At 43.4% G+C, this 70,058-nt stretch overlaps 3 protein-coding genes and 2 pseudogenes across 7 annotated transcripts; 3 read left to right on the top strand and 2 right to left on the bottom strand.

Annotated features, from left to right (window-relative positions):
* Positions 1 to 11,730: 11,730 nt before the first annotated feature.
* Positions 11,731 to 12,048, top strand: LOC126945764 (protein S100-A11-like; annotated as a pseudogene).
* Positions 12,049 to 23,146: 11,098 nt separating this feature from the next.
* LOC126945763 (protein SSX1-like) lies at positions 23,147 to 27,806 on the bottom strand. Its single transcript, XM_050775856.1, has 6 exons — positions 27,771 to 27,806; positions 26,749 to 26,889; positions 26,501 to 26,615; positions 25,743 to 25,838; positions 23,832 to 23,881; positions 23,147 to 23,197 (listed from the first exon to the last, which is right to left on the bottom strand). Exons 1-6 carry the CDS (start codon positions 27,804 to 27,806, stop codon positions 23,147 to 23,149), a joined length of 489 nt encoding a protein of 162 aa, XP_050631813.1.
* A 5,435-nt stretch (positions 27,807 to 33,241) lies between these two features.
* On the top strand, positions 33,242 to 36,118 carry LOC126945570 (atlastin-2-like). The gene is given in 2 exon segments (XM_050775636.1): positions 33,242 to 34,061; positions 34,063 to 36,118. Coding segments are annotated over 2 exon segments (1,752 nt in total). The 5' UTR covers positions 33,242 to 33,254; the 3' UTR covers positions 35,008 to 36,118.
* Positions 36,119 to 40,539: 4,421 nt separating this feature from the next.
* On the bottom strand, positions 40,540 to 43,466 carry LOC126945762 (ornithine aminotransferase, mitochondrial-like; annotated as a pseudogene).
* Positions 43,318 to 56,155, top strand: LOC126945626 (putative protein SSX9). Of its 5 annotated transcripts, none has more exons than XM_050775718.1 (8): positions 43,318 to 43,359; positions 44,807 to 44,895; positions 45,334 to 45,448; positions 46,148 to 46,243; positions 48,088 to 48,137; positions 51,900 to 52,035; positions 54,682 to 54,786; positions 55,574 to 56,155. In XM_050775718.1, exons 2-7 carry the CDS (start codon positions 44,827 to 44,829, stop codon positions 54,780 to 54,782), a joined length of 567 nt encoding a protein of 188 aa, XP_050631675.1. In that variant the 5' UTR covers positions 43,318 to 43,359; positions 44,807 to 44,826; the 3' UTR covers positions 54,783 to 54,786; positions 55,574 to 56,155. The 5 variants fall into 5 exon arrangements, with proteins under 5 accessions (XP_050631675.1, XP_050631674.1, XP_050631673.1 ...); XM_050775717.1 differs by having other exon boundaries at positions 43,330 to 43,437; XM_050775716.1 differs by lacking the exons at positions 43,318 to 43,359; positions 55,574 to 56,155 and adding an exon at positions 53,526 to 53,595 and having other exon boundaries at positions 44,813 to 44,895; positions 54,674 to 54,782.
* The last annotated feature ends 13,903 nt before the right edge of the window (positions 56,156 to 70,058 follow it).

Genomic DNA, 70,058 nt, shown 5'->3' with positions numbered 1-70,058 from the left:
AGTGCTGGGATTTCAAGCGTGAGCCACCACGCGCAGCCTACCGGTGAGTTTTGAGAGTACTATACATACCCATTATATATTCTGGATGTGAGTCCTCTGTTGGATATGTGGTTTGCAAGCATTTTCTCCCAGTTTATACCCTGTTTTTTCATCCTTTTAACACAGTTTCTACAGAGCCAAAGTTTTAAATTGGATGAAATCTAATTTATTTTTTTTCCTTATGGATTATGTTGTTTGAACCGTTCACTGTGCCCTAGATCTTAGACATTTCTCCTATGTTTTCTTGTGAAAGTTTTTTCAGTTTTATATTTTGCATTTAAATCTATGATTCACTGGGTGTTGGGGTTTTTTTTTTCTGTATAAAGGTTTTTTTTTTTTTTTCTTTCTTTCTTTTTTGCCTATGGATATGCAACTGCTCCAGCGCCACTTGTTAAGCAGGTGATCCTTCCTTCTTTTTGTCTCTTTGTAAAAAATCAGTGTGGGGCTATTTCTACGTTCTTTTCTAGGTTCTCTATTTTGTTCCAGTGATCTACGTGTCTATTCTTCTCACAATACTACAGTCTTGATTCCTGTAGCTGTATAAGAAGTATTCAAATATGGTAGAGCCATTCCTCCCACCTTATTCTTCTTTTTCAAAATTTGTCTTAGCTACATATATATATTTTGAGATGGAGTCTCACTGTAGTCGTCCAAGTTGGAGCTCAGTGGGGTGATCCCGGCTCACTTCTATCTCCGCCTCCTGTGTTCAAGGGATCCTCCTGTCTCAGCCTCCTGAGTAGCTGGGATTACAGGCATGTGCCATCACACCCGGCTAATTTTTGTATTTTTAGTAGACACGGGGTTTCACCATGTTAGCCATGCTGGTCTCAAACTCCTGATCTCAAGCGGTCCGCTCATCTCAGCCTTCCAAAGCGGTGGGATTACAGGCATGAGCCACCGCGTCCAGCATTGTCTTAGCTATTGCCAATTTGTTACAGCAACAATACAAAATGAATACACATAGAAACAGATTAGTGAAACAAAATAGAAAATCAAGAAAGAGACTAATTTATGTGCAGACTTCAGCATGCATTTCCAAACAGTGGGCAAAAGGTGGGTTGTATAATAAATTATTGCTTGACAAGTGTCTATCCATTTGAAAAAATAAAGATTAAATCCTCACTTTAAACCACATAAAATAGTAAATTCTAAAAATTCAGTGTGAAAACATGAAATCATAAAGAACTACATGAAAATTTAGGAAAATATTATAGTGTAAGACATCTTGAGTTGGCATAGGCACTTCCTGACATTACACCAAGGCTATAAACAATGAATCTGACATAAAGATGTAAAAGTTAAACTATCATCTAAGTCAAAAGACACCATAAACAACTGTTTAAAAAGGCAAATTTGGGGGAAAATGGTGAAGGATCCGCAATAAATTAAAAGTAACCATCTCTAATATACAACAGAGCTTTTGCATATCAGTAAGAGAAACTGGAACAACCTAGTGAAAAAAATGTGTTCAGACATGGCACTTCTTCACCGTATAGCAGAAAAGGACTATGCAATAGAAAGTACGAAAGAAAAATAATAAAGGAAATGGAGAATAGATCCCAGAAGTTTCAATGTTCATCCAAGAGAAGTTCCAGAGATAGAGAATAGAAAGACCGGGCCAGGGGCAGTGGCTCACGCCTGTAATCCCAGCACTTTGGGAGGCAGGCACATCACCTGAGGTGAGGATTAGAGACCAGCCTGGCCAACATGGTGAAACCCCATCTCTACTGAAAATACAAAAATTGGCCCGGTGGGGTGATAGGTGCCTGAAATCCCAGCTACTAGGGACACTGAGGCAGGAGAATCACATGAACTCCTGAGGCGGAGATTGCAGTGAGCTGAGGTTGTGCCACTGCACTCCAGCCTGGGTGACAGAGCAAAACTCCGTCAAAAAAAAAAAAAAAAAAAAAGAAAGAAAAGAAAAGAATAGAAAGACTGGAGAGAAGGCAGTACTTGAAGAAATAATGCTCTAGAATTTTCTCAACTAAACAAAGACATGAATCTTCACCTGAAAAGAGCCACCTAGTTCTGAGTATGATTAACACACATGTGCACACACACACGGGTGCACCCCGCCCCCCCACCCCCACACACCGTAGGAGTAAAATTTCTAGGAGAAAGATAAAATCCTGAAAGGTCCCAGAGAAAAAGAGAAGAGAAAATGCAATGGAGAAGTTTTTCAAGGAGCTGATTAAAGATAACTTTGGGCCGGGCGCAGTGGCTCATGCCTGTAGTACCACCATTTGGGAGGCCGAGACGGGAGGATTGCTTGAGCTTAGGAGTTCGAGACCAGCCTGGCCAACAAGGCGAAACCCATCTCTACAAAAAATACAAGTAGCCAGATGTGGTGCCACATGCCTGTAGTCCCAGCTAATTGAGAGGTTGAGGCAGGAGAATCGCTTGAGTCCAGGACGTGGAGATTGCAGTGAGCTGAGATGGTGCCACTGCATTCCAGCCTGGGTGACAGAGCCAGACACTGTCTCAAAACAAAACAAAACAAAAACAAACAAACACAAAAAGGTGAACCTAGATATCTGTATACAGCCAGGATAATCCAGAATGAAGGAAAAAATATTCAGAAAATTCACGACACATATACCCTTCAGAAATCATTATTGGTATACAGTTCTATCAGAAGGAAAAACTAAATTTAGGAGAAAGGAGGTGATTTCAATAAGCAATGGTGAGGAGAAAAATAGTAAAATATATCGAAAAGTGTAAACTTTAGACTGTAAATTTAAAAAATTGCAGTCTTGAACTAAAATTCCCAGTATTATAAGCTTCGAAGATGGGAGGAGGGACAAGAAAGAAAAGAGAAGTTCTTTTGGTGTTCAAGGAACACCAACATGGCAAAACCCCATCTCTACTAAAAATATAAAATTAGTTGGGCGTGGTGGTGCACACCTGTAACCCCAGCTACTCAAGAGGCTGGGGCAGGAGAATCACATGAACCTGGGAGGCGGAGGTTGCAGTAAGCTGAGATCACACCATTGCACTCCAGCCTGGGCAACAACAGTGAAACTCCGTCTAAAAATAAATAAATTAAAAAAGGCCGGAGGTGGGGGCTTATGCCTGTAATCCCAGCACTTTGGAAGGTCAAGGCAGGAGGATCACCTGAGGTCAGGAGTTCAAGAACAGCCTGGCCAATAAGAGTGAAACTCTGTAAAAAAAAAAAAAAAAAAAAAAAAAAAAAAAAAAAAAAAGGAAGGACAGGCACCGTGGCTCACGCCTATAATCCCAGCACTTTGGGAGTCTTAGGCGAGTGGATCACCTGAGGTCAGGAGTTCGAGACCAGCCCGCCAACATGGTGAAACCCTGTCTCTACTAAAAATACAAAAATTAGCCTGGCATAGTGTCACAGGCCTGTGGTTCCAGCTATTCAAGGGGCTGAGGTAGGAGAATTGCTTGGACTCGGGAGACAGAGGTTCAGTAAGCCAAGATCGCGCCACTGCACTCCAGCCTGGGCAACAGAGGAAGACTGTCTCAAATAAACGAAGAAATGAATAAATAAATAAAAAGAAAACCTATTGGATATGAAAACATTAACTGCTCAAATAAATAATTCAGTGGAATAGTTGGATGTTAAAATTGATATAGTTGAAAAAGCAATTACTGAGCTAAGGAAATGCATCTAAAGAATTCATAAAAGTAATCAGTAATGGATAGAGAAGAAGTAAATGAAGGAAAAGTTAATTAATAGGGAGGATAGAAGAACAAATGTCAGAACACATCTAATAGTAGCCTTATAACAAGAAAATATAGTCATTAAAAAGGAGAGTATATTTAAGTAATGAATGAGAATTTCTCAGATTTAGAAAAATGACTTAAGAATTAAAGGTGTTATAGTACACACACACAGAAACAGTGAAATGTAAAATTGTGAAAGACAAGGAAAAAATATTTTAAAAATGATCAGTGAGAAATAGCAGGTTACTTACAGAGGAAAAATAATTAAACTGACATTGGATCTCTCGAACACCACACTGGAGGCAAGGATACAATGGTGTAATAACTCCAAACTGTTGAAAGAAAGGATTTTTTTTTTTTTTTTTCTGAGACAGAGTTTCGCTTTGTCACCAAGGCTGGAGTGCAGTGGCATGATCTTGGCTCACTGCAACCTATGCCTCCTGGGTTCAAGCAAATCTCCTGCCTCAGCCTCCTGAGTAGCTGGGGCTACAGGCACACACCACCACACCTGGCTAATTTTTATACTTTTAGTAGAGACAAGGTTTCGCCATGTTGGCCAGGCTGGTCTAGAATTCCTGACCTCAGGTGATCTGCCCACCTCGGCCTCCCAAAGTGCTGGGATTACATGCGTAAGCCACTGAACCAGACGACAGAAAGGAATTTTGATATCGGGTGGAGTAAAGACAATGTCAGGCATGTAAGACTTCAGGAGATTGAAGACACAGGGAAATGTTAAAGCAAACAAGTATTTATTGCACTTATTAAAGACTGTAAGGAAGGGTCAACTGCAGTGGCTAATGCCTATAATCCTAGCACATTGGGAGCCCGAAGCAAGAGGATTGGTTGAGCCCAGGAGTTCATGACCAGCGTGGGCAACATGGTGGAACCCCGTCTCTAGAAATAATACAAAAATTAGCCGGGCACATCAAGTTCCTGGGTCTGTAGAGAATTAAACAACAACAACAACAACAACAAAAATAGCTGGATTTGGTGGTGCGTACCTGTAGTCCCAGCTAGTCGGGAGGCTGTGGCAGGAAGTTTGGTTGGGCCTGGAGTTTGAGGCTGCAGTGAGCTAGGATTGGGTCACTGCACTCCAGCCTGAGTGACAGAGTGAGACTTTGTCTCTGAAAATAGAGAAAAGATCATAAGGACGATTTTACTCAGAGCGGGGACTACTGTGATAGGTACAGGGACCACTGCAATGGGGTCTTGTGCTGGGAGAGTGATATTGGGATCAACTTCAACTCCACCAAGGACAAGTGGGGATTTGTAGTCAGGGAGTAGGAGCGGGGGGTCAGAAGATGGGAAATTACTTGGAGGAAACCTCAGGGGCAGGGGGATTCTGGCTAAACTGACTTGACAGGATTTTTGCTGAAACAGGTTAAATGGGCAGAGTCCCTGGATGAAGGACGGAGCCTGAGGTTGGGACCTAGTCAGAAACAGGACTCAGAGGAGCCTGACTCAAGTTTGGTAAAAGGAGAGCGTCTGTCTGAAAGCATAAGCAATAAAGTCAACAGCAGTAAAATGAGTGGATCACAAAGGATAATTTTTGTGTATTGCTAAGCAGGACTCTGCTTTAACCATTGTGAAAGTTTATTATGTGAATTGAGTCGTTCTTTTTTTTTTTTTTTTTTTTTTAGATGAAGTCTCACTGTGTCATCCAGACTGAAGTGCAGTGCGTGATCTTGGCTCACTGAAACCTCAGCTTTCTGGGTTGAAACGATTCTTCTGCCTCAGCCTCCTGAGTAGCTGGGACTATAGTCACGCACCACCACACCCCACTAATTTTGTTTTTTTGCTAGAGACAGGGTTTTTGCCATGTTTACCAGGCTGGTCTTGAATTCCTGACCTCAAGCCATCTGCCCCCCTTGGCCTCCCAAAGTGTTGGGATTACAGGCGTGCTCCACCACAACCCACCTGAATTGACTCAATTCTTGACATACACAACTATGTCAGAGTTGGGTGGCCAGGGGAAAAAGCACTCAGGGCACATTGCACCTGCTCCAAGAAGTGAATTTTCCACAAGGCTGGTGGCTGAAATGGCCTACTGCCATCCTAAGACCACTTTTACTGTGTAAATGCTGAAACAACCTGCAATGACTCTAAGGCTCGTTTTACCTATTGTCCGCACTCACCAATCACAGCTTGCCAGCTCCCGAAAGCTTCTCTGGTGCCAATGGACTTGCTTTAAAAAATATAGGTAACATTTCTGTTTCTAATACAACTCTCAACTTTCTCTTTGTTCTTTGGACACACCAAAGACCAGCCAGTTTGTGTGTATGCCTCAGATTACGATTTTATGATTCTGAAAGAAAATGTTTAGAGATTCATGGCCGGGCATGGTGGCTCACGCCTGTAATCCCAGCCCTTTGGGAGGTCGAGGCTGGCAGATTGCTTGAGCCCAGGGGGTCGTGACCAGCCTGGACAACGTGGTGAAACCCTGTCTCTACAAAAAATACAAAAAATTAGCTGGATGTGGTGTTGCATGTCTGTAATCCCAGCTATTCCAGAGGCTGAGTAGGGGAGGTAGAGGTTGCAGTGAGGCGAGATTGTGCCCCTGCACGTCAGGGTGGGTGACAGAGCGAGACCCTGTCTTAAAACAAAAGAACCCCATAATATAACATCCTTGATATTGTAGTTATGAAAAGAGATTCATCTCCATAGTCTTTGACTTTGATATTTGTGGTGTCAGAAATGGGATCTGAAGCTGACTCACCTTGGAGACATCAATGACCTCTGGAACTATGGCATGAGGTCTGCACACTTGGCCCCCTTGAGCTTTTGCTTTTCTGGTTGCTTCTTTCCCCCGTGGTGTGTGTTTCTTGGATCAAACTGCCATTTTCTGGGTGGTTGAGTTCAGTTTTATTTGGGAATTTGTTAGGAAGGGTCTTTCTCTTCCTCCTGGTTATGAAACCTCCTCTTTTCTTTTCCTTTCTTTTCTTTTCTTGTCTCTTTTTCTCTTTTCTTTTCTCTTTTCTTCTTTTTTTTTGAGACAGTGTTTCACTCTGTTGCCCAGGCTGCAGTGTAGTGGTGTGATCTGGGCTCACTGCAACCTTCACCTCCAGGCTCAACTGATTCTCGTGCATCGTCCTCCTGAGTAACTGGAATTACAGGCGTGCGCCACTACGCCTGGATAATTTTTATAGTTTTTAGTAGAGATATGGTTTCACCCAGTGAGCCAGGCTGGTCTTGAACTCCTGACCTCAAGTGATCTGCCCACCTCGGCCTCCCAAAGTGCTGGAATTATAGTCATGAGCCAACACGCCCAGCCAACTGGCTTTGCTTAATATGTCAGTTTTCATAAGTAATCTAAGTATGATTGTTAAAATGAATAAATGAGGTAAATGTGAGATACATGTTTATAAAGTGAACTTTTCATGTAATTTGAAATGTTTTTTCTCTTGCTCTTACCATATGAAGATGAAATATTAAAGTTATGTTATGTCAGATTAAGTAATAGGTACTCACTAAATGCCAGGATCATTTCCAACTAAGAAAATAACAGATACAAATCGCTGAACATAAGTACAAGTTTGTTCTTGGCCCTTAAGTTTTATAAAAGACAAAACGTATTTGGATCTGTTAATAAAATACCCTGTTCCACATTGAAAATTGTTCTATAAAAATATTTTTAAAGATTATAAAATATATATTCATGAGATGTTAATATGTAACAATTCCCAACTACTTCCTAGGTTTTTACTAAAAATTAAGGTTACTAAAAATTAAAAGTTCTTTGTATATATAATTCTATATACAAAATGTAAAAAAATAATTTTTATATGACAAAATTTTGTGTGGTCTGAGTGACAATAAGCTTTTTTCCTAAAATAAAATGATTGGTTGTTTTAATATAAAAAATAGTCTATGGCCATACCACCCAGAATGTGCCAAATCTTGTCTAATCTCAGAAGTTAAATAGGGTCGGGCTTGGTTAGTACTTGGAATGGAGTCCAATATAAAAATGAAAATTTATACGGCTAAGACTGGGGGTAAAAAAATGACAGAATGTCGACCAGGCGCGGTGGCTCACGCCTGTTATCCCAGCACTTTGGGAGGCCGAGGCGGGCGGAACACAAGGTCAGGAGATTGAGACCATCCTGGCTAACATGGTGAAACCCCGTCTCTACTAAAAATACAAAAAATTAGCCGGGTGTGGTGGCGGGCGCCTGTGGTCCCAGCTACTTGGGAGGCTGAGGCAGGAGAATGGCGTGGGTCTGGGAGGTGGAGCTTGCAGTGAACCGAGATCGAGCCACTGCACTCCAGCCTGGGCGACAGAGTGAGACTTCGTCTCAAAAAAAAAAAAAAAAAAAAAAAAATGACAGAATGTCTAGGCAAGTTGCTGAGGGTTTATGAAGGATGAGCCTTGGGAAGGAAGTCTTATATATGATGAGATAGGTTGGGATGGAAAAGAAATTGTTTATCAGTTTTTCTAAAAATTGAACATTAGTGTCAAGGGTGCACTGAAGCAGGGCGAGTCTGCTCCTCTCTGTTTGAGATAGGTTTTCTTAACATGTTGATCTGTTTTTCTTTACCTTTTAAATAATCAGTCTATAACAACAGAGATTTCGCATTTTAAGAAAGGTTCTTAACTGTGTTTATTAAGTTTTTGTTTTTGTTTTCTAAGATGGAGTCTCGTTCTGTCGCCCAGGCTGGAGTGCAGTGGTGCGATCCAGCCAGTGCAGTGAGCTAGGTTGCTCACTGCAACCTCCACCTCCTGGGTTCAAGCGATTCTCCTATCTCAGCCTCCCAAGTAGCTGGGATTACAGGAGCCCACCACCATGACTGGCTTACTTTTGTATTTTCAGTAGAGACGGGGTTTCACCATGTTGGCCAGGCTGGTGTCCAACTCATGACCTCAAGTGATCTGCCTGCCTTGGCATCCCAAAGTGCTGGGATTACAGGCGTAAGCCAACGCACCCAGCTGTCATTAGCAATAGTATAATAAATTTAGTTTGTACAATAGTTTTGATCCAAGATCCGAAGCCTAAGGGCCGTCAGCTGAACAAATCAAAAGACTGTGGGGAAAGTGAATGAGACCTCTCATAGTCTTTGAATAGCATTTCAGGACTGGGTTGAATTAAAGCAGAGTGCCAACTCTATAAAAGGGAGCACTAGGTGAAGTAAAGGATTTGGGGATCAGGTTCTGTCAAGTGAAAAATGTAGACATTAAGCAGGTAAGAGTCTCATTATGATATGAAGACTTACTCTGGTGTCTTGGGAAAAGCTGTCTACAGTGTGGACACATCAACTTCTCATCCTGATTTGTTGTTGGAATGTCTCTGCTTATGGCATTGGACAGTTTGGTGAACTTTTTGTGTGGTGCATACGTCAGGCATGAGACTTGTTCCTTAAAATTTATACAGTTTTATCTTATAGGACTTGTAAAGCAAAAATAAAATCCTAAACCCCTGCGTCCCTGCAACCATCTGAGTGGACTTCTTCCTCAGCCAGGGCTCTTTTAAAATTTAGCCTGAGAGATGGTTTCAGGCCATGACAGGAAGTGGGGGTCAGACATGCCTCATTATACCTCTCTGGCATCAACATCAACACAGACTTGAAGTCTGATAAGAAACATATTATGGCCGGGCGTGGTGGCTCACAACTGTAATCCTAGCACTTTGGGAGGCTGAGGCAGGGGGATCACCTGAGGTCAGGAGTTTCAGACCAGCCTGACCAATATGGTGACACCCTATCTCTACTAAAAATACAAAAATTAGCTGGATGCAGTGGCAGGCGCCTGTAATCCCAGCTACTCAGGAGGCTGAGACAGGAGAATCACTTGAACCTGGGAGGCAGAGGTTGCAGTGAGCTGAAGTCACACCACTGCATTCTGGCTTGGGCAACAGAGCGAGACACCATCTGAAGAAAAAAAAAAAGAAACATGTTAACAACCTGTTCTCTCTGTAGCCTAGTACCTGAAGGCTTCCTCTGCAAGGAAGAACTTGGGGCTCTGCAATCCTCTATCTTAACCCTGGCATTCCTTTCTGTTGATCCTAGGGTTTTGTTTTGTTTTGTTTTGAGACGGAGTCTGTCTCTTTCGCCCAGGCTGGAGTGCAATGGCGTGATCTCCGCTCACTGCAACCTCCGTCTTCCAGGTTCAAGCAATTCTCATGCCTCGGAGTAGCTGCGACCACAGGCACAGGCCACCGCACACAGTTAATTTTTTGTCCTTTCAATTGAGATGGGGTTTTACCATATTGCTCAGGCTGGTCTTGAACTCCTGGCCTCAAGTGATCTCCCTGCCTCAGCCTCCCAAAGTGCTGGGATTCCAGGTGTGAGCCAACACGCCAGGCCTATAATTAGGTTTCTGATTGCTTAGGAAACTGAGCTTTGGAAGGGTTATGTTTTTAAGTCCACGTAACTTTCTGTATTGTTGTTGAAGTCTGTTGACTATCAATCTGGTTACATGAGTGACTATTTTCTTTTTTCCCTTTTTCTTTTCTTTCTTTTAGAATTTATTTTTGGCCTGTGACACAGCCCTCAGGAGGTCCTGAGAACATGTGGCCCTAAACGAGTGACTATTATTTCACAGTGACCCATGATCCTGTTTTGAACAAATGTTTTGAGCCTTTAAACATCTTTGACAAACTTCCCCCAAATCAAATTCTGTTTTAATTTATCTGTTGCTGTTGAACAAACTAATCAAATTCTAATTTAAGTCTTTTTAACCTGAAATTGACTTTGAGATTTACCAGTGAGGCCCCTGGAGAGCCTCAAAGAATGTGTCTCTCATTAGGCTTATTTGATATGCTAGATTATATGAAAAGCAATGTCAAATAATAAAATAATACTAATTGCTGTTTACACTTATGTAGATATGATATTGACGTTAATGTTATATGTTTACACTTACATAGATATGTTATTGATGTTAATGTTTATATGATCTGAAGATCATATAAAATTTACAGAGGTCTGATGATCCTGATGTGATGCTATCAGTCATGATTCTGGTTGTTATCTTAAAATGCTCTATATAATAGAAATATCTGAACTTTCATGTCAAATATTGAACTTTCATCAGATTTTAATCATCACTATTCTAAGTTTTTTCATCTACAGTGCTGATTCTTCTCTAAAAGCATCTAGAATCAGATTCATTAAAAAGATTCTAACAAGTACTGTTGAATATAGATTTCTAATATCTTTCAGATCAATGAACTAAATAATTTTTTTTCAAAACTCTAACAGAAACTGATGGGTTCATGCAACTGATCATCAAGATCAAGCAGAACAAAAATTAATTACATGAAGCTAAATAACTGATAAAGTTAATGTATTTTTGACCTTTTTTAAAAACTTTATTTGTTTGTTGGCTGGGTGCGGTGGCTCATAGCTGTAATCCCAGCACTTTGGGAGGCTGAGACAAGAGAATCCCATGAGTGCAGGAGTTCAAGACCAACCTGCGAAACATAGAAGACCCAGTTTCTAAAAAAAAATTAAGACAATAAAAACTTTCTTTTTAATTAAATGTTTTGTTTTCCACATATAAGAAAATTTTCTGGTGGGGTGGGGTTGCTCACTTTGGAAAGCGAAGGAGGGAGGATCGCTTGAGCCTAGGAGTTCAAGACCATTCTGGGCAACATGGCAAAACCCTGCCTCTACAAAAAATACAAAAAAAATTAACTGGGCAAGGTGGCACACGCCTGTGGTCCCAGCAACTTGGGAGGCCGAGGTGGGAGGATCAGTTGAGCTGAAAGGCAGAGGTTGCAGGGAGCTGTGTTTGCACAACTGCACTCCAGCCTGTGCAACAGGGCACAAACCTTTCTCAAAAAAAAAAAAAAAAAAAAAAAAAAGGAGAAAATTTTCTCTGTTAAAGTATCTATAGTTTATAACAATTTGGTTAAGTATACTTTTGTAAACTAAGATGGAAATGTTTGCTTTTTCTTTCTACTGGATTCCTCCAGAATTCGAAAACCATTTGTAAATATTCTTATGGCAATATGGTTATTTACACAGGTCCAGTAAAAACCTGCTCTTGGTGACTCATTCAACTCCAACATGGCAAAAATCTCCAGCCCTACAGAGACACAGCAGTGCATCGATTCCCCAATTTCTGTTTTCCAGAAATAGGCTGGAAAGGATGGTTACAACAGCATTCACCCCAAGATGGAGTTCCCAAGCTTCATGAATACGGAACGAGCTGCCTTCACAAAGAACCAGAAGCGCCCCAGTGTCCTTGAACACATGATGAAGAAACTGGACCTCACTAGTGATGGGCAGTTAGATTTCCAAGAGTTTCTGCATCTGATGGATGGCATGACTGTGGCTTACCGTGACTCTTTTCTCAAGGCTTCCCATTTCAAGAAGCGGATCTGAGGATCCCTTGGGCCTGGTTTCCAAGCCACCCCCTTTCCTTGCAGCCTTGCCATCACCATCTCCTCACAGCCCACACGTCCCCTGGGCCCAGCACACCTACCACCTCATGCAGGCCCTGCATGCAGGTAGTAATAAAACCATACTTCTCTTCTCTTTTCCTTTATTTATTTATTTTTTTGAGATGGGGGTCTCATTATGTTGGCCAGGCTGGTTTTGAACTCCTGGGCTCAAGTGGCCTCCCAAAGTTCTGGGAATACAGGTGTGAGGCATTGAACCTGGCCCCCCCCCCCTTTTTTTTAGGCACACACACACACACACACACAAAACCACCAAAAAAGCAACAACAACAACAACAAAACACCTCTGCTCTCTCTTTATAGAGGGATACAACTGAAAACATTGGTTATAGGGCTGGGCAAAGTGGCTTGCGCCTGTAATCCCAGCACTTTGGGAGGCTGAGGCAAGTGGATCACCTGCAGTTGGGAGTTTGAGACCAACCTGGGCAACATGGTGAAACCACATGTCTACTAAAAATACAAAGTTAGCCAGGCTTGGTGGCACACGCCTGTAATCCTGCCTACTCAGGAAGCTGAGGCAGGAGAATTGGTTGAACCCAAGAGGCGGAGGCTGCAGTGAGCTGAGATCTCACCACTGCACATCAGCCTGGGCGACAGATCAAGACCCTGTCTCAAAAAGAAAAAAAAATGAAACATTGGTTATATTACCAAGGCTTTCATCAAAATGCAAGGAATGGCTAACTTCAAGTATTTTTAGCTTTACAGTGAGTAAATAAAAACGGTCACTTTCCGGCAGGCCCAGGAACCTTGAGAATGTAGGTGAAATCTAGAGTCTGCCTTGGTTTCACTTTCTGTCCTCAAGAGGTTTTTAAATCTGAGATTCCTAAGTGATCAATATATAGAGAAAAAATTATGTTGCTAAAGAAAAGTTCTAATAGACCAGTTATTAGATTGTGGCTGTCTGCATTGTTTCGAGGTCTTGGTTTTTTGTTTGTTTGTATTTGAGACGGAATCTCTCTGTCACCAGGCTGGAGTGCAGTGGCGCGATCTTGGCTCACTGCAACCTGCACCTCCCCTGTTTAAGCGATTCTCCTGCCTCAGCCTCCAGAGTAGCTGGGACTACAGGCGCACGCCACCATGCCCAGTTAATTTTTGTATTTTTAGTAGAAATGGGGTTTCACCATGTTGGCCAGGATGGTCTTGATCTCTTGACCTCATGATCCACTCACCTCAGCCTCCGAAAGTACTGGGATTACAGGCATGAGCCACTGCGCCCAGTCGAGTTCTTGTTATCTACATATAGAATGGACTAATTCCAACCTTTCCCCATAAAATTACTAAAAACAGATTCTGCTCCATTCCTGAAGTCTGCTGATGAAAAGAGTTAAACTCTGGAAAACATTTGAAGAGATTTATTCTGAGCCAAATAGGAGTGACCATGGGCCATGACGCGGCCTCAGGAGGTCCTGAGTTGCCCAGGGTGGTCGGGGTGCAGCTTGGTTTTATACATTTTATGGAGACTCAATCAAATACATTTAAGAAATACATTGGTTTGGTCCAGAAAGGCAGGACAACTCAAAGCAGGGGCTTCCAGCTTGTGGGTAGATTTAAACATTTTCTGCTTGACAATTGGTTAGATTTATCTAAAAACTTGGGATGAGCCAGGCATGGTGGCTCACGCCTATAATCCCAGCACTTTGGGAGGCCAAGGTAGGCAGATCACCTGAAGTCAGGAGTTTGAGCCTAGCCTGCCCAACATGGTGAAACCTGGTCTCTATGAAAAATACAAAAAAATTAGCCAGATGTGGTGGCAGGTGCCTGTAATCGCAGCTACTCTGGAAGCTGAGGCAGTAGAATTGCTTGAACCCAGGAAGTGGACGTTGCAGTGAGCAAGGATCGTGGCACTGCACTCCAGCCTGGGTGACGGAGCAAGATTCCATATCAATAAAATAAAATAAAATGATTGCTAAGTAGTTTTGTATTATGATATTAGATTGTCAGTCTAATATTTGTTAAGCCAGTTCTCCAAACAGGATTATGTTGGCCTAGTGCTTCAAGATGATTGCCAATACAGATGGGACTAATAAGATGGAACATGTTGCTGACCTGCAGACAAAACTGCCTGATTTTTTTTTTTCTGACCTCTTTGTTGCTCAAATGTGGCCCATGTCCCTGATATCGACTCCCTTACCTTTCCCTTGACATGGGACAAAGACAACCGGCCCAGGTCCATCCTCGCATGGAGTGACAATGAAGCCTTACTTTAAGATGGCTGATCAGTGAGGTTTTCAAAGAAAGATGTTGATCAAAAGAGGGAATGTGAAAGCTGATTGTGCCAATGAATCAGCTTCTCCAGGGCCAATGAGCCTCATTCCAAAACAATATGTAACATTTTTCTTTTTTTTTATTATTATTATACTTTAAGTTCTAGGGTACATGTGCATAACGTGCAGGTTTGTTACATATGTATACTTGTGCCATGTTGCTGTGCTGCACCCATCAACTCGTCAGCACCCATCAACTCGTCATTTACATCAGGTATAAGTCCCAATGCAATCCCTCCCCCTGCCCCCCTCCCCATGATAGGCCCTGGTGTGTGATGTTCCCCTTCCCGAGTCCAAGTGATCTCATTGTTCAGTTCCCACCTATGAGTGAGAACATGCGGTGTTTGGTTTTCTGTTCTTGTGATAGTTTGCTAAGAATGATGGTTTCCAGCTGCATCCATGTCCCTACAAAGGACACAAACTCATCCTTTTTTATGGCTGCATAGTATTCCATGGTGTATATGTGCCACATTTTCTTAATCCAGTCTGTCACTGATGGACATTTGGGTTGATTCCAAGTCTTTGCATTACTGGGTATATACCCAAAGGATTATAAATCATGCTGCTATAAAGACACATGCACACGTATGTTTATTGCGGCACTATTCACAGTAACATTTTTCTTTCTTTCTTTTTTTTTTTTTTTTGAGACGGAGTCTTGCTCTGTCGCCCAGGCTGGAGTGCAGTGGCCGGATCTCAGCTCACCGAAAGCTCCGCCTCCCAGGTTCAGGCCATTCTCCTGCCTCAGCCTCCCGAGTAACTGGGACTACAGGCACCCGCCACCTCGCCCGGCTAGTTTTTTGTATTTTTTAGTAGAGATGGGGTTTCACCGGGCTAGCCAGGATGGTCTCGATCTCCTGACCTCGTGATCCGCCCATCTCGGCCTCCCAAAGTGCTGGGATTATAGGCTTGAGCCACCGCGCCTGGCCACTTCCAACTTCCCTTTGTTTGTTGGACATACTGAAGACCACCGCAGTCCGTGTGTATGTCCTGAATTGCAATTTTGTGATTCCCGAATAGAGCATTTGATTCAGGGATTTGTCTCTATAATTTATTTTGACTTTGACACAATTAACCAGTATGATATGTTTAAAGGTCGCCCCTCACTCTGACACGGTGAGTATTATACTGAATTTAAAAACTCATTCTAGGCTGGACATGGTGGCTCATGCCTGTAATCCCAGCTATTCCAGATGCTGAGACAGGAGAACAGCTTGAACTCGGGAGACGGAGGTTGCAGTGAGCCGACATTGCACCACTGCACCCCAGCCTGGGCAAGAAGAACGAAACTCCATCTCAAAAAAAAAAAAAAATTTTTTTTTCATCCTATTGTAATCCTGATAATTGCTTTGCTTTGCATCTTACTATGGACTTGTTGGATATCTAGGTGGCTGTAAACTACCCAGAGAAAGATAGAAACAGCAGTGGAGATAATTAGAAAATTGTAGTGTTACTATAAAAGAATAACAAACGGGGGAAATTGTAAGGGTAACTAAATATAAATTGAGTTTTTCCTCTTGCCAAAAGGGAAAAAGAGACCTTCCCCCATTTCACTTTCCTTAGAGTATTTCCTTGAGAAAATTTGTATTTGTAAATTCTTCCTTTGATATGTAAGCCTCTGGCCATCCTATGACCCAGGAATGTCTTGAACTTGAACTCCAGGCCTCAAATGATCCTCCAGCCTCAGCCTACCAAAGTGTTGGGATTACAGGCCTGAGCCACCACGCCCGGCCCCTGGAAATGTCTTTCTTTTCTTGGAGCCATCTTTGAAATGTGAACGTTGAGGAAGATGATGTCCTTGTCTCCCTGTCACCAGGGGAGTTTAGCCTAGGTGCCTAGCTCCACCTTGTAAGCACCTGCTTGTCATAGAGATATGAGTTTTATTTTTCCTCAGATAAAGGCAATTAACTAACACAGATGGGTACTCCAGTTACTAGGTGAATTTAGGACTTGCCTTGGAGCATTAGTTTTCACCCTTGGCTGCTGCTGTACAACCAGGCAAAGTAGCTACATGCCTGGACTTTCTGACTTCTGCTACCACTTTTGTTTGTTTGTTTGTTCGTTTTTTAGATGGAGTCTTGCTCTGTCACTCAGGCTGAAGTGTAGTGGTGTGATCTCAGCTCACTGCAACCTCTGCCTCCCAGGGTCAAGTGATTCTCCTATCTCAGTCTCCCAAGTAGCTGGGATTACAGGCGTGCACCACCATGCCCAGCTAATTTTTGTATTGTTGGTAGAGAAGGGGTTTCACCATGCTGCCCAGGCTGGTCTCAAATTCCTAACCTCATTCTCCACCTGCTTCGGCCTCCCAAAGTTTTGGGATTACAGGTGTGAGCCACCACACCTGGCCTCTGCTACCAGTTTTGGATTGTATGAGACACTACACTTCCAAGTGTGGGATCTGGCTTCCCAGACAGTTGCGAAAGGGGCAGGTGATGCAATCTAGAAGCATGGGGGAGTTCGTGCCTGTGGGGTAAATTTTGATCAATAAGAAAAGGAACCAGGAATGAGAGCCAGGTATGTAAATTCCCTCTCCTCTCCACTCCCCATGCACCGTTCCAAGCATGGTTTCTCAGTATAGTCTGTCTAGAGGTGTCCTGTATGGCCCAAAGCCTGTTTCCTTGGGAACCTGAGCTAAAACAATGGGCATTCAAACACTGAAGACAGTGTTACATGTGTGGAGGACCCAGACTTGGGCAGAGGAAAATTATCGCAATAAGGAAATGGACAATTTAAGGATTTGGAATAGAGGGAAGGACTAGAAGAACCAGTAGTAGAATAGCTTATGGGTAAAATTTTTGGAGAAAAAGGCAGTTCTGTTGATTTTTGCAGTGAACTGCTCAGCTCTGTAAAAAAAAAATATATATCTATATATCTCCTTTCTTTCCATCAGTCTCCCCTATGAAATCTTCCATACAGTATCCTTTTATAACTATCTATTGCCTGTGAGGTGAATTTTCTTTTTTTCTTTTTCTTTTTTATTTAGACATAGAGTCTCTGTCTCCCGGGCTGGAGTGCAGCGGCACGATCTCGGCTCACTGTAATCTCTGCCTCCTGAGTTCAAGTGATCCTCCTGCCTCAGTTGCCCTAGTAGGTGGGAATACAGGCGCCCACCACCAATGCCCAGCTATATATACATATATACACACATATATATACACGCACATATATATACATATATACACACATATATATACGCACATATATATACATATATACATACACACACACACACATATATATATATTGTATTTTTAGTAGAGATGGGGTTTCACTATCTTGGCCATGCTGGTCTCGAACTCTTGTCCTCAAGTGATCCACCCGCCTTGGACTACCAAAGTGCTGGGATTGTAGGCGTAAACCACTGCGCTCAGCTTGCCACTTTCCTTTTGGAGAATAAAACAGACTGAGTTTTGTGCCAAAATGCAGAGGAAGCCGCACCCAGACAGGTAATAAAATATTATATACACTCATAGGTAGGTTTTCTACATACCACTAATAACCATTTAGAAAACCAAATTGAGAAAAATTACACTTATATAGTGACAAAAGTAAATAAAATATCTAAAACCAGATGATTGGAGCAAGATAGAAGATAGATCCTGTGCCCCACTCAACATTGCATTGAACTGGGAAGAAAATGTTTTCAAGGATCAATTCTTAACAGTAGAGGAAAATAGGAAAACAGGTCAGTGGTCCACCAGAAATATTGAGACATTCCTGGGAGATAGAGTAGATGGGATCAGACTGATAGAGAAACCCAGGTAGAAAAGACCACGGCTCAAATCACTGTAGGAATGAGATGCTGTTTGTTTTTTGAGATAGAGACTTACTCTGTCACCCAGACTGGAGTTCAGTGGCGTGATCTCGGCTCCCTGCACTCTCTGTCTCCCGGATTCAAGGGAGTCTCCTGCCTCAGCCCCTGCAGTAACTGGGATTCAAAGGGGCCTGCCACCACGGCCGGCTAATTTTTGTATTTTCAGTAGAGACAGGGCTTTCGCTATGTTGGCCAGGCTGGTCTCGAGCTCCTGACCTCAAGTGATCTGCCTGCCTCAGCCTCAAAAAGTGCTGGCATCACGGTGTGAGTCACCGCGCCTGGCCAGGAGATGCTCTTTGTAATAAAGCCTCTGAAAAACTCCACACTCTGAATCAAAAAAACACGGAGCTGGAAAGGGCCTTAGGATAGTCATCAGGTAGGTTAATTTAAAAGTTCATTGGAAACATCTGAATCAGCCAGATTCCCCTCCAACACCACAGACAGATCGGCTGGCAGTAGCCACTTTTGCCTCTAAGATGAAACTCTGCTAATTGTTCATTAAAGAAAGTGAAGGCCTGGCGAGGTGTCTCACACTTGTCATCCCAGCACATTGAGAGGCTGAAGCAGGAGGATTGCTGAGGCCAGGAGATCGAGACCAGCCTGGGAAACATAGTGGACACCCTCTCTAGAAAAAAATACAAAAACTAGCTGGGTGTGGTGGCATGTTCCTGTACTTCCAGCTAGTTTGGAAGCGGAAATGGGAGAATCCCTGGAGCCTGGGAGATCGAGGCTGCAGTGAGCTGGACTTGCATCACTGCACTCCAGCCTGGGAGACAGAGTGAGATCCTGTCTCAAAAAACCACAAAAGTAGTGTATCATGACTTGGTGTAAATTCAGCCCTTCACAAAAATAATGAAGGAGAGAAACACATTTGTGGAGAGGGGACCATGTTCACTCATTATCTACACATGATAGACAGATAGTCAGGAGCTTTATACATCCAAGGAATGTAAGGAAAAATGTTCCCTGTCATGACTCAGAATCTTCCAGCCACCCTTCCTTGCACCTGTCTGGAGGGCTGGGGGACCCAACTTATGGATCCCATTTTCCCAGGGAGAAAGAAAAATTAAACCCTTCAGTATCTCTCTTGGGGCATCCTCTCCTCTATTTGCATGGAGGATAAGGCACTCAATATCTAGTAGCTGAATGTTACATTTGTTTAGTACAGAACCATATTGGGATAAAATAGAATTTGTTTCCTCTGAGACACAGGTAAAGGTACGTCCACACTGACCCGGGTGGCAGCCACCTCTTCCTGCAGTGCCAGGCAGGGCATGCTCACAGATCTGGGGAACCTCTGCTGCTCCTGGAGCCCCACAACCTCCTTCCTGGCACCCTGTCCCTCTGGTGGCTCTGACAGCCCACACTTGGCCTTGGGTCTCCCAGCTTCTTTGCCTGCCCCTCTTCTGCCCACCCTGCATATCTCTGTCTCCCACTGTCCCTGCTGTGACTACGACTGCCTCTCCATCCTTGCACTCTCTCTCCCCTAGCGCTCCTTGTCTTGGGTAAATGAACCCACAGCCTCTACATTGTGATCGGGGGCAGAACCCGGGGCTTGTTCAATTCTCCCTCCGTCCATCACACACACCTGTCCTCCTTAATGTTTCTAGAGTCAGTGAGCTCCAAACTCAGCTTCTCCTGCACCTGCCAGCTGTAGGACCTGTGACAAGACGCCTACCATCTGTCTGGGACTCCGTCTCTCATCTATCTATCATATAGATATAATGATGATAGTGTCCTCCTTCCAAGGCTGGGGAGAACCAGGAGGCCAAGGTGATGGGCTACAGATAGTCAAAACAGCTCTGATCCTGCCTCCACCTGGGGCTGGTGTTTCAAGTCTGTTGTGTGTGAATGGAGCCTTAATGTCTTCATTCACACACAATGATTTGTTCTAAAACAGACTCCCCTCTGCCCTTCCCTTCCCCACAACTGTTTCCCCTCTGCACTGTGCAGTGGTACCTGTGAGAAATAACTGACCCATTTCAAATCATTGTCCCCACCCCATCCCTGAGGCCCTTGCTTGGTGAGACCCTTGATGGGCAGTCTCATGCTTCTGTCCAGGGGACTTTCCCACCGTTGCTCCCCTGCATGGAGACTAAGTGGACTCTTCTATTCCCTGTCTATCACAGGGTCTACAGTGCACGCATCTTCCTAATTCCTCCACATTTCCCAGAGGACGATTTCATCTGTGTCTCCTCCCACATACTCCCAAATGGACCATCCCAGCCCTAGAACTTGAAAATCGTTCAGAGAGCGAAGGCCAAGATGCCCAACCACTTGCTGCATAATCCTGCTCCAGGACTGAAGTGTATGGTCGCTATCAAAATAAAAACTGGAGGCCAGGCAAGGAGGTTCATGCTTGTAATTCCAGCACTTTAGGAGGCCAAGGTGGGAGGATCGCTTGAGTCCAGGAGTTCGAGACTAGCCTGGGTAACATAGTGAGACTCTGTAGGCAAAACCTAAAAAAAAATTAGTAGATCATGATGGTACGTGCCTGTAGTCACAGCTACTCTGGAGGCTGAGGTGGGAGGATCGCTTGAGCCCAGGAGTTCAAGGCTGCATTGAGCTATGCTCATTTCCCTGCACTCCAGTCTGGACAGAGCAAGTCCCTGTCTCTAGAACAAACAAACAAACAAACAAACAAACAAACCCAACAACTTGAAATATCCTCCTCTAGAATGGTGGTCAGGAACATCTGTCTGCCTTGTTCCCTGATGTCTCTCCAGCACCTAGAACAGCGCTCAGCACCAGTTCGCACTCATTAGGGTTTTGTTGAATAAATGACTCTTTGAAAGCAGCAATTGCACTTCTAAGAATCTATACTAAAGAAATATTTACACACGTGCACAGAACTGTGTGCACAATAATGAGAGGAACAAACAATTGGGGAACATTTGCAAATGCTTATTAACTGTCAGTGACTGATAGAGGGGAATCGGATGAAGGGAGTGCATGCTGAACAGGAAATGGAGTGAGGGGGGCTTGACCAGGACGCATGGCAATGGAGAAAAACAGATGGGAGATGCTTATAGTGGTACTTGGTGTGTGTGTGGCGTGGCGGGGGGGGGGGGGGGCGGTGTAAATGCAGAGGAGAAAATCTGAAATTAAACACTCAGAACTGCCCTCAGTAGTCACATCTGGGGAGAGAGGAGACTAGTGCTATGCTATGGAGAGAATACCTGAAAATACTTGTTTCTAAGGCAGGTGCATGGATACACAAATTGAAATATACGTTAAGTATGTCTTGTTCATCAATGAAAACACTAATATCTAACAGAATGGCACACTGTAGGAAAATACAACGGAAAGGCTAACATCGAACTCTTGGCACACTAAGAAAAATGATGCTCAACTTTGCACTGTTGTGAACACTCGCTTTCACTTGCTATGCACCTGATGATGAGGGGTCCACAGCCATGCCTATGTTCGTGAAAGATTGCCACGTTCTGCTTCTCATCATCGGCATGTGTCACATCCCTGAGGGTGAGGCAAGAAGAGAGAAGGTAAGTAAGTGGCAGTGAGTTCCCACTGCCCGATAACTCAATCTCAACTCCTCCTGACCTGCAGACCCTGCACACTCCGATTCTGCCCTACCTCAGGACCCACACAGGCCTTCCACGATTCCTTGAAATAAACCATCTGCACATGCCACAGTGACTTCCTCGCCTGGTTTATCCATTCCTAGGCTAGTGGAAGGTGTGGCCCGCATATCAGGGCTGACCTGGGGTTTGGGATCCCACAGCATCCTGGGTAGGGAGGATCCCTGCATATACAGGCAAGGGAGTAGAAAGAGCATGGGAGATCTCATCATTCAGCCTCAATGCTGTACTCTAGAAAATTATGAGAAGGGAATGATTTGGGGAACAAGTGACAAGATGGGATACCAGTACCATAACAGAAGAGCACATCTGCAGGGATGTGGGGGATGAGCCGAAGGTTCACTTACGGAGTTACTTGTTGTCTTCCTCAGGGTCGCTGATCTCTTCATAAATCACCAACTGCTTTCTCTCACGCAGTCTGTGGGTCCAGGTATGTTTCCCCCTTTTGGGTCCTATGATGGGGAAGATTGGAAAATGAGGGTTGGGTAGGCTGGAGAGTGTTAGTCTCTGTTTACTCAAAAAAAGGAGATGCCTCGCTGCTCCCAAGTGCCCATGTGTCTTCTTTATCCAGTTTCTCATTCTCTGGCTTAGAGAGGCTGATACCTTAGACCCATTATTACTATATCCGTTAGAGTAGTCTGTGAAAAATCTCAATGTAATTGAGAGTCTGGTATACAGAAGATTTGGAGAATAGCATTCTAAGAATTCACAAGGTCTATAAAAGGAAGAGCTTCTATAAAATACAAGGGATCCCACATAAGCTTGTAGACAGCTGCTGAGAGAGTAAATGTACATAGAGAGGGGACAAAACACTGCTGGGAAAGATGGTGTGTGGAGATGAATACAGGGAAGGGAGAGGGAAAGAAATGGTTTGCTGAAATTAATCTAGGTAGCAAAGAAAGCAGTACTAGATACGGCATACCACCCTACCGAGGAACGAACACTGAATGTGGAATTAGGTGAGGTGGTACCCATACGAATTCTGGCTACACTGGGAAGTGTCACTGACCAACATTGTTAAGCTACATTTACACAGCTTCTTCACTTATGAAATAGTGAAAAATACATGTAAAACAGGCTAAGGGAAAGTCCTCTCTGAGCTTGCAAACACTTTAAATATAGTAGTAACAAAAGCTAATACTTTTCATGATCCTTCTTTGAATTTGTTCTCCACACTGGCAACCCAACTCACAGATCCCTTGACCCTCTAAACCAGAGTTGAATCTGCGCTTGTGGAATCACTCATTCAAGGGCCTCTGAGGGATACCCTGGGCTGGGATCCCCAGGTGTAGACGAGGCCCTCAAGGGTTTCACAGTAGAAAGGGACCAACAGTCAAGCGATTCCTAAGCGATGCGAGTGGCCCCAGTAACAGAGCAGAGGCCAGCTGGTCCTTCCTGTTGCAAGAGTGGGTGTCTCAATGGAAGCACCAGCAGGCCCTATGAGGTAAAGCCATAGTGAGCAGTATCTGAACTTCTTAAACAAATGCAAACATGAATGAGCTTTAAACGGCTTGGAGCTCTGGATTAGGCTACCACTGCGACTGCGCCTCAGGAAAATTCTTTAACATCTCTGTACCACGACAGCCTCATGTCATTATTATTTTGCTGATAACTATGATCTATAACATGAACTATGATTCTTTACTTCCATTTCATGGACCAGGAGTCTGGAGCTCAGAGAACTTAGAAGATTTGCACCAAGTCACATGGCTTTTGTGTGGATGACAACCGAAATGTATGAGACGTTATTATTTGGAGATAATAATAGAAACATCATCATAGAGGTCTTCTTAAAGATTAAATTCATCCATGTAAACTGTTTAGAATATCTGGCATCTCTATGAAAACAAAGAGGTATTAGGATCATAACTGTTAGTATTATCAAGCTGTCGATGCTACATCAGGTGTTGGATAGACATGGGGAGAAGGAGGCAGTGAGGGCATTTTTGATATTCCCCCACTCTTACCAGTGTTTGCATCCATGGAGGGACAAAGGTTCTCTGGCCCTTAAAATTTGAGAGACATTCACCTTTGGGAGGATTCTCTGGAGCTTGCTGAAAGTCATCTGAGGACATTCAACTGAAAGATAATACATCAGAATTTTTCTTTGTTGGTAAAGATTTCCAAACTCTAGAGAGACTTCTGTCGCATGAGTGCATTCTGCAGCAGAGGGTTATGAGTCCACTCATTATTGAGGAGTTATTTGAGATTTGCTTCTGAATTATGTCTAGTCATGGTTGGTGCATTTATCTGTGGCATCAGTTCAGAATTTTCCATCTCATGGTTTATTAAATGGGGATTAAACCCCATCACGGTCTCATCTTATTCCATTACATATCTTTTAATTTTTCTCAAATAATTAAATTATTTGGTTGGGAATCTGAACTGTATCCACTTAAGATGTACAACAACTAAAAATCATTTTACACTTGAAATGGGTGAATCTTATGGTATGTCAATTAAGCTGTTAAATGTGTGATGAACCATGGATGATTTAGTCCAGTGGCTCTGAAATATTTTCAGTATAAAGACACTCCTTTAATGTCAAAAACTTGGCAGATACTCAAGCACTGGATTTTCAGATCTCTTATAGTGATGGTGGGAGATTGTAGAACCTGGCCTGTTTAGTTGGGGAGTAATAGGTCTATTGGAGACAGTTTGGACATTCTGACCTTGTCTTATAACTGTGTTTTCAGAGCAGAAGAGCAAGTAAACATATATGTCCCCTTAATAGTCCTGAAATCCACAAAGATCTCTATGCAAGAACCTGTCTTTTTTCACCCTATGTTATCTCCGCTCACTGAAAAGTGGGAAAGCTCTCTGTGTTGGATGAGGGATCACTCTTTCAAACTCTCTTCCAAGCTCATCATGGAGATTCAGAGTTGTTTGAGAGTGAGAAGAGTATTTGGTTTTTGTAAAATAGAGAGAAATAGTGATCTTTTTTACATAATATTTTCATTATCCTCTCTCATAAGAAACTTATCCAATCCCTACATGTTGTTAATCAAACAAACTCTGGAAGTTTTTTGCAGATCTGCACTTTTAATACATTCTTTTAAAATTTTTTTTCACTTGTAACGCTTTCTTAACTGTCCTTTCATTCATTAACAGTGCTTAGCAAGAACAACATGTCCTTTAAAAAAGAAATATTTCAAACACACAGAAAAGTATGTGGAATACTATTGAGTCCAGTCGCATCTCAACGGTACCCCACAACTATGTTAGACCTGATTTATTTATTCAGAATGTTAGAAATACTATAAACAGGCAGGGAATGGTAGCTCATATCTGTAATCCCAGCACTTTGGGAGGCTGAGACAGGTGGATCACCTGAGATCAGGAAGTTTGAGACCAGCCTGGCAAAGATGCTGAAATCCCGTCTCTACCAAACATACCGAAATTAGCTGGGTATGGGGGTGGGCGCCTGTAATCCCAGCTACTCGGGAGGCGGGGGGGCAGGAGAATCACTTGAACCCAGGAGGTGAAGGTTGCCGTGAGCTGAGATTACGCTATAGCACTCCAGTCTGGGTGATAAGAGTGAAACTCCGTGAAAACAAACAAACCACAAAACAAAACAAACAAAAAAAACCCCTACTATCAACAAGTCACGGCTGAAGCTGTCTGTGCAGCACTCACCAATCCCTGCTCCCCTCCTTCTCCACTTACAGTCATTGTTCTCAATTTGATGGCTTTTTATTCGCATTCATGTTTTTATACATTTACCATTTACTTATTATCCATAAAATATATATTCTTGTTTTGCATGTTTTAGCATTTTATATGAATGGCCTCTGTAGTTAACTTTCTGCAAGCAATTTTTTTTTTCACTCAGTCCTGATGTGTATGAGGGAACAAATGTCTGAGGATCTTTCCCAGGTAGCTGAGCTGAAAAGTAGTTGGGCTTGAGGAGACCCTTTCCAGCCCCTTCCCATCTACTCACCCTGATTCCCGCCATTATGGTCATTATCAAAATCATTCCCCTGGAAGTCTGTGGCCCGTTTATTATGCATGAAAGGTGGGAGGGTGACTTTGAAACCTAGAAAGAAGCCAAATGTTTATTCCTTAAGGGACAAGCTTAGGCCTGGCACGGTGGCTCATGTCTGTAGTACCAGCACTTTGGGAGGCTGAGGTGGGAGGATAGCTTGAGGCGAGGAGCTCAAGACAAGCCTGGGCAACATAGAGAGATTCCCTTATCTACAAAATATAAAATAAAACTAGTTTGGCATGGTGGCACGAGCCTGTAGCCTCAGCTACTCCATAGGCTGAGCAGGAGGATTGTTTGAGCCCAGGAGTTTGAGGCTGCATTGAGCTATGATTGCACTACTGCACTCTAGCCTAGGTGACAGAGTGAGACTCAGACTCAAAAAAATAAAAGAGAGACAAGCCGAGAGAAGGAAGGTAGGGTGGGTGGTGGTGGGGGTAGGGGGTGCCGGAATGCCACAGAGACAGCTGGACTCATCCGAACAGACGCCTAAGGGAGAGGAATGTGCAGGATCCAGGTATGAGCTCCACTGTGGCCAGTCCCTGCCCTCAGCCCTGCAGGATACAGAAGAGCAGAACATCCAGAAGCTGCCTTGTGATTTTTCCCTGCACAAAAGGAAAATGTGGGGTACTTTCTGCAGCCTAAGAAGTAGCCTAGGCAGGAAAAGGGATGCTCATGTGTCCCCAGACTTGCCTGTACCTAGAACTTTCTGTTACCTAGTTTAGTCATGGCCTCATAGTTTATCTTCATATACACATAGATGATTTTCTCCGAGAATTTCATCTTTTCCCATTCTTTCTTAGAGAAGTATTGGGCAATATCATTGAAGGCCTGGAAAATAAAAAGGAATTCTGGCAGTGACTCAGCTAGGCATGTCTGCCATTCAGCTGGAGCCGCTTCCTGTGTGCTGGATCTAGGAAGTGGGGATGATAATCCGTCCTGGCTGATGCCATGGCTAACTGACAGAACATGGGGGATCTTCCCTAGCTTCTCCCCTGCTACACAGTAGGGCTTTAATGCTGCTGGCTGGCTCCCTTCCCACCTTCCAGAATGGACTGAGAGTCACCAAATGTAGTGCACGGTCACAGACTTGTCTCCAGGGATGCTAGGTGATGACAGAGCGAGGGTGGGAGGCTCCCAAGGGTCCAGATCTCCCCCGAGACCCTGCTCCCTGCCCCCAGTATCTCTGTCCTCCCCTCCTCAGAAACCTGGTCACCCCACACTGTCCCCTGGGCTACTACTCTGCAAAGGCGGGCAGATGGCTTGAGTCCGGGATGTCTGGACCAGCCTGGCCAACACAGGGAAACCGTCTCTACTAAAAAAACCAATAATAATAATAATAATAAGCAGGGGTGAGGTGGCACACGCCTGTAGTAATGAGGCGGAGGTGACAGGATCGATTGAGCCCAGGAGGAATGATTTGAGTGAGCTTTTTTTTGGAGACAGGGTTTTGCTCCATTGCCCAGGGTGGGGTGCAGTAGTGTGATCGTAGTTCACTGCAACCTCTGCCTCCCGGGTTCATGCGATCCACTAGCTGTGTCCTCCAAAATGCTGGGATTACAAGCCTGAGCTACAGCGCCTGGCCCAAATTTCTTAAGTTAATAGAGAGTTCCTAGGAAAAATCCCATACCTGAAAAAGTTAGAAACTGACAGGAAGGATTTGAGATGGCGACCTGCCTTATTAAAAGTAGATAACAAATGCACCACGGTGGGGGGAGGGGTAGGAAGAATGGAAAGAGAAAATCAGCACATGCTTACTCTGATTTTGGAAGAATGGAAAGAGCAGGTGTACTCTGAACTTAAAGTAGCCAATCCCAGGGGATGCTTTATTCGGGAAAATCAGTCTCCGTCCCCTCTTCTCCCTCTCCCTGCCATCACTGCTTGGGAAGGTTGTCTCACTGGAGCCTGTACTGATAGACACTACATCAGCTTCGCTTGTCACGCCTACTGTTCTGACTTCCGATTGGCCAGATCGAGTTCACTAACTGCCCTGATTGGTCCATCATCCTCGGGCAGTGACATTGCAGAATATTGTCTCCTCCTGCCACTGCGACAAAGTGGGAGGTCCTCAGGCACCATCAGGAGATTTTGATCTCTCTGAAGACCCTCCCTGGATCTTGGGTTAAACATCTGTATTTTAGTCTGAACTGTGGGAAGAAATAAATGGTCAATCTGTCGTTTTTCTACTTGAAAGACACAATGTTTTCCAAACTAGCACACTTGCACAGCTTTGCTGGACTTAGTCACAGAGTTCATTCTTCAGTGGCTTCTACACCTGTTGCAACTAAAAAAAACAGTCCAAGGCCCTCTAACCTATGATTACATTTTTGAAAGGGAATCTAAGTATGGTGTGCACAATTACCATTCTTTACCTGTAGTCCTGGAGAGAGGAAAAGAGATTTACTTATGGGATGTGATTGTGGTGTTGGTAAAATCCGCCTTGGCCAATCCTCCTGCCTCGTTCTTGGGACTACAGGCATGCACCACCTCGCCCCCACTAATATTTTTATTTTTGTTTTTTCAGTAGAGATGGTTTTACTATGTTGACCAGGTTGGTCTTGACCTCCTGGTCTCAAGCCATCCCCCCGGCAGGAAAGGATTTGGGGGTCAGGTTCTGTCAAGTGAAAAATGTAGATGTTAAGGGCGTAAGAGTCTCATTATGATATGAAGACTTATTCTGACGTCTTGGGAAAAGCTGTCTACAGTGTGGAAACATTAACTTCTCATCCTGATTTGTCATTCGAATGTCTCTGGTTATAGCATTGGACAGTTTGGTGAACTTTTTGTGTGATCCATACATCAGGCATGACACTTGTTCTTTAAAATTTGTGCAGTTTTATCTTATAGGACTTGTACATCAAAAATAAAATCCTAAGCCCTCTGCTCCCACCCATCTGAATGAACGTCCTCCTAAGCCAGGACTGTTTTAAAATTTAACCAGAGAGACGGTTTCAGGCCATGACAGGAAGTGGGGGTCAGACATGCTTCATTATACCTCTCTGGCATCAACATCAACAAAGACTTGAAGTCTGATAAGAAACATGTTGGCCGAGCGCGGTGGCTCATGACTATAATCTCGGCACTTAAGGGGGCCGAGGAGGGTGGATCACGAGGTCAGGAGATCAACACCATCCTGGCTAACACAGTGAAACCCCGTCTCTACTAAAAATACAAAAAATTAGCTGGGCATGGTGGCACACACCTGTAGTCTCAGCTACTCAGGAGGCTCAGGCAGGAAAATCGCTTGAACCCGGGAGCCGGAGGTTTTAGTGAGCAGAGAAGGAGCCACTGCACTGTAGCCTGGTGACATAGTGAGACTCCGTCTCAAAAAAAAAAAAAAAAAGGTTACAATCTGTTCTCTCTGAAGCATAGTAGCTGAAGGCTTCCTCTGCAAATAAGAACTTAAAAAAAACTAAGAATGACACACTTCACATAATCAACTTTTACAATGATTAAAGCAGAGTCCTGCTTAGCATTGCACAAAAATTCTCCTTTGTGATCCATTCGTTTTACTGCTGTTGACTTTATTGCTTATGCTTTCAGACAGAGACACTCTCCTTTGACCAAACTTGAGTGGGGCTCCTCTGAGTCCTGTTAATGACTAGGTCCCAACCTCAGGCTCTGTCCTTCATCCAGGTACTCTGCCCATTTAGCCTGTTTCAGCAAAAATCCTGTCAAGTCCGTTTAGCCAGAATCCCTTGCACCTGAGATTTCCTTCAAGTAATTTCCCATCTTTTGACTGCCCCCCTGCCCCGCCCCTGCTCCTACTCCTTGACTGCAAATCCCCACTTGTCTTTGGTGGAGTCGAAGTCGATCCTAATATCACTCTCCTACCGCAAGACCCCATTGCAGTGGTCCTTGTACCTATCACAGTAGTCCCGCCTCTGAGTAAATTCATCCTTACGATCTTTTTTTTTTTTTTTGCTTTCAGAGACAAAGTCTCACTCTGTCACTCAGGCTGGAGTGCAGTGACCTAATCCTAGCTCACTGCAGCCTCAAACTCCAGAGCCCAAGCAATCTTCCTGCCCCAGCCTCCCGAGTAGCTGGAACTACAGGTACGCACCACCACACCCAGGTTTTTGTTTTTGTTTTTGTTTTTTTTTTCAGTTCTCTACAGACTCAGGAACTTGATATGCCCATCTAATTTTTGTATAATTTGTAGAGACGGGGTTCCGCCATGTTGCCCAGGTTGGTCTTCAATTCCTGGGCTCAACAAATCCTCTTGCCTCAGGCTCCCAATGTGCTGGGATTACAGGCATGAGCTACTGCAGACTGGTCCTTCCTTACAGTCTTTAATAAGTGCAATAAATAGTTGTTTGCTTAAACATTTTCCTGTGTCTTCAATCTCCTGAAGTGTTATATGCCTGACATTGCCTTACTCCACCAAATATAAAAATTCCTTTCTTTTGCTGGGTGCAGTGGCTTACTCCTATAATCCCAGGACGTTGGGAGGCCAAGGCGGGCAGATCACCTCAGGTCAGGAGTTCGAGATCAGCCTGGCCAACATGGAAAAACCCCATCTCTACTAAAACTACAAAAATTAGCTGAGTGTGGTAGTGTGCGTCTGTAGCTCCAGTTACTCAAGAGGCTGAGGAGGAGAATTGCTAGAAACTGGGAGGCAGATCATGCCACTGCACCCCAGCCTGAGTGACAAAGCGGACTCTGTCTCAAACACACACACACACACACACACACACACACACACACACAAAAACCTTTCGTTAAACACTTTGGAGTTATTACACCATTGTATCCTTGCCTCCAGTGTGGTGTTTGAGAGACCCAATGAAGGTTTAAATATTTTTCTTTTGTAAGTAACCTGCTATTTCTCTCTGATCTTTTTTTTTTTTTTTTTTTTTTTTGAGACGGAGTCTGGCTCTGTCGTCCGGGCTGGAGTGCAGTGGCCGGATCTCAGATCACTGCAAGCTCCGCCTCCCGGATTTACGCCATTCTCCTGCCTCAGCCTCCCGAGTAGCTGGGACTACAGGCGCCCGCCACCTCGCCCGGCTAGTTTTTTGTATTTTTTAGTAGAGATGGGGTTTCACCGTGTTAGCCAGGATGGTCTCGATCTCCTGACCTCGTGATCCGCCCGTCTCGGCCTCCCAAAGTGCTGGGATTACAGGCTTGAGCCACCGCGCCCGGCCTGATCATTTTAAAAATATTTTTTCTTTGTCTTTCACAATTTTTTATTTCACTGTTCCTGTGTGTGTGTGTGTATGTGCGTGTGTACAATGACCCCTTTAAATCTTAAGACATTTGTCTAAATCTGAGAAATTCTCTTTCATTATTTAAGTACACTCTCCTTTTAATGACTATATTCTGTTCTCACAAGGCTACTAACATTTATTCTTCTATCCTCCCTATTAATTAACTTTTCTTTCATTTACTTCATCTCTATCCATTACCGATTACTTTTATGAATTCTTTTTTTTTTTTTTTTTTTGAGACGGAGTCTCGCTCTGTCACTCAGGCTGGACTGCAGTGGCACAATGTTGGCTCACTGCAAGCTCTGCCTCCCGGGTTCACGCCATTCTCCTGCCTTAGCCTCCCGAGTAGCTGGGACTACAGGCGCCCACCACCATGCCTGGTTAATCGGCCTCCCAAAGTGCTGGGATTACAGGCGTGAGCCACCTCGCCTGGTCTACTTTTATGAATGCTTTAGACTCATTTCCTCAGGTCAGTAATTGCTTTTTCAACTCTATCCATTTTAATATCCAACCTATTTCACTGAATTATTCATTTGAGCAGTTGATGTTTTCATATCCAATCTATCCAATAGATTTTCTTTTTATTTATTTATTTGAAACAGAGTCTTATTCTTTCGCCCAGGCTGGAGTGCAGTGACTCGATCTTGCTCACTGTAGCTCTGCCTCCTGAGTCCAAGCAATTATCCTGCCTCAGCCCCTTGAGTAACTGGGACCACAGGCGTGTGAGACTATGCCAGGCAAATTTTGTATTTTTAGTAGAGATGGGGTTTCACCATGTTGGCCAGGCTGGTCTCGAACTCGTGACCTCAGGTGAGCCACCCACGTCAGCCTCCCAAAGTGCTGGGATTACAGGCGTGAGCCACCGTGCCTGGCCTTCTTTTTTTTTTTTTTTTTTTTTTTTTTTTTCTGACAGTTTCACTATTGTTGCCCAGGCTGAAGTGCAATGGTGTGATCTCACCTCACTGCAACCTCTGCCTCCCAGGTTCAAGTGATTCTCCTGCCCCAGCCTCCTGAGTAGCTGGGGTTACAGGCATGCACCATGATGCCCAGCTAATTTTGTAATTTTAGTAGAGATGGTGTTTCACCATGTTGGCCAGGCTGGTCTCAAACTCCTGACCTCAGGTTATCCTCCCGCCTCTGCCTTCCAAAATGCCGGGATTACAGGCGTAAGCCACCACGCCTGGCCTATGCGATGGTTTTTCTATATAACTCTTTGTTCCTGGGAAGATGTGTCAGCCCAGAAACTCCACATGAGTTTCAGGGTTTCTGGATTGAAAGGACTTAGAGTACAGAGCCTCTAGAGCTGAGCTGAGTCAACTCTTCTTTCCAGTCCCTAGCCTATGAGCCCCCAGAGACCCTTACAGGATTTCTGCCTTACAGTGTGGAGGGAATCTACAGGTGCATGATATTGGTTGTAACTCCCTAGCTCAGAGGTCAGAGGGAGAGGTAGGAAAGGAATGCTCAGTTACTGGCCAGCTTTGATGAGTCTGCACTTTTTCTAGGAGCTTTCCAAGCCCCCATTCCTTAATATTATCACACCACTTTGGGTTAGCACTGGGTCTGCCCTGCCAAGTGTCTGCTCTATATATTCACAGAACAGGTAATAAGCCTTCCAGAAAAGAAGGACAAAAAAGAATGCAACTTAGAAAGCTCCACCTGGGCTGATCCTCCATCTGTGGCCTCTGACCTTTTCCCACTCTAAGCCATCTCATCCCCCCATGGGGCCAAACCATCAAGGGTTTTGTTACTGGGAACTGTTCTGAACTCCAACCACTTCCCACCTCTTCTGTGGCATCTGCAGGGTTGGGTTTGGGAAGGAAGCCAGCAGCTATTGCTGGTTCACCATCTTCTTCTGGAACCAGATATGCTTTTACATTTTAAAAGTAATTTGAAGTCATTATAACAACAACTAAAATATATATATCACTTAACCACATGAGAGGTGCTATTCTAAGTGCTTTACATGTATTTCCCCATTTAATCATAGCAATCAAATGAGTTAGGTAATGTAGTTATCCCCAGTTTACTCTTGAGTAGCCTGAGACACAGGAAGGTTATATGACTTATACAAGGTCACACAGCTTGGTAAGTTGAGAAGCCAGAAACTGAACCCGAGCTGTCTGGCTCCAGAGTTTGTACTCTAAAATACTAGCATTAACTGGGCAGTGACTCACTTCTGTAATCCCACCCCTTTGAGAGGCGGAGGTGGGAGCATTGCTTGAGGACAAGAGTTCAGGGGGAGTTAATTTTAAATCGGTACAAGATGGCGGAGGGGGACGAGGCAGCGCTAGGGCAGCAACCGCACCAGGGGCTGCGGCGCCGGCGGCGGACCAGCGACCCAAGCGCCGCGGTTAACCACGTCTCGTCCACGACCTCCCTAGGTGAGAATTATGAAGATGATGACTTAGTAAATTCTGATGAGGTTATGAAGAAACCATGTCCAGTACAGATTGTTCTTGCTCATGAAGATGACCATAACTTTGAACTTGATGAAGAAGCTTTGGAGCAGATACTGCTACAGGAGCACATACGAGATCTTAACATAGTAGTGGTATCTGTAGCAGGAGCTTTTCGTAAAGGGAAGTCATTTCTACTGGACTTCATGCTTAGATACATGTATAACAAGGATTCTCAAAGTTGGATTGGTGGAAACAATGAACCATTGACAGGCTTTACATGGCGAGGTGGCTGTGAAAGAGAAACAACAGGCATACAAGTTTGGAATGAAGTATTTGTGATTGACAGACCTAATGGAACGAAAGTTGCCGTGCTGCTTATGGATACCCAGGGTGCCTTTGATAGCCAGTCAACTATCAAAGACTGTGCAACGGTGTTTGCTCTGAGCACTATGACTAGCTCTGTCCAGGTATATAATCTGTCTCAGAATATTCAAGAAGATGATCTTCAACATTTGCAATTATTTACAGAGTATGGAAGACTTGCGATGGAAGAAATCTACCAGAAACCATTTCAGACATTAATGTTTTTGATTCGAGATTGGAGCTATCCTTACGAACATTCATATGGTTTGGAAGGTGGAAAGCAGTTTCTTGAAAAGAGATTACAGGTAAAAAAAAAATCAACATGAAGAGCTTCAGAATGTAAGGAAGCACATACACAATTGTTTCTCAAATCTTGGTTGCTTCCTTTTGCCACATCCTGGTCTTAAAGTTGCAACTAATCCTAGTTTTGATGGGAGATTGAAAGATATTGATGAAGACTTTAAACGAGAGCTTCGAAATCTGGTTCCATTGCTGCTTGCCCCTGAAAATTTGGTAGAAAAAGAGATAAGTGGATCTAAAGTCACTTGTAGAGATCTTGTAGAATATTTTAAGGCTTACATCAAAATTTATCAAGGAGAGGAACTTCCACATCCAAAGTCCATGCTTCAGGCAACAGCTGAAGCTAATAATCTTGCTGCAGTAGTAGGAGCAAGAGATACCTATTGTAAAAGTATGGAACAGGTATGTGGAGGGGACAAGCCTTACATTGCACCTTCAGATCTGGAGCGAAAACACTTGGATCTCAAGGAAGTGGCGATCAAACAATTTTGTTCTGTAAAAAACATGGGTGGAGATGAGTTCTGCCGACGTTATCAGGACCAGCTTGAAGCTGAAATTGAAGAAACCTATGCAAATTTTATAAAGCACAATGATGGCAAAAATATCTTCTATGCTGCTCGTACCCCAGCCACACTGTTTGCGGTCATGTTTGCTATGTATATAATCTCAGGACTGACTGGCTTCATTGGCCTAAACTCTATAGCCGTCTTGTGTAACCTTGTCATGGGGTTAGCACTGACATTTCTTTGTACTTGGGCATATGTTAAATACTCTGGGGAGTTCAGAGAAATTGGAACAATGATTGATCAGATTGCTGAAACACTATGGGAACAGGTATTGAAGCCCCTGGGTGATAATTTGATGGAGGAAAACATAAGGCAGTCTGTAACAAACTCTATCAAAGCAGGCCTGACTGACCAGGTGTCTCATCATTCCAGATTAAAGACAGACTGACAGTTCATCTCCTCACGGACTCCACTCTCTTTTTTTTCATGCTTGCTGTACAATGAGAACTCAAATAAAAATAAACCAAAGTTTACAATCAACTGTAGAAGTAGTTTAGTGTAACTGGCTTCACAGATGGCTGCCACAGAGTGTGAAAATTGTTTGTTAGTTTTAAGCATTCTTTTAATGGCTCCTAAGACATGCAGATTTGCTGAGGAGCATTGGTTAATCATGCACCTTTGTGCCATGTTTAATTCTTTTATTTCTTTTTACTTAATCTAATGTTAGTGAATTTGTCTTACGTAAAAGGATATTTCAGGGAAATATTTTCAGAAGTCTATTTAGAGTCTCTTTAACCCAGTGTCCCATTGAAATTTTAGTTTTTAGAGAATTTATGAATCACTGTTTCAAGAACCAGATTGGAATGACAATGAAGCCTTTATTGAGCCACTACATTAAAAGTATATATTGCTTTACCGCCTTCAATACCAGTATTACATAAATGCATGTATCAGAAACTTCACAGAAATTACATGACAACTCTTGTAGCTAAGAAAGTAATTCTGAGGTGTACATTTGTCTTGCCTTTTTAAATTTATAAACCTGCCCTAAAAGGAGATGCATATCTGGGAAACTGAACTGTCTTTTGCAGTTTAGCCTTCATGTACATAAAATATGCCATTAATTTTATTGGGGAAGAAATTCCATCCAAAAATGTTGCCTACAGCTATGAGTTAAGAGTGTCTGTACAGTGTGTAGCTTTTATTTTGTAAAATCACAGATAGGGCATGTATATGAATTATAAATATATAAATACAATTTTGTATTAAAAGTTTTGTAGTTTATGGCAAAATCTGGTCCTGTGGTAGGCTAAATAAGTACAGTCCCTGTGAAAGGAATGTTTGTGGCTCATGTCAGTGTGTGAATGCATAGACAATTTGAAGTTTTTGATATATTTGTGATATTTATCTTGAGCACTGCAATCTCACCCCCGCCCCAAGGGAATTCAATGGGAATGTTTATTGTGACTTTGTCCTCTGTTGCATTTTAAAGTTATTTCCTGTAATTTATTTTCAGTACATAATTAAAAATTTGTTGTATATATAAAAAAAAAAAAAAAGTTCAAAATCAGCCTGGGCAACATAGTAAGACCCTGTCTCTACCAAAAAAAAAAAAAAAAAAAACTTAATTAGCCAGGGGTGCTGGTGCACACCTGTAATCCCAGCTACATGGGAGGCTGAGGCAGGAGGATCACTTGAGCTCAGGAGGCTGGGGCTACAGTGAGCCATGATTGTGCTATGGAACTCTAGCCTGGGCAACAGTGAGGCCCTGTCTACAATAAAACAAAATAAAATGCTAGTGTTTTTAACCATTCTACCATTCTATCATTCATTAGTATCTGTATCCATTCCTTGAACAGCGAAATAACTTCTCTTTTGTTTCCTGTCCCTCCTCCCATCTTCCATGTTTATAATACCTGCAGTTTTAGTTCAAGACTATAACTTTTAAAATTTACAATCTAAACTTTACACTTTTCAATAAATTGTACTATTTTTCTCCTCACCATTGCTTATTGAAATCACCTTCTTCCTTTTAAATTTACAACCTCTGCCTCCCATGTTCAAGCGATTCTACTGCCTCAGGTTTCCGAGTAGCTGAGTCTACAGGTGCGTGCCAACACGCCTGGCTACTTTTTTGTGTTTTTATTAGAGATGGGGTTTCATCATGGTAGCCAGGATGGTGTTGATCTCCTGACCTCATGATCCGCCCTCCTCAGCTCCCTAAAGTGCTGGGATTACAGGTGTGAGTCACTGCGCCTGGCCTAAAATTTGCCTTTTTAAAAGGTTGTTTATGGTGTCTTTTGACTTAGATGACACTTTAATTTTTATATCTTTAACTATGTCTGATTCATTGTTTATAGCCTTGGTGTAATGTCAGGAAGTGCCTATGCCAACTCAAGATGTCTTACACCGTAATATTTTCCTAAATTTTCATCTAGTTCTTTATGACTTCACATTTTCACATTTACATCTCTGAATTTTTAGAATTTATTATTTTATGTGGTTCAGAGTAAGGATTTATCTTTATGTTTTCAAATGGTTATACACTTGTCAACAATCCTTTATTATACAACCCATCTTTTGCCCACTGTTTGGAAATGCATGCTGAAGTTGGTATAAAAATTAGTCTGTTTCTTGACTTTCTATTTTGTTTCACTAATCTGTTTCTATGTATATTAATTTTTGATTGTTGTTGTAACAAATTGTCAATAGCTAAGACAATGCTGGGAGTGGTGGCTCATGTCTGTAATCCCAGCACTTTGGAAGGCCAAGATGGGCGGATCGCTTGAGGTCAGGAGTTCGAGACCAGCCTGGCCAACATGACAAAACGTCATCTCTACTAAAAATACAAAAAGTAGCTGGGTGTTGTGGCGTGTGCCTGAAATCCCAGCTACTCGGGAAGCTGAGGCAGGAGAATCACTTAAACCTGGGAGGTGGAGGTTGCAGTGAGCTGGGATCACCCCACTGATCTCCAGCTTGGGCGACCCAAGTGAGACTCCATCTCAAAAAATATTTATATAGCTAAGACAATTTTTGAAAAAGAAGAATAAGGTGGGAGGAATGGCTCTATCATATTTCAATACTTTTTATATAGCTACAGGAATCAAGACTGTGTAGTATTGGGAGAAGAATAGGCACATAGATCACTGGAACAAAACAAAGAACCTAGAAATAACCCCACACTGATTTTTTAGAAAGAGACAAAAAGAAGGAAGGATCGTCTGCTTAACAAATGGTGCTGGAGCTGTTGTAGAGCCATAGGCAAAAAAATAAAAAATAAAAAATAAAAAGTCCTAATCTTCATACCTTTATACAAAAAAGTAACTCAAGTGGATCATAGGTTTAAATCTAAAATATAAAACTAAAAGAAAACTTTTACAAGAAAATACAGAAGAAACGTCTGAGATCTAGGGCATAGTGAATGGTTCAAAAAGCATAAACCATAAGGAAAAAAATAAATGAGATTTCATCCAGTTTAAAACTTGTGCTCTGCAAGAAATCTTGTTAAAAGGATGAAAAAATAGGGTATGACCTGGGAGAAAATGTTTGCAAACCACATATCCAAGAAAGGACTCACATCCAGAATATATAATGGATATGTAAACTACTATCAAAACTCAATGGTAGGCTGAGTGTGGTGGCTCACACTTGTAATCCCAGCACTTTGAAAGGTCGAGGTGGACGGAGGGCAGATCCCTTGAGGCCAGGAGTTCAAGACCAGCCTGGGCAACATGGCAAAAAACCCATCTCTACTGAACTACAAAAATTAGACAGGCATGATGATGCCTTCCCATAATACCAGCTACTCGGGAGGCTGAGGCACAAGAATCGCTTGAACTTGGAAGGCAGAGGTTGGAGTGAGCCAAGATCATGTCATTGCACTCCAGCCTGGGTAACACAGCAAGACTCTGTCTCAAGAAAAATAATAATAATAAAAAAACTCAATGGTAAAAAATACAAACAAATAATCCAATTAGAAAATCATGAAAAGATATGAACATACATTTCACTGAAGAGGAAATAAGCAAATAAGCACATGAAAATATGTTCGACACTAATTTGCTTCACTAGATGCAAATTAAGACCACGATGTGTTGTCACTACACACTTATTACTATAGCTAAAATAAAAGACATAGTGACAACACCAAATGGTGACAAGGATGCAGAGAAACTGGACGTCTGATTAAGCGCTGCTGGGAAGGTAAAATCTTACAGCCACTCTGGAAAGCAGTTTGGTAGTTTCTGATAAAACTAAACATGCAATGACCATACAATTCAACAATTACACTTCAGATAAATTAAAATGTATGCCCATTCAGAAACTTGTACATAATTGTTCATAGCAGTTTTACTTGTAATAGTCAGTAGCTGGAAATAATCAATATGTCCTACAATAAGTGAATGGTCAAACTGTGGTACATCCATCCTATGGAATACTACTCAGTAGTAAAAATGAACTGTTGGCCGGGCACAGTGGCTCACCATGTTATCCCAGCATTTTGGGAGGCCGAGGCGGGCGGATCATGACGTCAGGAGTTCAAGACCAGCATTGCCAATATGTTGAAATCCCATCTCTACTACTAATACAAACATTACCCGGGCATGGTGGCATGCGCCTGTAGTCACAGCTACTTGGGAGGCTGAAGCTGGAAAATCGTTTGAACCTGGGAGGCAGAGGTTGCAGTGAGCCGAGACACTGCACTCCAGCCTGGGCGACAGAGTGAGACTCCATCTCAACAACAACAACAACAACAACAATAATGAACTATTGATACACAAATATCAATATTTTGGAGGAATCTCCATGGAATTATGCTGAGTGAAATAAGCCCCTAAAACATTATATACTATAAGATTTCATTTGTATGGCATTGTAGAAAAGACAAAATTGTAGAAATGAAAAAGAGATTAGTGGTTGCCAGGGGTTAGGAATGGCGGATGGGAGGAGAGTGACTATTACTAAAAATGAGTAGCACAAGGGATAGCATTGTGGTGGTGGTGATGAAAATGTTCTTTACCTTTTTTTTTTTTCTGAGAGGGATTCTCACTCTGTCACCTAGGCTGTAGTGCAGTGACATGATCTCGGCTCACTGCAACCTTTGCCTCCCGGGTTCAAGCGATTCTCCTGTCTCAGCCTCCCATGTAGCTGGGAATACAGGTGCATACCACCATGCCCAGCTAATTTTTGTATTTTTAGTAGATACGGGGTTTCTCCATGTTGGCCAAGCTGGTCTCGAACTCCTGACCTCAAGTAATTTGCCAACCTCGCCCTCCCAAAGTGCTAGGATTACAAGCGTGAACCACTGCACCTGGCCATGTTCTGTATCTTTTTTTTTTTCCGAAATATAAGCTTTATTTTAAATTTAAAGAAATATTAAAAATAAACTTTTTTTTTTTAATACAAATTATAATCAAGCACTCAAAACAATTTAGGAATGTTAAACACTAATTCTTAATTGAAAATAATGACATCCATAGAATACATCCTGGTGTTGGCCAACATGAAGTTTACTTAATATTAGTATTTCTTATATGCTTAACCATTCATCCTTCCTAAAATTCAATGTCAACAATGATTTGACTTTATAAGGTGAAGTCTTTTATGTAATTCCCTAGAGATAACCTTTTCAAATACAAAACATTTATACCACCAAGGAAATTATAAAAACATATATAAAGTATACTGAAGGATGTGATTTAAAGGCTATCTGTATATGTAGATGCGTTTAAACCTTAGAAAGTACATATACACATCAAAACACTTTCACCATTCAGATGCCATTACATTCTCTTACATTACAAAGCAAACAGCAGCTGCATAAACGTTGTTCTATTATGTATTAACTGAAAAAAATAGATACTCCACAAAAAGATTTTGAAGTCACATGGAGTGGAATGTGCCCGCATTAAGAGCAGAGCTTTTACAGGACCGCCTGATCCAGCCGGCTCCCAGCGACCACTGAAAACAGCTGCTACCCTCAGAACGACAAGATGGTCTTGTTAATGATTTCACTGGACTCTCGAATCTCATTCTCTTTGACCACCAGCAGAGGCGAAACCTGATGATGTCACCATGGGTTGGCTTGGCCAGAAGTGGATAATCTTGAAGTCGTAGACACACCTTCGAAGCATAGCAATCTTTGGTTTCTTTAATAACAATAGCAATTAATAATTCTTTTCCTCCCAGGCACAGTGGCTCACGCCTGTAATCCCAACATTTTGGGAGGCCGAGGTGGGTGCATCACCTGAGGTCAGGAGTTCGAGACCAGCCTGGCCAACATGGTGAAACCCTGTCTCTACTAAAAATACAAAAATTAGCCGGGCATAGTGTTGTGCACCTGTAATCCCAGCTACTCAGGAGGCTGAGGCAGGAGAATTGCTACAACCCAGGAGGCAGAGGTTGCAGTGAGCCAAGATCACACCATTGCATCCAGGGCAACCAGAGTGAACCTCTGACTAAATACATACATATATGCATACATACATACACACATACATACAATAATTCTTCTCCTCTTACAGCAGTTACAGCATCAGAAGGTAGCTTCATGGGTTAATTTCTCAAGAGAATACCCATTTTTTTTTCCTGCATTTTCAGCAAGGTTTTCTTCTTCTAAAACCTCAAGGGCTCTGATGCCCACTCAGCAGCCTAGTGGATTGCCACTGTATGTGGACCCATTTTCGCCTGGCTTAATGGTCAGAATTATGCCATTGTCCCACAGTACTGCAGGCACGGAGTATCAGCCTCCAGAAAGGGCCTTTCCAAGGAGGCTATATCAGGTCTGACATTTTCATGATCAACAGCCAGCCATCTACCAGTTCTGGCCAATCCTATCTGTTTTCATCAGCAATGAACAGAACCAAGCTGGGAGCACGAGATGGGATGAGGGTAAGTTAATATACCACAAAGTTTACTGTTTTTATGGAGATTCAGCTGGTCTGTTTTTCTTCCTTCCTTCCTTCCTTCCTTCCTTCCTTCCTTCCTTCCTTCCTTCCTTCCTTCCTCCCTCCCTCCCTCCCTCCCTCCCTCCCTCCCTCCTTCCCTCCCTCTCTCTCTCTCTCTCTCTCTCTTTCTTTCTTTCTTTTTCTCTTTCTTTTCCTTTCATGTATGTACGTATTTATTTATTTGACAGTCTTGCTCTGTCGCCCAAGCTGGAGTGCAGTGGTGTGATCTCAGCACAATGCAACCTCTGCATCCTGGGTTCAAATCATTAAGTGAGCCTAGGAGGTGAAGAGCAGCCTGGGAAACATAGCAAAAGGCAGGGTGGTGCATGCCTGTAGTCCCAAGGCTGAGGCAGGAGGATCTCTTGAGCCCAGGAGGTAGAGACCAGCCTGGAAAACATAGCAAAACTGTCTCTACTAGAAAAATTAAAAATATTAGTGGGGGCAGAATGGTGTGAGCCTGTAGTCAGGAGGCTGAGGTGGGAGGATTGCTTGAGCCTGGGAGGTTGAGGCCAGCCTGGTCAACATAGCAAAACCCCATTTCTACTAACAACAAGAACAACAAAAAAAATTGCGTGGGTGGGATAGCTCACCCCTGTCGTTGGGAGGCCAAGGTGGGAGGATGGCTTGAGCCCAGGAGGTCGATACCAGCCTGGCCAACATAGCAAAAGCCTGTCTCTCCTAAATAAATAAATAAATAAATAAATAAATAAATAAATAAAGTAAAAAAGAGCAGAGCAGAATGGCACATGCCTGTAGTCCTGAGGCTGAGGGGAAAGCATTACTTGAGCCCAGGAGATTGAGGCCAGCCTGGGCAACATAGCAAAACCCGGTTTCCACTAAAGAAACAAACAAACAAAGAAACAAACAAACAAAAAATAGCATAGGCAGGGTGGTGCATGCCTGTAGTCCCGAGGCTGTGGTGGAAGGATCCCTTGAGCCCAGGAGATTGAGGCCAGCCTGGGCAACATAGTGAAACCTGGCTTCTACAAAAAAAAAAAAAAAAAAAAAAAAAGCGTGGGCAGGGTGGTGCATGCCTGTAGTCTCAAGACTGCGGTGGGAGGATCCCTTGAGCCCAGGACGTTGAGACCAGCCTGGCCAACATAGGGAAACGGTCTCTATTAAAAAATAAAAAAACAAAAAATATTATGGGTGGTGGGGTGGTTCACGCCTGTAGTCCCGAGAACGAAGAAGGAGGATTGGCCAAGGCGGATGTAACCAATACCACAATCACATCACATAAGTAAGTACATTTTCCTCTCTCCAGGGCTACAGGTAAAGGATGGTAATTTTGCACACCACACTTAGATTCCCTTTCAAAAATGTAATCAGAAGTTGGAGGGCCTCGGACTGTTTTTTTCAGTTGCAACAGATATAGAAGCCACTGAAGAATGAACATCACGACTAAGTACAGCAAAGTTCCGCAAATGTGCTAGTTTGGTAAACATTGTGTCTTTCAAGTAGAAAAATCACAGATCTGACTATTTTTTTCTTCCCACAGTTCAGACTAGAATACAGATTTTTAACCCAAGATCCAGGGACGGTCTTCAGAGAGATCAATTTCCCCTGACGGCACCTGAGGACCACCCACTTTATCTCAGTGGCAACAAAGTGTGGCTGGAAGAGGAGACAATATTCTGCAATGCCACTGCCCAAGGATGATGGACCAATCAGGGCAGTTAGTGAACTCCATCTGGCCAATCAGAAGTCAGAACAGTAGGCGGGATAAGCGAAGCTCATGTGGCGACTATCAGTCCAGCCTCCAGGGACAGAACCTTCTCAAAGTGGGGGCGGAGACTCTGATTTTCCCGCCTAAAGCATCCCCAGGGATTGGCTACTTTAAGTTCAGAGTACGCGTGCTCTGACTTTCTCTCTCGATTCTTCCACGGAGTACGCACGCTCTGATTTTCTCTTTCGATTCTTCCAAAATCAGAGTAAGTATGCGCTGATTTTCTTTTTCCATTCTTCCTACCCCTCCCCTCCTCCGTGGTGCATTTGTTATCTAGTTTTAATAAGGAGTGTATATGAGGTAGGTCGCCATCTCAAATCCTTCCTGTCAGTTTCTAACTTTTTCAGGTACAGGATTTTTCCTAAGAACTCCACAGTAACTTAAGAAATTTGGGCAAGGCATGGTGGCTCACGCTTGTAATTCCAGCAGTTTTGGAGGCCACAGCTGGTGCTGGTGGATCACTTGAACCCATGAGGCGGAGGTTGCAGTGAGCCATGATCACACCACTGCATCCCAGCCTGGGCAACAGAGAGAGACGGTGTCTCAAAAAAAAAAAAAAAAAAAAAAAAAAACAACTCACTAAAATCTTTTCTCCTGGGATCAAGTGATCCTCTCGCTTAGGCCTTGGGACTACAGGCACACACCACGCTGCTTCTGCTAATTTGTTTTTTTTTTTTTTTTTGGTGTTTTAGTAGAGATGGTTTCGGTATATTGGCCAGGCTGGTCTCAAGCTCCTGGGCTCAAGCGATCCACCCACCTTGGCCTCCCAAAGTGCTGGGATGGTACAGGCCTGCTCCACCACCCCCAGCTAATTTTTTGTGTTTGCTGTAGACACGGGGGTTTTGCTATTTTTCCCAGCCTGGTCTCGACCTCCTGGGCTCAAGCCATCTGCGTGTCTCAGCCTGCCAAAGTGCTGGGATTACAGGCGTGGGCCATGGCGTCTGGCTGATTGCTGCATCTTAAAACTCCCCACATTCTCTCTTAGTGTTGGTGGGCTCTTGTAGTCTGAGATATTCTACCTCTCTTCTTCTAATAATGTGCAGATCACCCAGTAATACCCTCTAAATAGGTTCATATTAGCCATGCTCATTTCTCTTCAACAGAACAGAACCCTCCATCCCTCTGCCTGATCGGATCCATCACCAGAGAGACCATGTTATCTCTGGGACTCACTTCCCTTCCTTTATTGAATGAGTGGGGGTGTTTGAATGCCCCCACTGAATACAATTACACAGTCACTTCCCTGCCTCCGGAACAAGGGTCTGTACATCTTTCAGGGTAAGCCTAGCCCCAGGGAAACTACTAACAACAGTAGCCAAACCCCTCCCAAAGACTCAAGGCGGCTTTGCCCATAGGAAACCTGTCATCCCCAATCAATACTTCTTCCAGAGACCCCTGGCTCCCTGTTTCCATCTGACTTCTCCCCATGTCCTTACTTAGGGAGAGATAAGCCCCGGATGGAGAAATGCAGCACCTGATTCCAGGTGACAGAGTGTGGCCGGCCTTCACTGATTTCTCCCTCCAGAGGACCAAAGGTCCTGTGGCTGGAAAGTCTCAGGCTGTTTCTCTTGCAGGTCAGACTGCTCCTGGTGCCATGAATGGAGATGATGCCTTTGCAAGGAGACCTAGGGTTGGTGCTCAAATACCAGAGAAGATACAAAAGGTGAGGTGACCTGGAGAGGGTACAGTAGTGACCCAGGGTACAGTGTGGGGTGACCAGGTTTCTGAGGAGGGGAGGATAGAGATACTGGGGACAAGGAGCAGGGTCTTGGGGGAGATCTGGACCCTTGGGAGCCTCCCACCTTTGCTCTGTCATCACCTAGCATCCCTGGAGACAAGTCTGTGACAGTGCACTATATTTGGTGACTCTTATTCCATTCAGGAAGGTGGGACGAGAGCCAGCCAGCAGCATTAAAGCTCTACTGTGTGGCAGGGGAGAAGCTAGGGTAGGTCCCTGATGTTGTCTCAGTTAGCCATGGCATCAACCAGGACGGATTATCATCCCCACTTCCCAGATCCAGCACACAGGAAGCGGCTCCAGCTGAATGGCAGACATGCCTAGCTGAGTCACAGCCAGAATTCCTTTTCTTTTTTTCTGTAGGCCTTCGATGATATTGCCAAATACTTCCCTAAGAAAGAGTGGGAAAAGATGAAAACCTCAGAGAAAATCATCTATGTGTATAAGAAGAGAAAGTATGAGGCCATGAATAAACTAGGTAACAGAAAGTTCTAGGTACAGACAAGTCTGGGGACACATGAGCATCCCTCTTCCTGCTTTGGCTACTTCTTAGGCTGCAGAAAGTACCCCCCATTTTCCTTTTGTGCAGGGAAAAATCGCAAGGCAGCTTCTGGGTGTTTTGCTCTTTTGTATCCCGTCAGGGCTGAGGGCAAGGGCTGGCAACAGTGGAGCTCAGACCAGGATCCTGCACCTTTCTCTCCCTTAGGCGTCTGTTCGGATGAGTCCAAGTGTCTCTGTGGCATCCCGGCACCCCCACACTGTCCCTACCTTCCTTCTCTCAGCTTGCATCTATGTTTCTTTCTTTCTTTCTTTCTTTCTTTCTTTCTTTCTTTTTCTTTCTTTCTTTCTTTCTTTCTTTCTTTCTTTCTTTCTTTCTTTCTTTCTTTCTTTCTTTTTTTCTTTCTTTCTTTCTTTCTTTCTTTCTTTCTTTCTCTCTCTCTCTCTCTCTTTCTTTCTTTCTTTTCTTTCTTTCTTTTTCTTTCTTTCTTTCTTTGAGTCTCACTCTGTCACCTAGGTTAGAGTGCCATAGTGCAATCATAGCTCACTGCAGCCTTGAACTCCTGGCCTCAAGCAATACTCCAACCTTAGCCTCCCAAAGTACTGGTACTACAGACATAAGCCACCGTGGCAGGCCTAAGCTTGCCTCTTAAGGAATAAACATTTTGCTTCTTTCTAGGTTTCAAGGCCACCCTCCCACCTTTCATGCGTAATACAGTGGCCGCAGACTTCCAGGGGAATGATTCTGATAATGACTGTAACCGCAGGGATCAGGGTGAGTAGATGGGAAGGGGCCGGAAAGGGTCTCCTCAAACCCAACTGCTTTTCAGCTCAGCTACCTGGGAAAGATCCTCAGGCATTTGTTCCCTCACACACATCAGGGCTGAGTGAAAAAAAAAATTGCATGCAGAAACTTAACTACAGAGGCCATTCATATAAAATTTTAAAACATGCAAAAGAATAATATATTTTTATAGATAATAAGTAAATGGTAAATGTATACAAACATGAATGTGAATAAAAAGCCATCAAATTAAGGTGACTGGCTGTAAGTGGAGGAGGGAAGGCAGGGATTGGTGAGTGCTGCACAGACAGCTTCAGCCGTGACTTATTGATAGTGTATTTTGTTTGTTTTTGAGGTGGAGGTTCGCTCTTGTCACCCAGGCTTGAGCGCAATAAGGCAATCTCAGCTCACTCCAACTTTCACCTCCTGGGTTCAAGTGATTCTCTTGCCTCAGCCTCCCGAGTAGCTGGGGTTACGGGTGCCCACCCCCATACCCAGCTAATTTTTTTATTTTTGGTAAAGAAGGGGTTTCACCATGTTGGCCAGGCTGGTCTCAAACTTCCTGACCTCAGGTGATCCACCCACCTCAGCCTCCCAAAGTGCTGGGATTACAAATGTGAACTACCACGCCTGGCCTGTTTGTAGTTTTTCTAATATTCTGAATAAATAAATCAGACCTAACATAGCTGTGGGGTGATGTTGAGATCTGACTGAACTCAGTATTATTCCCTATGCTTTTCTTTGTGTCTGAAATATTTCTTTTTTAAAGGACATGTTGTTTTTCCTAAGCACTGTTAATGAATCAAAGGACAGTTAAGAAAATGTTACAAGAAAAAAGAAAGAAAGAAAGAAAGAAAATGTTACAACTGTAGATCCGCCAAAAACTTCCAGAGTTTGTTTCATTAACAGCATGTAGGTATTGGATAGGTATCTTAGGAGTTAGGAGTGAGGGTGATGAACACATTATGTAATAAAGATCGCTGTTATTCTGTATTTTATCAAAACCAAATAGCCTTCTCATTCCCAAAGAACTGATTCTCTGCGGTGAGCTGGGAGGTGAGTTTGAAAGAGTGATCCCTCATCCAACACACAGAGAGTTTTCCCACTTGTCAGTGAGGAGAGATAATATAGGGTGAAAAAGCGACAGGTTACTGGGTAGAAATCTTTGTATATTTCGGGAATATAAAGGGGACATATGTATTTGCTTGCTCTTCTGCTCTGACCACACAATTATAAGACAAGGTCAGAATGTCCAAACTGTCTCCAATAGACCTATTACTCCCCAACTAAACAGGCCAGATTCTACCATCTCCCACAATCACTATAAGAGGTCTGAAAATCCAGTGCTTGAGTATCTGCCAAGTTTTTGACATTAAAGGAGTGTCTTTATACTGAAAATATTTCAGAGCCACTGAACTAAATCATCCATGGTTCATCACACATTTAACAGCTTAATTCACATACCATAAGATTCACCCATTTCAAGTGTACAGTGATTTTCAGTTGTTGCACATCTTGAGAGAATACAGTTCAGATCCCCAAACAATCAATTTAGTTATTTGGGAAAATGTGAAAGATATGTAATGGAATAAGATGAGACTGTGATGGGGTTTAACCCCCATTTGATAAACCATGAGATGGAAAATTCTGAACTGATGCCACAGATAAATGCACCAACCATGACTAAACATAATTCAGAAGCAAATCTCAAATAATTCCTCAACAATGAGTGAACTCATAACCTTCTGTTGCAGAATGCACTCATGTGACAGAAGTCTCTCTAGAGTTTGGAAATCTTTACCAACGAAGAAAAATTCTGATGTATTCTCTTTCAGTTGAACGTCCTCAGATGACTTTCGGCAGGCTCCAGGGAATCTTCCTGAAGGTGAGTATCTCTCAAATCTAAAGGACCAGAGAACCTTTGTCTCTTCAAGGATGTGAACACTGGTAAGAGCGGGAGAATACAGCTGTGAATCCATCTGGTCCTGGACTTTTTTTGGTTGGTAGGCTATTAATTATTGCCTCAATTTCAGAGCCTGCTATTGGTCTATTCAGGGATTCAACTTCTTCCTGGTTTAGTCTTGGAAGAGTGTAAGTGTCCAGGAAATTATCCATTTCTTCTAGATTTTCCAGTTTTATTTGTGTAGACGTGTTTATAGTATTCTCTGATGGTAGTTTGTATTTCTGTGGGGTCGGTGGTGATATCCCCTTTATCATTTTTAATTGCGTCGATTTGATTCCTCTCTCTTTTCTTCTTTATTAGTCTTGCTAGTGGTCTGTCAATTTTGTTGATCTTTTCAAAAAACCAACTCCTGGATTCATTGTTTTTTGGAGGGTTTTTTGTGTCTCTATCTCCTTCAGTTCTGCTCTAATCTTAGTTATTTCTTGCCTCCTGCTAGCTTTTGAATGTGTTTGCTCTTGCCTCTCTAGTTCTTTTAATTGCGATGTTAGAGTGTCAATTTTAGATCTTTCCAGCTTTCTCTTGTGGGCATTTAGTGCTATAAATTTCCCTCTACACACTGCTTTAAATGTGTCCCAGAGATTCTGGTATGTTGTATCTTTGTTCTCATTGGTTTCAAAGAACATCTTTATTTCTGCCTTCATTTTGTTATGTACCCAGTAGTCATTCAGGAGCAGGTTATTCAGTTTCCATGTAGTTGAGCGGTTTTGATTGAGTTTCTTAGTCCTGAGTTCTAGTTTGATTGCACTGTGGTCTGAGAGACAGTTTGTTATAATTTCTGTTCTTGTACATTTGCTGAGGAGTGCTTTACTTCCAATTACGTGGTCGATTTTGGAGTAAGTACGATGTGGTGCTGAGAAGAATGTATATTCTGTTGATTTGGGGTGGAGAGTTCTACAGATGTCTATTAGGTCTGCTTGCTGCAGAGATGAGTTCAATTCCTGGATATCCTTGTTAACTTTCTGTCTCGTTGATCTGTCTAATGTTGACAGTGGAGTGTTGAAGTCTCCCATTATTATTGTATGGGAGTCTAAGTCTCTTTGTAAGTCTCTAAGGACTTGCTTTATGAATCTGGGTGCTCCTGTATTGGGTGCATATATATTTAGGATAGTTAGCTCTTCCTGTTGAATTGATCCCTTTACCATTATGTAATGGAAAACAGTATGGCGATTCCTCAAGGATCTAGAACTAGATGTACCATATGACCCAGCCATCCCATTACTGGGTATATACCCAAAGGATTATAAATTATGCTGCTATAAAGACACATGCACACGTATGTTTATTGCAGCACTATTCACAATAGCAAAGACTTGGAATCAACCCAAATGTCCATCAGTGACAGATTGGATTAAGAAAATGTGGCACATATACACCATGGAATACTATGCAGCCATCAAAAAGGATGAATTTGAGTCCTTTGTAGGGACTTGGATGCAGCTGGAATCCATCATTCTTAGCAAACTATCACAAGAACAGAAAACCAAACACCGCATGTTCTCACTCATAGGTGGGAACTGAACAATGAGATCACTTGGACTCAGGAAGGGGAACATCACACACCAGGGCCTATCATGGGGAGGGGGGCGGGGGGAGGGATTGCATTGGGACTTATACCTGATGTAAATGACGAGTTGATGGGTGCAGCACAGCAACATGGCACAAGTATACATATGTAACAAACCTGCACGTTATGCACATGTACCCTACAACTTAAAGTATAATAATAATAAATAAATTTTAAAAAAAAGAGCGGGAGAATATAAAAAAAAATGCCCTCACTGCCTCCTTCCCCCCATGTCTATCACAACACCTGATGTAGCATCGACGGCTTGATAATACTAAGAGTTGTGATCCTTAATACTTCTTTTGTTTTCATAGTGATACCAGATACTATTTTAAGCAGTTCACATGGCTTAATTTATTTAATCCTTAAGAAGACCTCTATGACGTTGTTTCTGTTGTTATCTCCAAATAATAGTCACACACTTCGGTTGTCATCCATACAAAAGCCATGTGACTTGGTGCAAATCTTCTAAGTTCTCTGAGCTCCAGATTCCTGGTCCATGCAATGGAAGTAAAGAATCGTAGTTCATGTTATAGATCATAGTTATCAGGAACATAATAAAATGAGGCTATCAGGGTACAGAGATGTTAAAGAATGTTCCTGGGGCACAGTGGCAGTGGTAGTCTAATCCAGAGCTCCAAGCCATTTAAAGCTCATTCACGTTTGCATTTGTTTATGAAGTTCAGATGTTGCTCACTAGGGCTTTACCCCATAGGGCCTGCTGGTGCTTCCATTGAGACACACACTCTCGCAACAGGAAGGACCAGCTGGCCTTTGCTCTGTAACTGGGGCCACTCACATGGCCTAAGTGTCCCTTTGACAGTTGACTCCTCCCTACTGTGAGCTCCTTGAGGGCCTTGTCTGCACCTGGGGCATCTGGTAAACCCCAGTCCCAGTCCAGGGGATCCCTCGGAGGCCCCTGAGTGAGTGATCCCACAAGTGCAGATTCAAGTCTGGTTTAGAGGGTAAAGGGATCTGGGAGTTGGGTTGCCAGTGTGGAGACCGAATTCAAAGAAGGATCCAGAAAGGTATTGATTGTTATTATTACTATATTTAAACAGTGTTTACAAGCTCAGAGATGACTTTCCCTTAGCCTATTGTATATGTATTGTTCACTATTTCATAAGCGAGGGAGCTGAATAAAAAGTAGATTAAGAGCGGGGCGCGGTGGCTTGCGACTGCAATCCCAGCACTTGGGAGGCCAAGGCGGGTGGATCACGAGGTCAACAGATCAAGACCATCCTGGCCAACATGGTGAAACCTTGTCTCTACCTAAAATACAAAGCTTAGCGGGGCGTGGTAGTGCCTGCTTGCAGTCCCAGATACTCCAGAGGCTGTCATGGGAGAATCGCTTTAGCGCGGGAGTTGGATGTTGCAGTGAGCCGAGATTGCGCCATTGCACTGCAGCCTGGCAACAGAGCGAGATTCCGTCTCAAAAAAAAAAAAAAAAAAAAAAAAAAAAAAAAAAAAAAAAGGTAGCTTAAGGTTGTTGGTCAGTGACACATCCCAATATCCCAATGCAACCAGAATTGGTATGGGCACCACCTCACTTAATTCCACATTCAGTGGTGGTGCCTTGGTAGGGTGGTATGCCATATCTGATAACTGCTTTCTTTGCTGCCTAGATTAATTTAAGCAAACCATTTCTTTACCTCTCCCTTCACTGTATTCATCTCCCAATACCATCTTTTTCAGCAGTGTTTTGTCTCCCTTCTATGTTTTTACATTTACTCTCCAGCAGCTGTCTAAGAGCTTATATGAGATCCCTTGTATTTTATAGAAGCTCTTCCTTTTGTAGACCTTGTGAATTCTTAGAATGCTGTCCTTCTTCCAATCTTCTGTATACCAAACTCTCAGTTACATGGAGATTTTTGCTGTTTGCAAGAATGTCAGTCTTAAAAGAGTGTGAAGATAAGCATTCTAGCCCTGGAAACCATATTCACATAGGCCATTCCTTTCCCGTCTAACCTTCCAGGTTTCTCCTCATTTACGCCTGTGTAACTCTTCCAGTGTTGTTGAGAACATTGATTGAGGTAATGCATGTGAAGATGCTTTGTAAGTTCTAAAGCACTATAGAAATGTGACTGATACTATTTATCTGTGACCTTCACATTATAAAGATCATGCCCGAGAAGCCAGCAGAGGAAGGAAATGATTCGAAGGAAGTGCCAGGACCATCTGGCCCACAGAACGATGGGAAACAGCCGTGCCCACTGGGAAAACCAAGTACCTCTAAGAAGATTAACAAGAGATCTGGTAAGAGGAAATAATTCGGGAACGACCCCTCTGGCTTCCCTGGCTATGTTCAGGTGTGGGGACTGGGTGTGTGGCATGGATCCCAGACAAGCCTGGGTCCAGGCTGGGCTGAGGAGCTCACCCAACTCCAGATGAGATGATAAACATGACTTCCAGAGACACAGACTGGAGTTGTCATCCATATAAAAAGCCACGTGACTTGGGGCAAGTCTTCCAAATTTTCTCAGCTCCAGATTCCTAGTCCATAAGATGGAAATAAAGAATCATAGTTCATAAATTGTTTGGAGGCATTAAATTTAATCTAGAAGTCCTGATGACATGAAAGGTGCTCAAGCAATTCTATTTTTGATAACGCGGGATAATATCTTACTCAGCTCAATGCCTGATACCCAATACAGGTGTACTTCAGAGATATTGTAGATTTGGTTCCAGACCACTGCAATAAAGTGAGTCACACACTTTTTTTTTGGTTTGGCAGTGCATAAAAACATTATGTTTTCACTATACTGTAATCTACTAAGTGTGTAATAACATGTCTAAAAATGTACATACCTTAATTTTAAAATAATTGTTTAAAACGCTAACAATCTTCTGAGTCTTCAGTGACTCCCTCTTTTTTCTGGTGGAGGATCTTGCCTCGGTGTTGATGGCTGCTGGCTGATCAAGGTGGTGGTTGCTGAAGGGTGGAGTGGCTGTGGCAGTTTCTTAAAAGAAGACAACAAAGAAATTTGCCACATCGATTAGCTCTCCCTTTCATGAAGGATTTCTCTGTAGTATGTGATGCTATTGGATAGCATTTTACCCACAGTGGAACTTCTTTAAAGTTGGAGTCAATTCTCTTTAGCTATGAAAGTCCTAGAAGGCATCTCATCCAATAGAAGGCTATTTTATCTACAATGAAAATCTGTTGTTTAGTGTAGCCACCTTCAACAGTGATCTCAGCTTGATCTTCTGGATAAGTTGCTGCAGCTTCTCCGTCAGGGTTTGCTGCTTCACCTTGCACTTTTATGTTATGGAGACGGCTTCTTTCCTTAAACCTCATGAACCAACCTCTGCTAGCTTCACACATTTCTCCTGCAGCTTCTTCACCTCTCTCAGCTTTCATGGACTTGAAGAGAGTTCGGGTCTTGCTCTGAATTAGACTTTGGCATAAGGGAATGTTGTGGCTGGTTTTGTCAAATATCCTGACCACTCAAACTTTCCCTATTTCAGCAGTAAGTCTGTTTTGCTTTCTTATTCCTGTGCTCACTGGAGTATTAGTATTATTATTTCCTTCAAGAACTTTTCCTTTGCATTCACAGCTTGCCTGTTCGATGCAAGAGGCAGAGCTTTCAGCCTGTCTTGGCTTTCCACATGCCTTCCTCACTAAGCTTAGCCATTTCTAGCTTCTGATTTAAAGTGAGAGACATGTGACTCTTCCTTTCATTTGAATAATTAGCGGCCATTGTAGGGTTGTTAATTGTCCTAATTTCAGTGTTGCTGTGTCTCAGGAAATAGGGAGGCCCAAGAGAAGGAGGAGAGATGGGGAACAGCTCATCGGTGGAGCAGTCAACACACACAACATTGGTCGATTAAGTTTGTCATCTTCTATGGGTGCAGTTCCTGGTACCCCCAAAACAATAACACAGAACAGGGTGATTATAGTCAATAATAACTTAATTGTACATTTTATAAAAACTGTAAGAGTAATTGGATTGTTTGTAACAGAAGGATAAATGGTTGAGGGGATGGAGACCCTATTTTCCATGATGTGATTATTATGCATGGCATGCCTGTATCAAAGCATCTCACGTACCCCTTAAGAATATACACCTACTGTGGACCCCAAAAATAAAAAACACGGACAGGCTCCGTGGCTTACGCCTGTAATCCCAGCACTTTGGGAGGCTGAGGCAGGCCGATCATGAGGTCAGGAGATTGAGACCATCCTGGCTAATACAGTGAAACCCTGTCTCTACTAAAAAATACAAAAAGTTAGCTGGGTGTGGTGATGGGCGCCTGTAGTCCCAACTACTTGGGAGTCTGAGGCTGCAGAATCGCTTGAACCCAGCAGGCAGAGGTTGCAGTGAGCCGAGATTGCTCCATTGCACTCCAGTCTGGGCGACAGAGCCAGACTTTGTCTCAAAAAAATAAAAAAAATAAAAAAGTAAAAAGTAAAATTATTTTAAAAGATTAAAAAACAACAAAAACAATGGCAGTAATAATATCAAAACTCACTGATGACAGATCACTATAACAGATATAATAATAATGGAAAAGTGTACAATTGATGAGAGTTTCCAAAAAAAAAAATTGCAGCATCTGTGAAACACTATGAAAATGTGGTGCAATAAAAAAAATGTATGCCTGTGTGCCCTTAATAAACACATGCTGAATGAAAGGAGGTATGGGTGGATGTTCCCATAAGTGAAGAGGCTGGGAATCTAAACTTGACAACAGAAGGAGCCAGAAGCTAAAACTTTAACTGGCATTTGGCGTGTGTTGTTGTGGGTCTAAGGTCTCAGACTCTAAGCCACAGAATGAAAAACTGGATAAAGAAGGCCCATGGCACTTGGGAGGGCGGAGGCATCTACGTTTTTGGAGAAAACAGAGCCTAACACTCTCCAGCCTACCCAACCCTCATCTTCCAACTGTTCCCCATCATAGGACCCAAAAGGGGGAAACATACCTGGACTCACAGACTGCGTGAGAGAAAGCAGCTGGTGATTTATGAAGAGATCAGCGACCCTGAGGAAGATGACGAGTAACTCTGTAAGTGAACCTTCGGCTCATCCCCCACATCCCTGCAGATGTGCTCTTCTGTTGTGGTACTGGTATCCCATCTTACCACTTGTTTCCCAAATCATTCCCTTCTCATAATTTTCTAGGGTACAGCATTGAGGCTGAATGATGAGATTTCCCATGTTTTGTTTTGTTTTGTTTTGTTTTGTGTTTTTCTCGGAGTATCCCTTTGTGGCCCAGGCTACAGTGCAGTGGCACGATCTCGGCTCACTGCAAGCTCCAACTCCCGGGTTCACGCCATTCTTCTGCCTCAGCCTCCCCAGTAGCTGGGACTACAAGCACCCGCCACTACGCCTGGGTAATTTTTTTTTTGTATTTTTTAGTAGAGAAGGGGTTTCACCGTGTTAGCCAGGATGGTCTCGGTCTCCTGATCTTGTGATCCGCCTGCCTCGGCCTCCCAAAGTGCTGGGATTACAGGCGTGAGCCACCATGCCTGGCCTTTGCAAGCTCTTTCTACTTCCTGCCCTGTATATCCAGGGATCCTCCCTACCCAGGATGCTGTGGACTCCCAAACCCCAGGTCAGCCCTGAGATGTGGGCCACACCTTCCTCTAGCCTAGGAATGGATAAACCAGGCGAGGAAGTCACTGTGGCATGTGCAGATGGTTCACTTCGAGGAACCGTGGAAGGCCTGTGCAGGTCCTGAGGTAGGGCAGAATCGGAGCATGCAGGATCTGCAGGTCAGGAGGAGATGAGATTAAGTTGTGACGCGGAGGGAACTCACTGCCACTTACTTTCCTTCTCTCTTCTCGCCTCAGCCTCAGAGATATGACACATGCCGATGATGAGAAGCAGAACTTGGTGACCTTTCATGAACATGGGCATGGCTGCGGACCCCTCATCATCAGGTGTATAGGAAGTGGAAGCAAGTGTTCACAACAGTGAAAAGTTGAGTGTTATTTTTCTTAGTGTGCCAAGACTTCGATGTTAGCGTTTCCGTTGTATATTCTTACAGTGTGCCATTCTGTTAGATATTAGCGTTTTCATTGATAAGCAAGATATACTTAACGCATATTTCGGTTTGTGTATCCACGCACATACCTTAGAAAACAAGTATAGTCAGGTAATCTCCACATAGAACAACACTGCTCTCCTCTCCCCCGAGATGTGACTACTGAGGACAAGTCTGAGTGTTTAATGTCAGATTTTCTCCTCTGCATTTACAAACCACACACACACACACAGACACTAAGTACCACTATAAGCATCTCCCATCTGCTTTTCCCCATTGCCATGCGTCCTGGTCAAGCCCCCCTCACTCTGTTTCCTGTTTAGCATGCACTCCCCTCATCTGATTCCCTGTATCAGTCACTAACAGTTAATAAAACTTTGCAAAGTTCCCCAGTTGTTTGCTCCTCTCATTATTGTGCATACAGAGCTGTGCACAATGTGTATTTCTTTAGAAAAGATTCTTAGAAGTGGAATTGCTGCGTCAAAGGAGTCATTTATTCAACAGAAACCTAATGAGTGCATCCTCATGCTGAGCGCTGTTCTAGGTGCTGGAGAGACATCAGGGAACAAGGCAGACAGATGTTCCTGACCACCATTCTAGTGGAGGATGTTTCCAGTTGTTGGGTTTGTTTGTTTGTTTGATTGTTTTTTCTAGAGAAAGAGTCTTGCTCTGTCCAGGCTAGAGTGCAGTAGCATGATCATAGCTCAATGCAGCCTTAAACTCGTGGGCTCAAGCAATCCTCCCACCTCAGCCTCCAGAGAAGCTGTGACTACAGGCATGCAACATCATGACCCACTAATTTTTTTTAAGGTTTTGTCAAGAAAATCTCTCCATGTTACCCAGGCTGGTCTTGAACTCCTGGGCCAATGCGATACTCCCACCTTGGTCTCCTAAAGTGTTGGGATTATCAGCATGTGCCACCGCGCCTGGCCTCCAGTTTTTATTTTGATAGAGACCATACACTTCAGTCCTGGAGCAGGATTCTGCAGCAGGTGGTTGGGCATCTTGGCCTTTGCTCGCTGAATGATTTTCGGGTTCAAGGTCCGGGATGGTCCACTGGGGAGTATGTGGGAGGAGACACAGATGAAATCGTCATCTGGGGAACGTGGAGGAATGAGGAAGATGCGTGCACTGTAGACCCTGTGATGGAAGGGAATAGAAGAGTCCACTTAGTCTCCATGCAGGGGAGCAACGGTGGGAAAGTCCCCTGGACAGAAGCATGAGACTGCCCATCAAGGGTCTCACCAACCAAGGGTCTGGGGGCTGGGGTGGGGACGATGATTGGGGGATGGGACAGTTCTTTCTCACAGGTACCATGGCACAGTGCAGAGGGGAAACAGTTGTGGGGAAGGGAAGGGCAGAGGGGAATCTATTTTAGAACAAATCATTGTGTGTGAATGGAGACATCAAAGCTCCATTCACACACAACGGACTTGAAACACCAGCCCCAGGTGGAGGCAGGATTGGAGCTGTTTTGACTGTCCATAACCCATCACCTTGGCCTCCTGGTTCTCCCCAGCCTTTGAAGGAGGACACTATCATCATTATGCCTATATGATAGATGAGAGACGGAGTCCCAGACAGATGGTAGGTGTCTTGTCACAGGTCCCACAGCTGGCAGGGGCAGAAGGAGCTGAGTTTGGAGCTCACTGACTCTAGAAACATTAAGGAGGACAGGCGTGTGTGATGGAGGGAGGGAGAATTGAACAAGTCCCGGGTTCTGCCCCCAGTCACAATGTAGAGGCTGTGGTTTCATTTACCGAAGACAAGAAGCCGTAGGAGAGAGAGAGTGCAGGGAGGGAGAAGCAGTCATGGTCATAGTGGGGACAGTGGGAGACAGATATGCAGGGTGGGCAGAAGGGCAGGCAAAGAAGCAGGGGAGACTCAAGGCCAACTGTGGGCTGTCAGAGCCACCAGAGGGACAGGGTGCCAGGAAGGAGGTTGTGGGGCTCCAGGAGCAGCAGAAGTTCCCCAGATCTGTGAGCATGCCCTGCCTGGCACTGCAGGAAGAAGTGGCTGCCACCCAGGTCAGTGTGGACGTACCTCTACCTGTGTCTCAGAGGAAACAAATTCTATTTTATCCCAACATAGTTCTGTATTACACAAATGTGACATTCGGCTACCAGATATTGAGTGTCTTAACCTCCATGCAAATAGAGGAGAGGGTACCCCAAAAGAGATACTGAAGGATTTGATTTTTCTTTCTCCCTGGGATGATGGGATCCATAAGTTGGGTCTCCCAGCCCACAAGACAGGTGCAAGAAAGCATGGCTGGAAGATTATGAGTTATGACAGGGAACATTTTTCCTTAGGTTCTTTGGGTATTTAAAGCTCCCGACTATCTGTCTGTCGTGGATAAAGAGTGAACATGGTCTCCTCTCCACAAATGTGGTTCTGTCCTTGTTACTGTAAAGGGCTGAAGTTACACCAAGTTCTGATACATTACTTTTTTTTTTTTTTTTTTTTTGAGACAGGATCTCACTCTGTCTCCCAGGCTGCAGTGCAGTGATGCAAGTCCAGCTCACTGCAGCCTCGATCTCCCAGGCTCAAGGGATTCTCTCATTTCAGCTTCCAATCTAGCTGGGACTACAGGCACATGCCACCACTCCCAGCTAGTTTTTGTATTTTTTTGTAGAGATGACATCCACTATTTTGCCCAGGCTGATCTGGATCAATCCTCCTGCCTCAGCATCCCAAAGTGCTGGGATGACAAGTGTGAGCCACCTCGCCCGGCCTTCACTTTCTTTAATGAATAATTATCAGAGTTTCATCTTAGAGGCAAAAATGGCTACTGCCAGTCAATCTGTCTGTGGTGTTGGAGGGGAATCTGGCTGATTCAGATGTTTCAAATGAACTTTTAAATTAACCTACCTGATGATTATCCTAAGGCCCTTTCCAGCTCCGTGTTTTTTTGTTTCAGGGTTTGGAGTTTTTCAGAGGGTTTGTTACAAGGAGCATCTCCTGGGCTGGCGCGGTGTCCCATGATGTAATGTCAGCACTTTGGGAGGCCGAGGCAGGCAGATCACTTGAGGTCAGGAGTTGGAGACTAGCCTGGCCAATTGGGTGAAACCCCTGTCTCTACTAAAAATACAAAAATTAGCTTGCCGTGGTGGTAGGCCTCTGTGAATTCCAGTTACAATGGGGAGTGAAGCAGGAAAATCACTTGAACCCGGGAGACAGAGGGTGCAGTCAGCCGAGATCAGGCCACTGAACTCCAGCCTGGGCGACAGAGTAAGTCTCTGTCTCAAAAAACAAACAGCATCTCTTTCCTACGGTGATTTGAGCTGTGGTCTTGTCTTCTTGGGTTTCTCTATCAGTCTGATCCCATCTACTCTGTCTCCCAGGAATGCTTCAATATTTCTGGTGGACCACTGACACGTTTTCCTATTTTCCTCTACTGTTAAAAATTGACCGTTGATAACATTTTCTTACCAGTTCAATGGAATGTTGAGTGGGGCACAGGATCTATCCGCCATCTTGCTCCAATCATTTAGGTTTAGATATTTTATGTATATTTGTCACTATATAAGTGTAATTTTTCTCAATTTGGTTTTCTAAATGGTTAATATTGGTATGTAGAAAACCAATCTATTATTGTGTATAATATTTTGTTTTATCCCCTGCATTTTGGCACAAGACTCAATCTGTTTTATTCTCCAAAAAGAAGTGACAGGCTGGGTGCGGTGGCTCACGCCTGTAATCCCAGCACTTTGGGAGACTGAGGTAGGTGGATCACCTGAGGTCAGGAGTTGGAGACCAGCCTGGCCAAGATCGTGAACTCCCTTCTCCACTAAAAATACAATAAAATAAAAAAATTAGCCAAGCATTTGTGGTGTGCACTTGTAGTGCCAGCTACTAGGGCAGCTGAGGTAGGAGGATCACTTGAACTCAGGAGGCAGAGATTGCAGTGAGCTGAGATTGCGCCACTGAACTCCAGCCCAGGCGACAGAGACTCTATCTCTACATAAAAAAGAAAAAGATAAAAAGAAAATTCACTTCACAGGCAATAGATAGTTATAAAAGGATACTTTATGGACGATTTCATAGGGGAGAGTGATGGAAAGAAAGGATATATATATTATATATATATACACACAGAGCTGAGAAGTTCACTGCAAAAATCACCAGAACTGCCTTTTTCTCCAAAAATATTACCCGTACGCTATACTACTACTGGTTCTTCTAATCCTTCCCTCTATTCCGCATCCTCAGATTGTCCATTTTCTTATTGGGATAATTTTCCTCTGCCCAGATCTGGGTCCTCAACAGCACGTAACACTGTCTTCAGGTGTTTGAATGTCCATTGTTTTAGCTCAGGTTCCCAAGGCAACAGAATTTGGGCCACACAGGACACCTCTAGACAAACTATACTGAGAAACAATGCCTGGAATGGTGCAGTGGGGAGAGGAGAGGAGAGGCAATTTACGTACCTGGCTCTCACTCCTGGTTCCTTTTCTTATTGGTCAAAATTTACTCCACAGGCATGACCGCCCCCACACTTCTAGACTGCATCAGCTACCCCTCTGACAGCTGTCTGGGAAGCCAGATCCCACACTTTGAAGTGTAGTGTTTCATACAATCCAAAAGTGGTAGCAGAGGCCAGGCATGATGGCTCATGCCTGTAATCCCAGCACTTTGGGAGGCCAAGGCAGGCGGATCATGAGGTTAAGAGTTCAAGACCATCCTGGCCAGCATGATGAAACCCTGTCTCTACTAAAAATACAGAAAGTAGTTGGGCATGGTGGTGCACGCCTGTAATCCCAGCTACTTGGGAGGCTGTGGAAGAAGAATCACTGGATCCTGGGTGGCAGAGGTTGCAATGAACAGAGATCATACCACTGCACTCCAGCCTGGGCAACAGAGGGTGATTCCACCTCAAAAACAAACAAACAAACAAAAAAGCAAAACAAACAATAAAAAGTGGTAGCAGAAACCAGAAAGTCCAGATATGTAGCTAATTGGCCTGCTTGTACAGCAGCAGCCAAGGGTGAAAACTAAATGCCCCCAGGCAAGTCCTAAGTTCACCGAGTAACTGGAGTACCCATCTGTGTTAGTTAATTGCCTTTATCTGAAGGAAAAATAAAACTCATATCTCTATGACAAGCGGGTGCTTACAGGTTGGAGCAAAGCACCTAGGCTAAACTCCCCTGGTGACAGGGAGACAGGGACATCATCTTCCTCGAGGTTCACATTTCAAAGGGATGGCTCCAATGCCCTGAAGAAAGACATTCCTAGGGGATGGCTGTAGTGGTTCACGCCTGTAATCCCAACACTTTGGGAGGCTGAGGCTGGAGGATCACTTGAGGCCTGGAGTTCCAGTTCAAGACATTCCTGGGTTATAGGGCCACCAGAAGCTTACATATCAATGAAAGAATTTACAAATACAAATTTTCTCAAGGAAATGCTCTAAGGAAAGTGAAATGGGGAAAGGTTTCCTCTTGTGGTTTTGGCAACAGGAAAAATTCAATTTTATGTTTCATTACTCTTACAATTTCCCCCTTTCGTTATTGTTTTATAGTAACACTACAATTTTCTAATGATCTTCACTGCTGTTTCTATCATTCTCTGTGTAGTTTACAGCCACCTAGATATCCAACAAGTCCATAGTAAAATGCACAACAAAGCAATTATCAAGATTATAAAAGAATGATTTTTTTTTTTTTTTTTTTTGGGACAGAGTTTTGCTCCCGTTGCCCAGGCTGGAGTGCAATGGCGCAACCTTGGCTCACTGCAATTTCTGTCTCCTGAGTTCAAGCAATTCTCCTGCCTCAGCCTCCCAAGTAGCTGGGATTACAGGCATGCACCACCAGGCCCAGCTAATTTTGTATTTTTTGTAGAGATGGGGTTTCACCATTTTAGCCGGGCTGGTCTTGAACTCCTCACCCCAGGTGATCCACCTACCTAGGCCTCCCAGAGTGTTAGGATTACAGACATGAGCCACCATGCTCAGTCTAGAATGACTTTTTAAATTCAGTATAATACTCACCTTGTCAGGGTGCGAGGTGACCTTTAAAGACATACTGGTTAATTGTGTCAAAGTCAAAATAAATTATAGAGACAAATGCCTAAATCAAATGCTCTATTTGGGAATCACGAAATTGCAATTTAGGGCATACACACAGATTGGGGTGGTCTTCAGTATGTGCAATGAACAAAGAGAAGTTGGAAGTTTTATTAGAAAGAAAAATGTTACATATTGTTTTGAAAAGAGTCACATTGGCACTGGAGAAGCTGATTCATTCCCACAGTCAGCTTTCATATTCCCTTTTCTGATCAACATCTTTCCTTCAAAACCTCACTGATCAACCATCTTAAAGTGAGGCTTCATTGTCACTCCATGCCAGGTTTGTCTGGAGTTCAGCATCAATTTCCATGTTATTAGTCCCATCTGTATTAGCAATCATCTTGACACACTGGGCTAACATTATCCTGTTAGGAGAACTGGCTTAACAAATAGTAGACAGACAACAAGAACGGAGCTCAAAGATCATAATACCAACATAAGCAGCAATTGTTTTATTTTATTTTAATTTTATTTTATTTCAATGGATTCTTGCTCTGTCTCCCAGGCTGAAGTGCGGTGGCGTGATCCTGGCTCAAAGCAACCTCCATCTCCCAGGTTAAAGTGAATCTCCTGCCTCAGCCTCCCGTGTATCTGGGATTACAGTTGCTCACCACCATGCCTGGCTAATTTTTGTATTTTCAGTAGAGATGAGGTTTCACCATGTTGGCCAGGCGGGTCTCCCACTCCTGACCTCAAGTGATCCGCCCTCCTTGGCATCCCAAAGTGCTGGGATTACAGGTGTGAGCCACCACACCCAGCTATAATTAGCAATAGTATAACAAATTTAGTTTGTACAATGGTTTTGAACCAAGATCCCAAGCCTAGGGGCCACCAGCTAAACAAATCAAAAGACTGTGGGGGAAGTGAATGAGACCTCTTGTAGTCTTTGAGTAGCATTTTAGGACTCAGTTGAATTAAAGCAGAGTGCCAACTCTGTAAAAAGGACCACTAGCTGAAGTAAAGGATTTGGGGGTCGGGTTCTGTCAAGTGAAAAATGCAGACATTCGGGGGTAAGAGTCTCATTATGATATGAAGACTTATTCTGATGTCTTTGGAAAAGCTGTCTACAGTGTGGAAATATCATCTCCTCACCCTGATTTGTCATTCGAATGTCTCTGGTTTGGCACTGGACAGTTTGGTGAACTTTTTGTGTGGTCCATACATCAGGCACAAGACTTGTTCCTTAAAATTTATGCACTTTTATCTTATAGGACTTGTAAATCAAATATAAAATCCTAAGCCCCTTGCCCCCAACCATCTGAATGGACTTCCTCCTAAGCCAGGGCTCTTTTAAAATTTAACCCGAGAGACGGTTTCAGGCCATGACAGGAAGTGTGGGTCAGGCATGCCTCATTATACCTCTCTGGCATCAGCATCAACACAGATTTGTTGGATCACCAGGACTTGCAGATCTTGAGGTCAGGAGATGGAGACCATCCTGGCTGACACAGTGAAACCCGGTCTCTACTAAAAATACAAAAAATTAGCTGGGCGTGGTGGCACGCGCCTGTAGTCTCAGCTACTCAGGAGGCTCAGGCAAGAGAATTGCTTGAACCCGGGAGCCAGAGGCTGCACTGAGTGGAGGAGCCACTGCACTGTAGCCTGGCGACATAGCGAGACTCCGTCTCAAAAAACACGAAACAAACAAACAAAAAAGTTACAAACTATTCTCTCTGAAGCATAGTACCTGAAGGCTTCATCTGCAAATAAGAACTTAAAAAAAGAAAACTAAGAACGACTTACTTCACATAATCAACTTTCACAGTGGTTAAAGCAGAGTCCTGCCTAGCAATACACAAAAATTATCCTTTGTGATCCACTCATTTTACTGCTGTTGACTTTATTGCTTATGCTTTCAGACAGAGACACTCTCCTTTGACCAAACTTGAGTCAGGCTCCTGAGTCCTGTTTCTGACTAGGTCCCAACCTCAGGTTCTGTCCTTCATCTAGGGACTCTGCCCATTTAGCCCGTTTCAGCAAAAATCCTGTCAAGTCAGTTTAGCCAGAATCCCCCTGCCCCTGAGGTTTCCTCCAAGTAATTTCCCATCTTCTGACCCCCTGCTCCTACTCCCTGACTACAAATCCCCACTTGTCCTTGGTGGAGTTGAAGTCGATCCTAATATGACTCTCCCACCACAAGACCCCATTGCAGTGGTCCCTGTACATATCACAGTAGTCCCCCTCTGTGTAAAATCGTCCTTATGATCTTTTTTTATTTTCAGAGACAAAGTCTCACTGTGTCACTCAGGCTGGAGTGCAGTGACCCAGTCCTAGCTCACTGCAGCCTCAAACTCCAGGGTCCAAGCAATCTTCCTGCCCCAGACTCCTGACTAGCTGGGACTACAGGTAGACAGCACCACACCCAGGTTTTTTTTTTTTTTTTTTAAATTCTCTACAGACACAGGAACTTGATATGCCCATCTAATTTTTGTATTTTTTTGTAGAGATGGGGTTTCGCCACGTTGCCCAGGTTGGTCTTGAATTCCTGGGCTCAACCAATCCTCTTGCCTCGGCCTCCCAAAGTGCTGGGATTACAGGCATGAGCCACTGCAGCCGGCCCTTCCTTATAGTCTTTAATAAGTGCAATAAATACTTGTTTGCTTTAACATTTCCCTGTGTCTTCAGTCTCCTGAAGTTTTATATGCCTGACATTTCCTTACTCCACCAAATATAAAAATTCCTTTCTTTTGCTGGGTGCAGTGGCTTACCCCTATAATCCCAGCACGTTGGGTCGCCAAGGCAGGCAGATCACTTCAGGTCAGGAGTTTGAGATCAGCCTGGCCAACATGGCAAAACTCCATCTCTACTAATTTTGTACTAGAAGTACAAAAATTAGCCTGGTGTGGTGGTATGCGCCTGCAGCCCCAGCTACTCAGGAAGCTGAGGAGGAGAATTGCTTGAAACTGGGGGGCAGAGGTTACAGTGAGCCGAGATCATGCCAGTGCACTCCAGCCTGGGTGACAAAGCGAGACTGTCTCAAAAAAAAGAAAAAAAAATCCTTTCATTCAATACTTTGGAGTTATTACACCATTGTATCCTTGCCTCCAGTGTGGTGTTTGAGAGATCCGATAAAGTTTTAAATATTTTTCCTTTGTAAGTAACCTGCTATTTCTCTCAGATCATTTAAAAAATATTTTTCTTTGTCTTTCACAGTTTTTCATTTCACTGTTCCTGTGTGTGTGTATGATGATCCCTTTAAATCTTAAGACATTTGTCTAAATCTGAGAAATTCTCACTCATTACCTGTTTAAGCACACTCTCCTTTTTAGTGACTATATTCTCTTCTTATAAGGCTACTATTAGATATGTTTTGATATTTATTCTTCGATCCTCCCTATTAATTTTCTTTTATTTACTTCTTCTCTATCCATTACCAATTACTTTAATGAATTCTTTGGACTCATTTCCTCAGCTCAGTAATTGCTTTTTCAACTATATCAGTTTTAATATCGAACCTACTCCAATGAGTTATGTATTTGAGCAGTTAATATTTTCATATCCAATCTATCCAAGAGGTTTTCTTTTTATTTAGGTATTTGAGACAGAGTCTTGCTCTTTCGCCCAGGCTGGAGTGCAGCGACTTGATCTTGGCTCACTGCACCTCTGCCTCCTCCAGAGTCCAAGCAATTTTCCTGCCTCAGCCGCTTGAGTAGCTGGGACCACAGGTATGTGACACTACGTCAGGTGAATTTTTGTATTTTTAGTAGAGACGGAGTTTCACCATGTTGGCCAGGCTGGTCTCAAACTCCTGATCTCAGGCGAGCTGCCTGCCTCAACCTGTCAAAGTGCTGGGATTACAGGAGTGAGCCACTGTGCCCGGCCTTTTATTTATTTATTTATTTATTTTATTTATTTATTTATTTATTTTTAGACAGCTTCACTGTTGTTGCCCAGGCTGAGGTGTAATGGTATGATCTCACCTCACTGCAACCTCTACCTCCCAGGTTCAAGTGATTCTCCTGCTCCAGCCTCCTGAGTAGCTGGGGTTACAGGCGTGCACCATGACAGCCAGGTAATTTTGTACTTTTAGTAGAGATGGGGTTTCACCATGTTGGCCAGGCTGGTCTCAAACTCCTGACTTCAGGGAATCCTCCCACCTCGGTCTTCCAAAGTACTGGGATTACAGTTGTGAGCCAGGGCACCTGGCCTGTGCGATTGTTTTTCTATATAACTCTTTGTGCCTGGGAAGATGTGTCAGCCCAGACACTCCGCTTGAGTTTCAGGGTTTCTGGATTGATAGGTCGTAGGATACGAAGCCTCTAGAGCTGAGCTGAGCCAATTCTTTTTTCCAGCCCCTAGCCTATGAGCCTCTACAGAAGCTTACAGAATTTCTGCCTTACAGTGTGAAGGGAGTCTATGGGTGAGGGATACTGGTTGTAATTGCGTAGCTCATAGGGTAGAGGGAGAGGTAGGAAAGGAATGCTCAGTTACTGGTCAGCTTTGATGAGTCTGCACTTTTTCTAGGAGCTTTCCAAGCCCACTATGCCATAACGTTATCACGCCACTTTGGGCTAGCACTGGGCCAGCTCTGCCAAGTGTTTGCTCTATACGTTTACAGAACAGGTAATAGCCTTCCAGAAAACAAGGAGAAAACAAGAATGCAACTTAGAAAGCTCCCCCTGGGCTGATCCTCCGTCTGTGGCCTCTGACCTTTTCCCACTCGAAGACATGTCATCCCCCAGTGGGGCCAAACCATCAAGGGTTTTGTTACTGGTAACTGTTCTGAACTCCCAAATAGCTGGGATTTCAGGCGCCCACTACCAACCCCTAGTAGAGACGGGGTTTCACTCTGTTGGCCAGGCTGGTCTCAAACTCCTGACCTCAGGTGATCCACCTGTCTCAGCCTCTCAAAGTGCTCAGATTACAGGTGTGAGCCACAGTGCCTGGCCTTTTTTTTTTTTTTTTTTTCTTTAAAGACAGTTTCAGTATTGTTGCTCAGGCTGAAGTGCAACAGTGTGATCTTACGTCACTGCAACCTCTGCCTTCCAGGTTCAAGTGATTCTCCTGCCCCAACCTCCTGAGTAGCTGGGGTTACAGTTGTGCACCACCACACTGGGCTAATTTTTGTATTTTCAGTAGAGATGAGATTTCACCATTCTGGCCAGGCCGGTCTCAAACTCCTGACGTCAGGTGATCTGCCTGCCTCGGCTTCCCAAAGTGCTGGGATTACAGGTGCAAGCCATGACGCCCGGCCCAGTCTTTCTATTTTCTATCTCTGGAACTTCTTCTTCTTCTTCTTCTTCTTTTTTTTTTTTTTTTTTTGAGATGGAGTGTCGCTCTGTTGCCCAGGTTGGAGTGCAGTGGCACGATCTTGGCTCACTGCAACCTCCACCTCCCAGGTCCAAGTGATTCTCCTGCTTCAGCACTGCTAGTAGCTAGGATTACAGGCATGTGCGACCATGCCTGGCTAATTTTTGTATTTTTAGTAGAGACAGTGTTTCACCACGTTGGCCAGGCTGGTCTCAAACTTGTGACCTCAGGTGATCCACCCACCTCGGCCTCCCAAAGTACTGGGATTACAGGCATGAGCCAACGTGACTGGCCTATCCCTGGAACTTCTATTGGATGAACGTTGAAACTTCTGGGATCTATTCTCCATTTCCCTTATTATTTTCATTTCATACTTTCTATTTCGTAATGCTTTTCTGCTATACAGTGAAGTAGTGACATGCCTGAACACATTTTTTCATTGGGTTGTTCCAGTTTCTCTTATTGATATGCAAAAGCTTTGTTGTATGTTAGAGATGGTTACTATTAATTTATTGCGGATCCTTCACCATTTTCCCCAAAATTTGCCTTTTTAAACAGTTGTTTATGGTGTCTTTTGAATTAGATGATAGTTTAACTTTTACATCTTTAACTATGTCAGATTCATTGTTTGTAGCGTTGGTGTAATGTCAGGAAGTGCCTATGCCAACTCAAGATGTCTTACATGGTAGTATTTTCCTAAATTTTCATCTAGTTCTTTATGACTTCACGTTTTCACATTTAAGTCACTGAATTTTTAGAATTTATTATTTTACGTGGTTCAAAGTAAGGATTTAATCTTCATTTTTTCAAATGGATAGACACTTGTCAAGCAATCATTTATTATACAACCCATCATCTTTTGCCCCTATTTGGAAATGCATGCTGAAGTTTGCATATAGATTAGTCTGCTTCTTAACCTTTTATTTTGTTTCACTAATAAATGTTTCTGTGTGTATTCATTTTTGATTGCTGCTGTAACGAATTTTCAATAGCTTAGACAACGCTGGGCACGGTTGCTCAAGCCTGTAATCCCAGCACTTTGGGAGGCTGAGACCGGCAGATCGCTTGAGGTCAAGAGTTCAAGATCAGCCTGGCCAACATGGCGAAACTCCCCCTCTACCAAAAATACAAAAATTTGCCGGGTGTGGTGGCACGCAACTGAAATCTCAGCTACTCAGGAGGCGGAGACAGGAGAATCACTTGAACCCGGGAGGTGGAGGTTGCAGTGAGCTGAGATCACCCCACTGCACTCCAGCTTGGGCAACACAAGTCAGACTGCATCTCAAAATGCATATGTGTGTGTGTGTGTGTGTGTGTGTGTGTGTGTATGACAATCTTTGGAAAAGAAGAATAAGGTGGGAGGAATGGCTCTACCATATTTCAATACTTCTTATATAGCTACGGGAATCAAGACTGTGTAGTATTGGGAGAAGAATAGACACATAGATCACTGGAACAAAATAGAGAACCTAGAAAGAGCCCCACACTGATTTTTTACAAAGAGACATAAAGAAGGAAGGATCGTCTGCTTAACAAATGGTGCTGGAGCAGTTTCATATCCATAGGCCAAAAAAAAAAAAAAAAAAAAAAAAGAAGAAGAAAAACAAACAAAAAAAGACCTAATCTTCAACCCTTTATACAAACAAACAAACAAACAAAAACAAAAAAACTCGTGTATCATAGACTTAAATCTAAACTATAAAACTAAAAAAAACCTTTACAAGAAAGCATAGGAGAAACGTCTGAGATCTAGGGCATAGTGAACAGTTCAAAAAGCATAATCCATAAGGAAAAAAGTAAATGAGATTTCATCCAATTTAAAACTTTGGCTCTGCAAGAAATATTGTTTAAAATGATGAATAAAAGGGTATGACCTGGGGGAAATGTTTGCAAGCCACATGTCCAAGAAAGGACTCACATCCAGAATATATAATGAATATGTAAACTACTCTGAAAACTCAACGGTAGACTGAGCGTGGTGGCTCAGGCTTGTAATCCCAGCACCTTGAAAGGTTGAGGTGAACAGAGGGCAGATCCCTTGAGGCCAGGAGTTTGAGACCAGCCTGGGCAACATGGCGAAAAAGCCGTCTCTACTGAAAATACAAAAGTTAGATAGGCGTGATGATGCCTGCCTGTAATCCCAGCTACTTGGGAGGCTGAGGCATGAGAATCGCCTGAACCTGGGAGGCAGAGGTTGAAGTGAGCCAAGATCATGCCACTGCACTCCAGCCTGGGTAACAGAGTGAGACTCTGTCTCAAGAAAAATAATAATAATAAAAAAAACCTCAATGGTAAAAAAATATAAACAAATAATCCAACTAGAAAATCATGAAAAGATGTGAACATACATTTCACTGAAGAGGAAAGAAACAAATAAGCACATGAAAAGATATTCAACACTCATTTGCTTCATTAGATACAAATTAAGACCATGATGAGGTATCACTACACACTTATTACAATAGCTAAAATAAAAGACATAGTGACAACACCAAATGGTGACAAGGATGCAGAGAAACTGGACATCTCATTAAGCGCTGCTGGGAAGGTAAAATCTTACAGCCACTCTGGAAGGCAGTTTAGTAGTTTCTTATAAAGCTAAACATGCAATGACCATACAATTCAACAATTACACTTCAGAGAAATTAAAATTTATGCCCACCCAGAAACTTGTACATAATTGTTCATAGCAGCTTTACTTGTAATAGCCAGTAGCTGGAAATAATCAATATGTCCTATAATAAGCAAATGGTAGAACTGTGGTACTTCCATACCATGTAATACCACTCAATAATAAAAATGAACTATTGACTGGGCCCAGTGGCTTACACATGAAATGCCAGCACTTTGGGAAGCCGAGGTGGGCAGACGACAATGTCAGGAGTTCGAGACCAGCCTTGCCAATATGTTGAAATCCCGTCTCTACTACTAATACAAAAATTACCAGGGTGTGGTGGTGCACGCCTGTAGTCTCAGC

Source organism: Macaca thibetana, chromosome X (genome assembly GCF_024542745.1).
Source record: "Macaca thibetana thibetana isolate TM-01 chromosome X, ASM2454274v1, whole genome shotgun sequence".
Taxonomy (NCBI): Eukaryota; Metazoa; Chordata; class Mammalia; order Primates; family Cercopithecidae; genus Macaca; species Macaca thibetana.
This window is presented reverse-complemented; position numbering and strand designations above follow the sequence as displayed.

What these genes read in the sequence shown, in the direction of transcription:
- LOC126945763 (XM_050775856.1), bottom strand. Translation starts at nt 27,806, where the DNA reads ATGTCACTGCCCGAGGATGATGGACCAATCAGGGCA. An exon ending in ATGATGGACCAATCAGGGCA is followed by an intron (nt 26,890 to 27,770) that starts GTTAGTGAACTC and finishes GTCATCACCTAG; the next exon opens with CATCCCTGGAGACAAGTCTG. An exon ending in TGAGGCCATGACTAAACTAG is followed by an intron (nt 25,839 to 26,500) that starts GTAACAGAAAGT and finishes GCTTCTTTCTAG; the next exon opens with GTTTCAAAGTCACCCTCCCA.
- LOC126945626 (XM_050775715.1), top strand. Translation starts at nt 44,827, where the DNA reads ATGAATGGAGATGATGCCTTTGCAAGGAGACCTAGGGTTGGTGCTCAA. An exon ending in GTGGCAGGGGAGAAGCTAGG is followed by an intron (nt 45,179 to 45,333) that starts GTAGGTCCCTGA and finishes TTTTTTCTGTAG; the next exon opens with GCCTTCGATGATATTGCCAA. An exon ending in TCCAGGGAATCTTCCTGAAG is followed by an intron (nt 48,138 to 51,899) that starts GTGAGTATCTCT and finishes CACATTATAAAG; the next exon opens with ATCATGCCCGAGAAGCCAGC.